A 72,089-nucleotide genomic window follows, 5' to 3' on the forward strand; every position below is an offset into this window, starting at 1 on the left:
AACTGACATGCCAGCTCCAGACTTCAATTAAACTGACTGAAAGATTATGATTTCATCATATGAACATCAGGCACAATCCTTCCCGTTAGGGGTTTAGTATCATACCATCATAACATATATGAGAAGAACATAACCCGTGTCATGCCAACAACTGTTTTTTAAAAAAAAATAATGTGTTTAGTTCCGATGCAAAGACCTTATCAGTGACTCAATATTAACGCCAAAATATGCAATCTTTAATGACTTGACAACAGTATCGTATTTATATCCCTTCTTAATAAGTCTATTCAAAGATTTTGTAAGTTTCTGAGGTGAATACTGACACCTTTGTGCTTTATAAAGAATATTACCATAAAAAATTGGATGTGAAATACCTGAACGTATTAGAAGTCTGCATGTTGAGCTATATTTACGAATGATGTCTTTATACCGATGATAAAATTTAGTAAATGTTTTGACAAGTTTGTGATATCGAAAACCCTGGTGTAATAATTTTTCAGTAATACATAAATTTCTCTCGTTAAAATCTAAAACATTGTTACATACACGAGCGAATCGTACAGCATATAATGGAGAATTATTTTATGTATAGGAATATATCTAGACATAAAACTTTTTTGATTGGATCTAATCGTATAATATTATGGATAAGAGCCGCCCACATACAAAGCCAGTATTATCTAATTTAAACCGGTTCAAACCGGTTCTTGTTTCTCTTCACAGAAAAAATTCCTTCACGTGCACAACAATAAAAAACAAAACGAAGAATAAGAAAAAGAGAAATCTTACTGCAATTATATATAGTCATATTTGTTTATACCTATATTCCTCTAATTTTTTTTATAGTTTAACAGCCCATAGTTCCCTATTCCTTATAGTTGAGCAGCCATATTAAATATTGTATGTCACAGACGGTATTTTTATAACTGTTGCTTATGTCCGTTAATTAGGACCAGATAAAATAGTGTACACCTGTAAACATATTATTAAAAGAAAGTGTATAAAGATACTTATTTTTAATCACCAGATCTGCTTTATCTCTTAATCTAATTATTTGAGTTGTAATTTTAATCATGACCATATGATATTAATTAAGTAGTCCAAATAAGTCGGAAAGCAATTATACTGAATGTTTCACGGTTGTCATGTTTATAAGATAAGAAATCGAAAACTAAAAAATAAAATAAAAAATGTAATGATATCAAACATTTTAATCCAAATATCTTTACACGTGCATCTCATCATAGTGCCTCCAACTAGATTGAGTGACAGTTTATCTGATGAACTGCTTAAATATAAATAGTGTATCTTGGAGAATTCCTACAGTTGTTATAAGCATGTCTTAGTAGTTACTTATTTAAGAATTTTTATTGAAGTCTACTCTGTTTCTATGCAAGGCTTGTTCTGGTACGAAGACACTGTTGATGTGGAAATTATTCCTTTTCAGAATTATCAAAGACTTATTATCCAGGGGTTGGGTTAGCGTTTAGCTAAGAAGAATTCGCGTCCACTTTCAAGGGTGTGACATCACTAATAGTTTCCACCTTTGAGGATAGCCCGATCCAACATTAAGGTATGGCGTCCAGGGTTTGGACCCAAATAACCAAAACCAACATAAAGCCCTATCTTAATTTTCGATAACTTGTTTATGTTATAGATCATTGAAACATAAATATTTGACAACAATATTGCTATCCTGAGTTTTAGCAGTGAGGAACCTCTTTTATAGTTAATATAAAAAAAGAAGATGTGGTATGATTGCCAATGAGACAATTCTCCACAAGAGACCAAATGACACAGAAATTAATAACTATAGGTCACCGTACGGCCTTCAACAATGAGCGAAGCCAATACCGCATAGTCAGCAATAAAAGGTCCCGGAATGACAAATGTAAATCAATTCAAACGAGAAACTAACGGCCTAATTTATGTACAAAAAAAATGAACGAAAAACAAATATGTAACACATCAACAAACGACAACCACTGAATTACAGGCTTCAGACCCATAGTCAATGCATTTACTTAAGATAAATAACTACTTTCATCACATATAAACTACACGAAGGATACATGATGGGGAGAAGACATTAGATCCCCTTAATGTCATTCAAATGTATTTAATAAATGGAAATTAAGGTGATGTTATATAATTGCAAATGAGACAACTATACACGTAACGTGAATATGAGCAATTGTGGTTTATAAGTTATAAGCTAGTTTACACCCATACACAAATAAGTCAGAATCTCCAGGACTAAAGTATCAATAAGAACACACTTCCAACCAGGTTCAATCCACCATTTTCTACAAAGGAAAATGCCTGTACCAAGTCAGGAATATGACAGTTGTTACAAGTGAGAGGTTTAGCTAGCTATAAAACCAGGTTCAATCCACCATTTTCTACATAAGAAAATGCCTGTACCAAGTTAGGAATATGACAGTTGTTACAAGTGAGAGGTTTAGCTAGCTATAAAACCAGGTTCAATCCACCATTTTCTACATAAGAAAATGCCTGTACCAAGTCAGGAATATGATAGTTGTTATCCATTCGTTTGATGTGTTTGAACTTTTTGATTGGGGACTTTCCTTTTTGAATTTTCCTTGGAGTTCAGTATTTTTGTGATTTTACTTTTTTTCATCGGATCGAGTGTAAAAACGTCATAAACAGTCGGATAAACCGTAACTTTGTGCAATGCCAAAATATAAGTAGACAGGATGTAGGATTACGAGCACCTGTTTTCTATTGTGAAAGGGATATTTTATTTCTCTATCTGCTTAAGAAAGGCATAAGACACACATGATTATTTAATTGGCATTTAATTTTCTTGGAATGGATGTTTTATTTCTCTACCTGCTTAAGAAAGGCATAAGACACACAGTGATTATTTAATTGGCATTTAATTTTCTTGGAATGCCGGTGAATTTCCGTTAATAACTTTTATGGTAGTGTCTTTTGTTGGTATTTCGACTCGAAATTCATTCTTTTATTATAGACATAGACATAATGAAAAAAATCATTAAAATAACTAACATATTACATAATTTAAATTAAGGCACATTATATTTTAAATGTTATAAACTACATTGCTGATAAACTGTACAATGCCTTAATGTAATTACCTATACAGTACAGTCTTTCATTACGTCTTGAAATATAAATTAACAAATCAATTTACGATAAAATCTGTATTTCGTTTGGTCTGGTATGATTGGCCACTGAACTAAGAATTACCACAGTCACTATTTAAAGAGTTCCACACCTACCGCTCTCGATAAAATTGAATAATACATTAGTTACCTTTACATAGCTAGTTAAGGATAATTTCATCTAGCTATTAAACCCGGTTGCACCCACCATTTTTTTCGAAAAATGCCTGTACCAAGTCTGGTATATGGTAGTTGTTTCCATGTGTTGCGTTTATTGATATAGTCGAGCATTTACTTTTGTCAGATGATGATGATGATGATAATGATGATGATGATGATGATTGCAGGAGAACATGATTAAGTGATATAAATAAACCTATTAATTTTTACTAGACTGAAAGCGTTGAGCCAGATGTTTTAAGACCATCTTATCAAAACAATTTTTACTCTGAGTCGACAAGTAGTATCTCTACATTTAAATACGGTTTGATTAACTTAGAAGCAGAAACTATCAATTTATGCCCGGTTTAACTCAACCGAAGATGCAATAAACAACCTCTGGCACTCAGAGTTGGCAAGTAAGCAGAGGCATTTGGAAGACAAAACGGACCAGCAAAATATCATTGGACCAGCCAAATATCAATACTTTAAATTAACCATTCATGATTGAAAAATGTATCTAACTCATGCAAAGCTCTAATTCCTTTTCCGGGCTCCACTTTTCTTTTGATTATTTATCTTTTATCAGCTCATCAACGAGTGTATGTAGTGTATGATTTTCTGATATGTTGGCTTCAAGCATCACCAAAGAAACGTTGATTGTTCGTGTGAATATTGTGCAGTAAAATAGGTAACATGGTTGATATTAACCTTATACTATTGAACATTTAATTATTTTTATACTGTCCTTATCATGGTATCTTACGTTTTATTTTGGATAATGAAAACAGCATTGAACATTGTCAACCCAAATCAAGTAGTGCCTTTACCAAATGCATACTGTATATCCAGTAGGCTCTCAAAATGTTTTACTTCAGAATGGTCAAGAATATGATAAATATATAAATCAGTTGAAATATGAAATCAAACAATTCTACTTTAAAATAAGTACCTAATTAGTTCAGTGTACCAAATCTTTATCAGTTTCTTATTACGAATATTTGTAAGGGTATTATTGTTTACCCTTATTTTGTATTTGAATATAGAATATTCTATGATTGGTGTTCATCGTAGGATGAAAACGTGCATTTTCAGTATGTAAAGTGTGATGCAAGACCTAGTTTGCATTTGGACAGGCATTTTATACTCAAATAAGGTATCCTATAAAATGCAAAGATCACGTTAATTTAAAATAAAACATATACGTGTCAATGATCTAATCTAATCTTTTGAAAGCATATCTTTAAATTTTAAAGCATGCAACCGTGGCAGTGTAAGCCGTATTTAAGCAATCAATTTAACGATTTAAACTACATATTCAAATTTCTTTAAAGGCTATGGGAATTACTATCTAGTACCTTCCGAGGTAAGTCCACATTTGAAATGGTACGTCTATCGCTTTCCAACTGATTTTTACAAATTGTAGTTATGTTGTATTGTTACACAACTGTCCTAGTTAAGGGGCGGGTTGCGCATTCTTTTAACAGGAATGACTTATGAAGTTGTCGTTGTTTTTAATCTAAATCTGTTCTTTCATTTTCACGTTTTACCTGTTTTGTGCAGTGTCATGAGGCGGTCTTTTATAGTTCACAATATGATTTTAGTTTTTCTTATTGTTAAAGATCGAATAATGACATATAATTCCTTGGATCTCTAGTGAAAAGTTCTCCCGTTTGGTAATCATACTACTTTTCCTTATTTTTGTATTCAAATAAAAATTTATTGTGTTTACGATTTATCGAAACAAGTGATGATCGGAAGTTCATAACATAATTTGTTCAAATAAAAAGAAAAAAAACATCGTCTTTTTCGAACTTATAGATAATCATGTTTAGGGATCTCACAGTAACGATACAATTTGTCTGTTTGTGACATCGTCCTTATACATTTGCCAATAAAATGAAGCCGACATCCTTGGTTTTTTTCTAAAATAATTTGAACAATACCTAATTTTACAGATCAAACTTAGTCTTGTAAAATTGCATAACAGTGTTCCAATTAATTTAATTCCAACTGATAATAGTGCAAGATTCTTGTTCTTGATAATGTTGCTCTCATCTGTTGGTTTATGCTTAAAAAATATACATTTTTCAGTTTGTTCTACATGGCTAGTTGTCAGTGACGTCTCGGACTTCTATTTAAGTGATATTTTTTGTTTTAAAAACGTAACTAGAAACAGTATAATTACTTTACGATTTGTACAATATTTTACTAGTTTTATCATGTGGAACATTTATTTTTGGAATTTTTGCTCCTCAATGCTCTTCAACTTTGTACTTGTTTGGCTTTATAAATATTTCGATTTGAGCGTCACTGATGAGTCTTATGTAGACGAAACGCGCGTCTGGCGTACTAAATTATAATCCTGGTGCTTTTGATAACTATTTAAACCACTGGGTCGATGTCACTGCTGGTGGACGTTTCGGCCCCGAGGGTATCACCAGCCCAGTAGTCAACATTTCGGTGTTGACATGAATATCAATCATGTGGTCATTTTTATAAATTTCCTGTTTACAAAACTTTGAATTTTTTGGAAAACTAAGGATTTTCTTATTCCAGGCATAGATTACCTTAGCCGTATTTGGCACAACTTTTTGGAATTTTTGATCCTCAATGCTCTTCAACTTTGTACTTGTTTGGCTTTATAAATATTTCGTCACTGATGAGTCTTATGTAGACGAAACGCGCGTCTGGCGTACTAAATTATAATCCTGGTACTTTTGATAACTATTCCTACTGCAGAATTTAATAAAAGTGAGATTTAGTCAGTAAATCTTCAATTATTGTATGAAGAAAGACAGGAATGTTTATTTTTCATATACTTGTGTTAAATTTTCGAAGTAGCTGTAATCAAAGATAAAGTTAAGGTCTTCTCATCGAATGATATACGGGAGTCATCATGATTAGTTTACCTTCAAAGTATATATATAGATGTCATAGATCAACAGTTAGGTGTTCCTTTTGGCGGTTTTTTTTTCTCTCTTTGAATGCATTTTAATATAAGATTTGGGATTTTGATATGCCAAGTTAATTTTTCAGAAGAAAACAAAAAACGCAACAAATTAATATCAGACTGAATATTTATACGAGTCAATGATAAACTGAAAACATGAGAAGATAAAACATTTCTTAATCTTTACCTCGAATTTTTCTCATTTACATTTCGATAATCTAAGGATATAATTTCATGTGATTATTATTCATTTGATGTTTAAGTTTAGAGTATCTTATATTCAGTTTGTGTTTTTGGATTCTCATTTCGGGTATATGGGTCAATATCCCTAATGCGCCTCAAATTGACAAATTCAATAGTTGTGCGTAAAAAAATATCTGTGTAGTGATATTGAACATGTTTCGATTTTTAACAAGTGAATGAGCTTAACCATTTGTGCTGATTAGGAGAGTAAAGGACCATAGTATAAATGCGTTAAAACTATGGAGTTATTTAATATATGCAAGAACTAAATTTTCAAAGAACTTATTGTGTGAAAAAACGGATTTTTACATCGATGAGCCGCATCATGAAATAATTTTCGGAGTGTGTTTATTTACGGAATGATTAATCTTATTTCGTACCCCGACAATTTAACCATATGAAATGAGAAAATGTCTCAGCTTCGAAATGAGTCATCATACATATCGAAGTTTACGGTATGAGTGGAGGAATTGAGGAAAAGGCTACCATTACCGCCTACCTGAAATGAATTGCGCAAATGTGCTCATATGTGTCACATAACAAGACGGTGCAGGCAGTTCTATAATCTATAATTATATTTTTATTCGCCATGGATTTATAACTGTAATCTAAAACTAAACGTATAAATTCGTATGTATCAGGTCTTTGTATCTTTTTTCATAAAAATAAAATTGAGAATGGAAATGGGGAATGGGGAATGTGCCAAAGAGACAACAACCCGACCATAGAAAAAAACAACAGCAGAAGGTCACCAACAGGTCTTCAATGTAGCGAGAAATTCCCGCACCCGGAGGCGTCCTTCAACTGGCCCCTAAACAAATATATACTAGTTCAGTGATAATGAACGCAATACTAATTTCCAAATTGTACACAAGAAACTAAAATTAAAATAATACAAGACTAAAAAAGGCCAGAGGCTCCTGACTTGGGACAGGCGCAAAAATGCGGTGGGGTTAAACATGTTTGTGAGATACATACATACCATGCTGGGGTATACAGACCTATATTTTGATAACTGTATTTGCATTGATGACTGAAATGAAAATAACACCCCCCATAAATGAAGTGCGCTTGAGGTGTTTTTTTCTGGATTTCAGGGGGAAAATAACGAAATCGATCTAGGGTCAACATGGTCAATTTACATGATGGACTTTGATCCTTATTTTCTTAATAGTTTTTATATTTTTATTGCATATAATTTTAAAACGTTAAGTTATAAACCATACCATTACCGAAGCTCTCACTACTGTTTTTTTTTTTTTTAATTCCCTTCATCAGTAACACTCCAACAAAAAATCTTAAGCCAAAAATGTAAATGTTTCCGAACACTTCAAATTCGTTATGACCAAAAGGGCTAAACAGGAATAGTCAAGTCCATCTAAGGTAATATTTACATGCGGTAGTTTGGACCGTGGTTTCTAAATTATTTCTGAAATATTCAACAGAGATATGATAAAAAGCTAAATCCATTTTGAAATCTGTATGTCCACATCTTGAATTCTAAAGCCATATCAAATATGCTATTTGAAGTATAGTTGATTGTTTACACTTACACTTGTATTTGAAAATACCCATATAAAAAAGTAAAACAGAAATACCGAACTCCATTCCTTATCAACCCACGGAACGAGTGGAAAACAACTGTCAGTCCTGACTTGGTAAAAAAAATCGTAGTTATTATTGCCAGCTAACCCTCCCACATGTATGACATTTGTTCCATTATTTTGGCAGAATGGGGTGAGAAACCAAAACAGACATAACAGGTTTTTTGTTTGAATCTGGAGGAAATAGTTTTCTGTCTTTATGTTATAGTTTCAGCTAACATCTCCATATGTTTTCAATAGTTAAGTATTTGCATTTTATGACGGAAGACCTTAAAACTTAAACTTCATAATAATAAAAAATCATCTTAAACATAATTGATTTGATTTCAAATTATTGGTTTACACTATTTGCTTGTAATAATGCAATGGCTGTATTGCAGGTGTATTGAGGAGACAATGCGCCAAACATTTTTTTAATAGTATGCACAGTTATGCAAAGTATAGTCTTTGGATGTCCTTCAGTGTGTACTTGATCTGAATCGACGACTCGTTGCAGCGGTATAACGACAGTACCGTCTGGAATTCCAAATACAACAACAAAATTGTGAGTATTTGAAATAAAAGCAATCAGTTTAAATGTAAATATCTTTCTAATATGTGTATGCTCATGAAAGGCGTTCCCGGAAAAAAATCTTTATTGAATTGTTAAGACCTACATAAAGCGTGTTTAACCAATTCGTTTGTGCATCAAACCATAAGATCCTTTTACGAGTATTAAAAGCACCCAAAACAATTGAAAGTCAACAAATATTTTTTTTATAGACCTTGCTAACTCTCCTTTTTTAAAGACAAAATGTGAACAAAATGTTTGAGATGTAGAATGTTAGAAACCGTATACAGGCCATATATTTAAGGTAAATTTTGATTTGTTTGATTTCATTTTATTTTATCACTTTATACTCACTTTATTGTTCTTATTTGCACTCAATTACGGTAAGAAAAAAAAACATAATTATAATCAGTATCATACTTTTACGTTTTTTTATCATTTGAATGCCCTTCGTAAGGACATTCATCTGTTCTGTCGCAACTGTTTCCGCTACTGCCATTGCAAAAACAAAATGTTATCTTAAAATAGTTTCTTCTACTTTTGACGGTTTTGCAACTATGCATACAATCTAATAAACTCCACCCGGTTCACTGATGGTTATTCAATTATGCATTACCTCTTCCGGTAAGAATACATCAAAACAACACTCCTTAAATTATGATATCGGCGCAGTGATTACAAGCTATGGTGAGTTAGAAAGGTGTATCGCTACTTCAAATCGGCATTTAAATAGACGGTGAATTTGTTTACACAACAACTGTTCCAACAGAGCTATGTGGAAGACCGACTGAGATCGACACTAAATGAATGTAATGTCACCATCACGAATAAGATGACAGATTAAATACGACTTTGTCTTAGCTCACTAGCGATGTCAAATTACTGTCTTAGATCTTTACATACCAGAATAGTCATGTAGGTATACAGATTGATTCCGTATAGTGATAGTCTGACTGAGTGTGGATTCGAACAGCGAAGCTGTAGACAATTACTCTTGACGCACTTGTTCCTGCTACAACTATAGTTCATGCAGTTCTAAAAAATATGTTTGTTACCTTGATTAGTCTTCTTAATTGATTTATGAAATAAACATTGATAACCTACTCTTGTCTATTTTTACAACCGCAGTTACGGGCCTAAAATATCTGCTCAATTGGCACTAATAATCCATATGTAATAGATTTTGTTCGTATGCACTTCTAGTAACAGGTGTTTAAATATGTTCGAAACCTGTTATGGAAAATGAACGCAAGCGTACTATTCGTGAAAAGTAAAATCACAAAAAAACTGAACTTAAAGGAAGATCAATTGGGAAAGTCCATAATCACATGGCAAAATCAAATAACAAAACGCATCAAAAACGAATGGACAAGAACTGTCATATTCCTGACGGTACAGGCGTTTTCAAATGTAAAAAATGGTGGATTAAACCTAGTTCTATAGCGCTAACCCTCTCACCTTAATGACAGTCTCATCAATTTCCGATATTTTTACATTGATGCGTTAAATAAACAGACACAATAAATATAATAGTAAATATATGGGTACATCAGTCACCATCGTTTAATAATTTTAAAGGGAACAATTTAACAGAACACAAAAACATCTACTATCTACGAACACATTTATTGATTTGAGTGTCTGACGTCAGAAAATTTTATACGTCACATATTGTTTTCTTTAATTTGCTTCATAGGAAAGGTTCAGATTCAATTTTGATAATTATCATTTAATGTTTTTAGTTCAAGGTACTTTGTAGTTTGTTAGATTATCATAGAAGTGATTTAGGCTTTTGAAAACTTATTTAAATATTCTACAATACACATTAGTATTACCTTTTTTTTCATTTTTTATGTAAAATTAAATTTTGTAAAGGTATTAATTATTTTAAATTACATTTCGTATTTATATCATTTCAACATACAATTAAGGTGTTCAAAAATATAGGAATTACAAAAATAAAGTTGTTTATAATCTTGTCAATGAAATGCTAAAATAGATAAAAAAAAAACTTTTCAGTTTTGTAAAAAGAGACGTTTTACTGTATCTTTATAAGAAACATAAATCAATAGAAGGAAATTCATGGTTCTTATTTCATTGAGACAATTTTTTTCTTAAAAAATTGAAGTTTAAACTTTTTGCATGGGAATATCATATTTGTATTGAAATCAACTGGCTAAGAAGGTAATAGGAATGATGTATCCATCAATAGTCATTTATCATGTGTTTACTATATTTTTGAAAAAAGGACGACAGACCATTTGTACACAACAAACTCACTTGGTTTGAAACAACATACAACATTATTGTACAAAACACAATATACCATGTAAAGAATTCATGGGTTTTATTTGGCCTCGCATTGTTAGTTATTGCATTAAATGATTTTTACTGGCATTCCTTGCCATCAACCTTGTCTGCCGCCATACAGCACCGTTAGCAAAAACATTATCCCAACTTGTTTTGAAAAAAATATTGATATATTATTTTACGTCAGATAAAAAAGTATTTTCAATGGTATAGACATATGTGTTGAAAATATCGAGACTCATTGTTGTTGAATTCTCAAATGTATCAAGAACTAGAGTAAAACTGTTCGAGAACAAACGCTCTTGCTGTGTGAGAGGGAAACATAATTAAACATAAATGTGGTAAGGCAGACAGGAAAAGTGTCTAAGTATTGTTCAAAACAAATCTGTCAGTGCATTTGACATATGATTACTGGTATTTAACATCTTTCCTCAACAAAAGTTGCTTTCTATATGTACTATGTTAAATACAAATAGGAGATGTGGTAAGATTGCTAATGAGACAACTATCTACCAAAATATATTCGCAATCATATGTACCGGTCGGACTTCAATAATTAGAGAAAAAAAATACCGTACAATCATCTATAAAAAAAGCCCCGACATGAGACATGTAAACCAATTCAAACGAGGAAACTAACGAACTAATTTATTACGGTGTTTTGGGGGCCTTTATATTGATCTGATGAGTAAACCTTTTCGGACTGGTCTTTATTATTTGACTGTTACATCACCGTCCTAGGTAAGAAGGAGGGGGCATACACATGTTTAACCCTGCCACATTCTGTATTCAAAAAAGGGGCGAAACCAGATGCTTAGACAGAGTAAATGTCTCTTGCTATGTATATATCACCTGCCATGCAAATTCACACTGAGTAAAAATGTCACAATCAGGAATACAATAAAATGCAATACATGACAATACAATAAAAAGCATAATGTAAGACAACACAATTGAAGCATACAGCAACCGTCGACAACCATTGATAAATCATTCTACAACCGTCGACAACCATTGATAAATCGTTCTACAACCGTCGACAACCATTGATACATCGTTCTACAACCGTCGACAACCATTGATAAATCATTCTACAACCGTCGACAACCATTGATAAATCATTCTACAACCGTCGACAACCATTGATACATCGTTCTACAACCGTCGACAACCATTGATAAATCATTCTACAACCGTCGACAACCATTGATAAATCATTCTACAACCGTCGACAACCATTGATACATCGTTCTACAACCGTCGACAACCATTGATACATCATTCTACAACCGTCGACAACCATTGATACATCGTTCTACAACCGTCGACAACCATTGATAAATCATTCTACAACCGTCGACAACCATTGATAAATCGTTCTACAACCGTCGACAACCATTGATACATCATTCTACAACCGTCGACAACCATTGATAAATCGTTCTACAACCGTCGACAATCATTGATATATCGTTCTACAACCGTCGACAACCATTGATACATCATTCTACATGTTCTGATTAGATTGCGATGATATTTATCTAAAGGAGAAGAACGAAATTAATCTGACAGTTTACATCTTCCATTAGTCATTCCCAATTTTAAGACAACAAAACAAATGTACTTTGGACTAGTTTCATTTCAATTTATTGTATTCAGTTCTTGGTCATATTAAAACCAACATATCAAATGTTCATTTTGAGCTCATAATAAGGTTTCCCATTTGACACAGTTGGTTTCAGATAATTCTAAATAAGACAAAACAATTGTTAACAATATTTCTTTCCAAAAATTATTGAATAAGAAAAATCAAAAGAAACTGTTGTACAAAATATAAATAATGAGTTGAACAATGAATAATTAAGAAGCTGCATAAAACACAGTTTTGACTGAAATATTGTCCAAACATCACTTGAATATATTTGACTGTCATGAACCTTAACATCATCGTCACTGATTATGGCCTTAATGAAACGACTTCATAAATATTGAACGGGTAGAAGTCACTTAGTGAAGGCAACAGTAGTATGCCGCTGTTCAAGAGCTATAATTCGATTAAGCGAAAATAAATCCGGGTAACAAACTAAAACTGAGGAAAACACATCATCTAAAAGAGAAAAACAACGGAATAACAGACACACTGAACTACAACAAAAGCAAACGCCAACATACATAGACACAGACTGTTTGATAACAACTGCCCTATTCCTGACTTGGTACAAGACATGTTAAGGAAAAATGATGGGTTGAACCTGGTTTTATGGCTAGCCAAGCCTCCCGCTTATATGGCAATGTTCAAAATACCACTAAAATGAAAACACTACGTGACAGGAATACATTATAAGCAAACAATAGATCACTTAGCAAAGAGAAAAACATAAATGAATTGTATAATAGTACATAACAAGATGTAAACAGACTAAAGTCTGTCTACACTGGTATAGTTCTATGTGTTGTACTTATTATCACGTTTATAATTGTGTCTATATCCAAAATATCAACAATGTAGCGGTAAAAATGTCCAAGGTTTTGAAGTTTTAAATGTATACTCATTACAATCGATTATTTTAGGAATATAGGCATGTCTATTTTTTCGTTGATGTCTGTGCGTCATATGCAATCAAGTAACACATTTTAAAACAGCTTGATATCATCTTCAGTAGCTTTCTTTATGCTACGTAAATTTGTTTGTTTTTTTATGAAGATCATAATGGAGATGTAGCAGTACATTGTAACTTTTTATCTTTCAGGTTCCTGGAAAATAATCAAATTACTGATATTAAGGTAGATGCATTCCAAGGCATGGAGGCTCTTAAAGATTTGTAAGTATATTTATTCCAACAAAAATAGTACTGCCTTCTGTTGGTAGTATGCTGTCGCATTATATTTAACCTCATCTTTTATTCATATTTCATATACAATTTCATTTTGAGAAGGTATTTCTTCAATACTTTTATTTATTAAATGTTTATGACAAAGAATTACAACTTTCATAGTAAGGAATACATTTCGTTCATATATCATTTTATCATACGTTTACATTGTACATGTTGTACAGTTTACAAGAAATACTAAAATATGGATTCGTATAATATTGTAACTATTTTGATACGATTGCTAAAGACCATCTGGGTTTTGTCACAGAGAAATTATCATTGAAAGAAATAAAAGTTAATTGTTTATGAAACCTCTGGTAACTAATATCCATGAAAATATGTTTGAATTGACCAGATAGCAAATAAAACGCTTAACACTTAAAAACATGTTATCTGTCAGGTATCTGAATAACAATCGGATAACCAAGCTAGTGCCGAATGTATTCCAAGACTTGACTGCACTAAACAAACTGTAAGTACACTGTATGATAAGAAACGTCTATGCGTGCATATGTTAACACGTTTTGAAGGATCTCTACCTAACATTCAAATGATTACATACAAATAATACATATAGCAACCATCCACAACCATTGATAAATCGTTCTACATGTTCTGATTAGATTGCAATGATAATTTGCTGAAGGTAACGAAAGAAATTAATCTGACACTCCACATCTTCCATTAGTCAATCCCAATTTAAAGATTACTATATACATGTACTTTAAACTAGTTGCAATTTAATTTATTGTATTCAGTTCTTTTTTATAGCGATCAACTGGTTTTTAAAATCTAAATTGATTTAAATTTATTTCGATTACAGCCTGACGTACTAAAGTAATCATTCGGTAAATGATATCAAAACCAACATACCAAATGTTCATTTTGAGCTCATAATAAGGTTTTTCATTTGACACAGTCGGGTTAAGATGATTTTAAATAAGGCATACAATTGTTAACCAATATTTCTGTCGAAAAATTATTGATTAAGATAATTCAAAAGTTACTGTTGTGCAAAATATAGATAATGAATTGAGAATTGTGTTAGTTGAAAAATAAATAATTAAGAAGCTGCATAGAACACAGTTTTGACTGAAATATTTTCCAAACATCAAGGAACGGTTCAGTATTCATATCATATTATCGTGATCTCGTCCTGAATATATATTTAATTTCCCATTGGATGTCAAACAGACAGCCTTCTGTCCATCGAACGTCCCTAAGAAGGTTAATCAACAAAAAATTCGTCGAACGCATTAACATAAAAAAAAACAGTTATTTTTATTTATTCTAGTTATAATTATATTTCTTAAGGATGCCTATTCTGACAAAATATAGTACTTTTGATGGTGCAGATTACTAGCATGTAACAAAAACATTTGCGTAACTAAAACTTTAACGAAAGATAGATATTGTTTTGACGACTACGAGCCCAATGTTACTTCATTATGCTGTTATATGACATTCTCATCAAAGGTATTAAGAAAACCATAGTGGCGTTTTAGTGTAAGATGACTTCCGGGAGGTCATCTGTTCCTAATTGACTGTAACATTTGCATACTAAAAGGAGTGCATGCACACAAAGGATATATATATATAAATAAATGATTACAAATAAGTTCAGCTTTGTGTAAAATGTTTACACAGCTGTGAAAATTGAAAACTGCTGTTGAATTTATCATGTTTTCGAATTGGTTGTACATGGATTTGAACGTTACTACCTTTGATTTATTTTCGTAGATTTTTTGTGTGTCGTCTCTTTTTAATTTTGCAGCGATTTTTTTGGGGGGGGGATTGGAGTTTATATTATTTTACGTTCATTTTTCAACTCATAAAAGTCACGAAGAAAAATCGAATAGCAGAACTAGTTGGGTTTAATTCCCACTGTTTTAATTATTTTCTAAAATTTAAGATTAAAAAGAAATACCCTTAGAATTTATCCAAAGCATGAGTAAAATTGCTTTGTTCTCTTTTCTGCAATAACTGTCTTTAAGGTGAAAAAGGATATAAATGGAACTATCTCAAATCGCGAATAAAAGAGTCTAAGATATCACCATGACCAATTAAAAAAAAACAGACAAACCGCAGTCCACAAAACTCTACACCCAAATGTAAATCGAACACTAGCTTTTCAATATTCGAATGAATGCTGTTTTCACTATAAGGTTTTAAAACACAAATGCCGGTAAATGGTGCGTAAGTAAATTTTATAAAATATGACTACAAATTATTCTAACAAAAGAAAAAAACCATTCATGGGTAGCTGCGATTCCTTGTTCGAGTTTGACTTTACTTTTGATCTTTTTTGCTTTTTTCAGCTTTTATTTCAACGTTTGTATTACATTTAAGACTCGAACATCATTGAAGAGACATCAATTGTCGAAAGGCGCATCTTGTGCAATACAATTGGTTGCGTGAATGTTATTCCTGAGCATATGGAATCTTTCCCGGGTTAGGAACACATTCATTCTTTCAATATATTACTAATGATTTGACGTCATATGTAACAAGATTACAATTCTGATCACGTTTAGCATTTTCTTAAACAAAAAAAGCAGCACCGTTTCTAGTTCTTTGATATGATGCACAGCTTAACACAGATAACTTCAAAAGGTAATTAAGTTCGACTTATTTTTTACTGTACTCAGATCATATTTTTCTTTTCGAGTTTTATATATCCCTCTTAAGTTATGGAAAATTGTGGTCTTCCTGATATTGACAATATCGATCTGCTGTTTTAAAACAGAAAAGCAAAAGGGTCAATACTCGCAGAAGGCGGTATTTTGAGCAACTGCAAAACCTTTAATATAAGGGTGTTTTAAGAACATTAATTGCTAATGGCTAGAAATTACTTTTCAGTAACTATGAGTAAGCTGTTTTGTGGGGCTTTATATCTATCTGAAGAGCCAAACTTTTTCACTGATCTTTATAGTTTGGCTGTAACACCACTACCCTAGTTTAGGAAAAGGTTGGGGCGGTCACTTTCTGTATGTGTTGTGTTTGTGTATAAATGAGACTGTTGGTTTTCCTGATTAGCTTTTTTTTTCATTTTGTTATGTCTAGTCTTTCATAGTTTGCTATGTGATATGGGTTTTGCTCATTGTTCGAGGCTGTACGGTGACCAAACGTTGCTAGCATCTACGTCATTTGGTCTCTAGTGGAAAGTTGTATCATTGGCAACCTTACCTAATGTCCTTTTTGATGCTGATATTTGTTTTATTATCATGATTATGAGTAAGAAGATATTCAATATGTTAAACAGGTTATATCACAAATTCAGCTACTTACATGCGTGCATAATAAGTAGCAAAGTATTATAAATACTGGTTTGAAGAAAAGAATTTGAAATCTTCGGCGTTACTGTTTAGCGATCAGCTCGCAATTAGCATTCTGTCATCGATTAGTCACGTCATTTATCAGTCAGACTTGTTAGAATATAACTCGTGTTGACTAATCGGACGGATTTGATGGATTGATCATTATGACTGACTAAATTTTTCTTCGTCACGTTGACCTCTTACAAAATTACGGAATGAAAATGTTGCTCTCTTATTCAACGCAAATGAAAGTTTAAGTATCTATATCTTTATGTTATACATATTTTATCACAAACCATGAACATTCTTAAACAATTTGAATAAAAGGTTCATTATACTCATCATATTTTATGGAAAACAACCCATCCTGGTGTACAAAAAGTACTTATATCTAATACGGTTTCATAGTCATTCTTAAATGATTCGAAAAAGTGTTTTAGTATTTATAGTCTTATATGTATTATATTGTATAAATAAACTCATCATAGATAACAGTCCTTCCTGATATACAGAATGTAGTAATATCAAATGACGTTTCCTGATTTCAATAAAAATGTAGAAATAATAGCACTCTTATTCAATTTGAAATATGCAGTTATTTCAACACAAACAAAGGTTCAACTATCTTTTATTATTTACTCTTAATGAAAAAATACTCATCCAAAAACGCTAAAATGACTGATTGCTAATAACGGTGCATGCTTTTCAGTTAAAAGACGAAATATAGGCCTCTGTTTACAACACTATAGAGCAATTCCATTCCTAAAAACTGATTGTCATTTTTATGCCCCACCTACGATAGTAGAGGGGCATAATGGTTTCTGGTCTGTGCGTCCTTTCGTCTGTTCGTCTGTTCGTCCGTTCGTCCGTCCGTCTGTCCGTCCGTTCGTCCCACTTCAGGTTAAAGTTTTTGGTCAAGGTAGTTTTTGATGAAGCGGAAGTCCAATCAACTTGAAACTTAATACACATGTTCCTTATGATATGATCTTTCTTATTTTCAAACAAAATAAAACTTTTGACCCCATTTTTATGGTCCACTGAACATAGATATTAAAAGTGCGAGTCTCATGTTAAAGTTTTTGGTCAAGGTAGTTTTTGATGAAGCTGAAGTCCAATAAACTTGAAACTTAGTACACATGTTCGCTTTTGGTTGATCTTTTTACTTTTCAGGCCAAATTAGATTTTTTACCAAATTTTACGGTCCATTGAACATGGAAAATAATAATGCGGGTGGGGCATCCGTGTACTTTGGACACATTCTTGTTAAAAGTGTTTCTATAGTCAGATAATCAATATCTTTTATGAGAGAATAACTGATGTGATCAAAAGTTGTTTAATGTTTAAATTACTTGTCATTTCATTGACTGATTCGTAATTAAGATGCAAATGGTACCGTTAGTGGGATAGGATTTGTCCACCCTTCCAACTCACCTCAGATGAATGATGGGAAAAGTATGAAAGGAAAATAAGATTGTTCTTAACATTGTGAATGTTGTTTTTTTTTCAAATATCATACCTTCTGAAACATAACTTAATTGAATATTCTCATGAAGATATTGCCTTTTCGTAATGTGTAAACTAAGATTTAATAGGTAAATTGATCTTTTAAATTTAAATAAATCGATATACAAAAAAGTTCTATACAAATATAACCCTTTGCATGTAAATATTGCACGCGGTTTCATTTTCAGTATCGAAATGCCGCAATAAACGCGGACAAAAGTACACTACTGTAGCAATTTCAAAGCAGTTACAAAAGTCTTCAAATATACGTACATTTACACATGATATTTGTCGCAGTAAGTTTTGTTTACCTACTGTCTCCAGATATGATCTATATTTTTCATACAAATGTTGAAAATATGCCGCACAGCCCTATGTTTTGACCTTTGAAAAAAATAGTAGTGCATATAAACCTTTCATTCTGGGGTATCATTTTTACGAAACTTTATAGTAAAAGTGGCACAGTTTGAGCAGTAAAAAGAGTTCCTATGGGAAATTGCATTGTCTATATTTACAGATGTGCAACCTATAATGTTTTTCCAAACGTTCGTGTTGCGGGTAGTTTTAAAATGCAAGTTTTTTATCTGTTTTTGCTTTTTGTAGTGCATAAATGAACATCATCTAAGCATTAAACTATACTTCCAAATATCCTCTACAGTCTAGCATTTACAATTGTAATCACGAACATGCGGTTTTCCAATTGGCAAACAAAAACTGAAGAGTGGTATGTCTATAATGAGTGTCATACCTTCTATTTTTCTATCAGTTTGGCTATTTTTTTAATTGGTCATGATATTTTGTAATATTTTAATCCCATTATCGAGTGATTTAACATAGATGTGAAGCGCATGAATTCTATCATTTAACAAGAATCAATAATAAAATGGCTAAACATACACTTCTCTCTCCATAATTTCATCTTTAAATATTTTAAAGTACACATTGTTAAGGCGCTTTTGTATTATATTTATGAGTTAAGAGTTAGGAATCATTCTCCCATAAATAATGTGAAAACAGTTGTACATTCAATTTGTTGAATTATTTGAAGTAGAACAGTATGTTAAACCGAAGTGTTAACTTTCTTTCGGGTGCTATGTTATCTTTGTGTAAAAGCAATCCCTTAGCAATAATGGGTATGTAAATTGATTGATTGATTATCTTATTCACAAACTATGATGTATGGATAATGTTAATGCTCCATGAACGATGTGAAAAGAATTAATTCAGAGTTTGAATGCATTGTCTTTTTAAAGGGAATTGTATGAAAATCCACTGAACTGCAGCAACTGTGAAATGTCACAACTAAAGTTATTTATTCAACGTCATATTTCTGGGGATGCAGGATCAACGTGTCATGGAACAAGTATACAGGTGGTTGACTTTGATTTCACCGATTGCACAGGTACGATACAAATACATAATAATTTGACAAACAGAAACTGTTCAAAAAGTAAAACAACAAAAATAACTCCAAGGAAAATTTAAAAACGGAAAGTCCCTTAAAAATTGGCAAAATCAAAAGCTCACAAACATTTAGCGAATGGAAAACAACTGTCCTGTTCCTGACTTGGTACAGGCATTTCTTTATGCAGAAATATGCGGATTAAACCTGGTTTTAAAGCTTAAAAACAAATTTAAAGCGATATTGTAGTAAGAATTAAAATGATCAAAAGATTTTTGATTCTAAAGGATATTACATGTTTATTGACCCTGTTTATACCATGTTGTATGTTTGTTTTAGTTTGTATATTTTACATGTGTGGCACCATTTAATTAATAAAGTGATGACGAATATCTTAAAATGTTATTGGTTAAACGGCGGCGATGTAACATACACATGATACAAAGCAGTTATAATTAGAATGGTTAATTTCAAAATATGAGTTTATCCTAAAAGATTATTTCAGAGTACAACCGGAAAGTATCTAGTATAAAAGTAAAAACATCACAAAAATATGTTATGCTTATTAGTATATTGCTATTATTATAATTATTATTAGTAGTAGTATTATTGTTATTATCATCATTATTATTATTAGGTCTTTCCACTTTTCGTGGAAGGACCTTTTGTTTTTCTTCTGATTATTTTTTTTTCTTCTGCCGTCTGAGATGCTTTTTTGTCTTACAACATATCGAATGGATTTGTTGGATAAATTCATATGTTATAAGTCGTAGAGACCTACAGTCTTTTGATATGAAATCCTTGGTCCATTTGAAGGAAATTGAGGTCAAAGTCAAAGGTCAATGTCATGTTCTTAATTTTGAATTTTGCTTGTTATCGTTATTCCACAGAAACTGTGACAGTAAATGATATGATATGTTTGCCAAATAACTGTTTACAATAAGGCGCAACTTCAACCTATTTCAGTCAAAGTGTTTTGGTTAACCATTATAGGAGTTTTCTCCCCTTATGTATTTCAAATCAGTATTTCTCCACAACCATACAAGTTATTGACCTCCGGTCTTCCGTTTTGAGTTCACTGACCTATGACCTTGAAATTAAGATCAAGGTCGAAGGTCAAGGTCATGTTATAATTTTTGAATTTTGCTTGTTATCGTTATTCAAAAGACACTGTTACAGTTAATGATATGATTTGTTTGCCAAATTACTGTTTACAAAAAGGCACAACTTCAACCTATTTCAGTCGAAGTGTTTTGGTTAACCCTTATAGAAGTTTTCTCCCCTGATGTATTTGAAATCAGTATAATAACTATTTCTCCACAACCATACAAATGATTGACCTGGGGTCTTTTGAATTATTATTATCATTATTATTATTATTATTATTATTCTCTTTTATTCCTCATCATACAAAGTTTTAAAAGTATCTAATTAAACATTGATGCAAACACATTACTCAATGGAAATAAGTGTATCAATAACAAAAATAAATAAAGTACAAAGGTATGATTTGAGATAAGTACAAAAGAATAAAAGAAAAACAAGTATGATAAACAGCAGCAAACGACAACCACTGAATTACAGGCTCCTGATTTGGGACAGGCACATCCATAATGTTGCAGGTTTAAACATGTTTTCCAGTCTCAAACCCTCCGTCTAGCCTAGAACAGTGGTGTAACAGCATAACATAAGGACAAGCTATAAAATTCAGTTGAAAAGGGCTTCATGAGATGGATACAAATCACAAAAAAACAACTAGTTTGTTCTGATGTTGTACTGTTACACCACTGTCCCAAGTTAGGAGGAGGGTTGACGCCCGATACCATTTTGTACCCCGCCACATTCTGTATGTGCCTATCCAAAGTCAGGAGCCTGTAATTTAGTGGTTGTCGTTTGTTTCATATTTGTTTTTTGTTCAGTATTTTGAACATAAATTAGGCCGTCAGTTTTCTCGTTTGATCTGTTTTTACATTTGTCATCTAGGGGCCATTTCTACCTATGCATTATGGGTTTTTGTAACACCATAATAACACCAATACAAACAAATTCCATTTTAAATAATTCTTGTACGTGTTCATAATAATATAAGTCTATTCTATTTTTCAGAAATTTAGTGATTATACTAAGTCACAAAAAATACATCACTTTTTATGGCGTTGATACATTCGTGTGACGCGCAGTTTACTCTTTGTTTGTGGTGTCCTGGTGTACTGTCGTAAATTAATGGTAGGTGTCCGTTGCTATTCTGTGGTTTACATGTTGTAATGTACTATTATATCATTTATTTAAGTATTTCTCTATCCAGAGTGTTCTTGCGTTTATTTGTACTGTATTCCTGTCACGTAATGTTGTCATTTTAGAAGTATTTCTAACATTGCCATATAATATATATATATTTATCAAAAAAGTATATAAACAAGCTGTGTAATATATCTACGAAGACGAAAAGAGACTTTAGGTTTGCACTATGAACTGTTCATATGTCAGTCCGGCAAATACGTTTTTTACACTTTTTTCAAAAGTTGAAATTTTGTTCCGGTCTGATATTTATATGCAGAGTTATGGTCCTTGCTAGTCCTGCACTGACCTTGTCTGTATGTAATTTACATACTTATTTTTTATATATATTTTTTTATCAAAATGGTCCTTAGTTATGCAAGCAGGAGCATTCTTAAGGATGGATGTTAAATCAAGAATTGATGATGTTATAAGTTTCAATCATATGTCGAATTGGTTCGATTATTATAAAAAACATAATTCTGAATTGTTACTTAGAACTTACATTTATAGCTTCCATGAGTATGATGAACCCGACGCCTATGGAAGTAATTTTATTAAAGTTGGGATAGAGATTAACAAAACTTTTAGTTCAATGAAAAGAATTGATGTTAAGTAGTATAATTCTAAGATTAATAACCTTTCTTTTAGCACAATGCTACCAGAAGAAAGCGGTATTTTAGATACTCAAATGAACATCATGAGCTCATAATTTTAAAATAAGCGTGCTGCTTAAATAAATGCTACTATAAATAAAAATATCTACGACCTACAATCCTGTTTAAATCTGACTGTACTTACCATTTTCACAAAACAATGATAAGTATGAATTGTTAATAACCATATCAGTAGTAAGAAGTCAATTTTAATGATATCGAATAATACATTTGGAGATTTGGGTTATGTTTTATTCCTTTTTTTCAATTCTAAACAATGATCAATCAATCAACAAGCAATAACTTGTTCTGACTCTTACAGCAATACCCCGAAGTACCGTCGTAACAACTGAACCAATAAGTGACGCTGTAACAACAGTGAAAACAACCACAGACGTTTTAACAACAGTAACAAACAGTCCTGACGCACCAATAATACAAACAACTGTCGACGCCACAACAACAAACGAACCAACTACAGTAACTAACGCCATAGCTTCAACCCAAAATATTGTAGACACTACAATTAGTACAACTCAAGATACTCAATTAACATCAATGACTTCACCTGTTACCGAGAGTAAGTATAGTGACTTTTGTATTATATTTAACAAAATATTGAGCAAACCAGTACAGTTGAATAGCGTACAAACAGTTAGTTTTAAATTTATAAAAAAAAATATCAAACTGTCCGTGTGAGGCTAAACGGTTTGGTAGCCAACACGATAACATTAATGTCCCTGTGTTTAATCGTGGGCAACCGTCTAATTTCTGCTATAGATATATCAAACAAAGCTGGGTTTTTTAATACTTTTTGATAAATATACGTCATAAGAATTCCAAGAGAACGTTGTATTAACATATATATTCTTAAACCGTTACCCTGATTTGTGGAACCTTCTTTTAAATAATCAAAAAGGTCCTTAGTTATACAAGCAGAACCATTCTGAATGATGGTTTAACTCTGCAATCATATGTTGGGTTTGTTTGCACGACTTAATCTGTTATGCTTATTTTACAGTTAGAAATCAACAGGTATGTGAGTTTGAGAAAGCGAACAATTCAAACCTTCCTAATTACGTTTTACTTCAACAGGTGTTGTTTTGTGTGCTTTTGTTAACCATTAGACAAAACATAACAAAAAATAAATGGCTAATTGTTTATTCAAAATTATCTAAAAGGAAGGAATACTGGTTATAGACAGACAGCTTACTTCTAACACAGTTGTTAAATTCATTTGTGGTGTTAATCTTGTTTGGAGGAATCACGTGTTGATGCTCTGTATGGTAGTTTCAGTGACCGATTTATCATGTTCTATTTGTATTATATTGTTCGATTATTATAAAAATAATCGTAAATTTTAACTTAGACTTAAATTTATAGCTTCCATGAAGTTGATGAACCCGCCGCCTATGTACAGATAAGTAATGTTATATGAGATGAGATAGACTTTAACGAAACTTTTAGTTGAGATGAAATGAATTGATGTCAAGTAGTATAATTAAATAATTCGAAGAAAAACATTTTTGTAATTGTATTGTTCTATTTTCAGAGGCCGACAATTCAGCTGTTACGGCCGGAACCGTAACTGGTGCTTCTGTAGCGGTTTCTGTTATCGCATCCTTTGTAATACTAAAGGTTTGCCGTTTTAGATAATCTGCTTTGAAAAAAACTGTAGAATATCTATCATTCTCTTAGAAGGGAGATGCTGTATAGTTAACAATGCAATCACGATGCGCAATTATCAACCGGTATTTGTTTCTAAGTGAAAGTACTATATCATTAACATTCACTTAACAATATTAGATTAGAAAGTGCTTTTTATCCAACATAATAAAATATCAGGTTTTCATACTTATGTTTATTTATCATATCTGTTGTATCTCGTTACTTTGTCTTGTTCATTTTTCTGTTAATTTTTACCTAAAAGTTGTAAAGTAATTTTAAAATTTAATATTAGGTTATAATTTATTGATGTATTTATATTCTTTCATGATTTATTGTTTTATACGTTTTTCATATATTTTTTATTTCCATTTGTTCTATTTTTTCATATTCGTATATATGTGTAACAGTATATCAAGATTCCTAACGAGAATAGTTTATAATTCAGCGTGAAAGTGTAATTATCTGTTCAAACAATTGTAATATTTGTAAAACTTGTGTTGTAATTTGTTTTATGGCCTAATGGTAGATAAGGATACATTAATTCAGTCACCCTTTTTGAATAAAGTCATAGTTTTTTTATTATTATTATTATTATTATTACATTTTTTATATTATCATTTTTATTATAAGTACAAAGTATGCATGTGATCGATTAGTGAGTTTTAAAAAAGTAGTAGTATCCTAATCTTACCAATTCAAAAGGTTGCAAAACCTTATCATCAACAAAATATAATTTTGTTTATTTATATTAGTTCAGACATGAATTATTTTTTTAAAAGAGATAGCCTTTTGTGGTATCAGGTACAAAATATATAATCGCCTCTTTCACTTATCGTAGATAAAAAAAACAAGAACTACATCCCAAATCTCAAAAATACAACAAAATGTTACGAGAATGATAAGCATTTTTTGTGTTCTAACGCCCACATTAAATTTCTTTGATATAAAAAAAAGAGATGTTGTATGAGGGTCATTGCTTGACATGAATAACAACTGTAAGGTAATTTGTGTGACTTTCAAAAATAAGCAAAACCAGTACCGCTGCTATGGTAATTATCTTTTCAGTACTTTACCTTTCATCAGTACATTGTGATCAAGCACGATAAGATCCTGGTCGTTTCGGTCTGGTTCAAATAGTAAAATATTCCTATACCATCAACACGTTATCGTGGACATGAATTTACTTCACCCAGCATAAGCAGTGGTCAATAACATGAAGTAGTTACACAATTATAAATAGTTAGAAATGAAAACACTCCCAAATCAGTGTGCCAATAACCTTACCCTATATATTATCACACATGGATTTGTAAATCATCGCTTCACTACTAGTGTTATGTGCATATGTTGATTAGAAAATTTGTGATGATAGCCTTTTTTAAGGTTTGATTTTTAGAATGTATACTAACTGTATCGGTAGCATGTATAACATTTTGATAATAAAAATTTAGATTTTTTTATAATGAATTAACAATTAAATCCTTCAATCTGCTATTATCATCCCTTTCAAGTTGTCTTTGTGATGATAATTTTGTGTGTTTGCTTGTTATGCCCGGTTTTGTTTACACATATTTGTCTGTTTGATGCCAATCATTATTACATGAGACTAAAATGTCCGTCTTGACTGTTCACTACGTCACGCTGGAGGTTGATTTAAATTCAAAACGGAAAGTCTATAATCATGGCAAAATCAAAACCCCATCCACATCAAACATGTCAAACGAATAATAACAACAGTCATATTCCTGACTTGGTATAGACAAAGTCTTATATAGATAATGGTGGATTAAACCTTGTTTAAAAGCTAGCTCAAGCTGTCACTAAGTATGATAGTTAAATCAAATCGCATTATTTTGACACAATACCTTTTGTGGTATACGAGCCTTCTTGTACAATTCCATAGAGATCCATTTACTTTAACTAAAGTTATTGTCCGGAAATCAGATGCGTCTTCGGACGACGACGACGCAGACGATAACATTAACGCATTATAAAAACCTACCACAATTTTGCGGTCGTATAAAAATGGTCTGATTTCAATGTTTTGTTGTAGAACTATTAATTCTGTTTCTAATTCCTTGGTGTGTCAAGATGATTTTGTCAAAGTAGATCAATTTTTGTTACGTTACCAGTTTGGACTTAACGTGGTAACACTTTATAAAAAAAAGTTCCACAATAACATTTATTTTCCTTTTTTTACATGTTTATTGATCAAATTGAAACACCTTTTATATTTAAAGTCATAAGAAACGATGACCGGTGTAAAATAATGTTCTTCCAATTCTTGAACCAATGCATACAAACATCATAAACTTAGTCTTCTGTTCAAGAAATTTTCATTTTTCGCACAAAGTTCGTATAATCGTCAATTTTTTTTTCAATCGGTCAGTTTTGTTGTAAAAATATGGCAGGTAATTAAAGTTCGTGTTTTGAAGCCGAAGTTTAACGATTGTCACCTGTTTGTCAACAATCAACAAAAAAATCAACAAAAAAGCATGGAAATTGAGCACGTGTTTAACATGTCAATTCAGATAAGTTTATTTTAAGGACATCCATGCGTATTGCAATCAACGGATTTTTACGAGATGGGTCACACTGAGGTCACTTTGCATACGGAAAATATGTCGGGGGGAATTGCTTCCTTTCCAGCAATTAAAATAAAGTAAACTTCTTCTAAATATGAATAAATTAAAGAATTTTCTTCAGAAAAAATATATATGTACATAAGTTTTATAATGAAAACTATCCATTGAGTTATAAAAAAACATTTGCATTATTTTTTTCTAATTTGAGGTTTCGTATGACTTTTTAACAAGAGGCTGACACAACGACAGCAAACCGGATTTATTAACATTTATTTGTGTCCTGGCAATATCACAAGAACCATTACTGATGAATGGTGAAAGTGAAAATCGTCAATATCAAATTTGACCTCCATTTTGTCATCAGTATCAACATATTAAAATTTGAAAAGCTTAGATTGAATGGTTCATGAGTAAATGCAATAAAGTGAATGGAAACGCCCTTTTACGATCTTTCAAGAACCATAACTCCTGAACGGTAAAAGTCAAAATCGTCATTATTGAACTTGACCTCTATTTTGTCATCAGTAACAACGTGTAAAAATTTCAAAAGCTTTGGTTAAATGGTTCATGAGAAAATGCACGGACACGACTGGAAACACCATTTTTCAATCTTTCAAGAACCATAACTCCTGAACGGTAAAAGTCAAAATCGTCATTATTGAGCTTGACCTCCATTTTGTCATCAGTAACAACATATTAAAATTTGGGAAGCTTTGGTAGAACAGTTCATGTGTAAATACACGGACAAGACTGGAAACTCCATTTTTCAATCTTTCAAGAACCATAACTCCTGAAAGGTAAAAGTCAAAATCGTCATTATTGAACTTGACCTCCATTTTGTCATCAGTAACAACATATTAAAATTTGGGAAGCTTTGGTAGAACAGTTCATGCGTAAATGCACGGACACGACTGGAAAAACCATTTTTCAATCTTTCAAGAACCATAACTCCTGAACGGTAAAAGTCAGAATCGCCATTATTGAACTTGACCTTCATTTAGTTGTCAGTAACAACATATTAAAATTTTAAAAGCTTTGGTTGAACGGTTCATGAGTTAATGCACGGACAACATTTGATTGACGCCCACCCGCCCGCCGTACATCCCCAAATCAATAACCGACATTTTTGTCACAAAAATCCGGTTAAAAATGATAAACGTATATAGATTTTTTTTATATAGATTAGACAGTTGGTTTACTCGTTTGAATGGTTTTACATTACTTAATTTTTGGGCCCTTTATAGCTTGCTGTGCTGTGTGAGCCAAGGCTCCGTGTTGAAGGCCGTACCTTTACAGATAATGATTAACTTTTATAAATTGATATTTGGATGGAGAGTTGTCTCATTGGCACTCATACCACATCTTCCTATATCTATAGAAACTAACATTACAGATAATTGACCTATTATACCTGTTTAATATGCTAGCCCTATTTTGTCAATGTTACAGGATAATAAACATTTATCAAAGCAGTGGGAGGTTTAGCCAGCTATACAATTAGGTTAAACCCAACATTTTTATTTTGGTAAACGCCTGTACCAAGTCAGGAATATGGCATATTTTTGTATGTTCTGTTAATAAAAAGCGTTTGATTTGATCGGTTTCTGATCTTCCCTATTTTGAATTTGACTCGGATTTTTAGGATTTTTGTTACTATTTTAATCCTAAATACAGGATAGAATATACAAAATACAGTGTAATGAGATTAATTTCCTACAACAATCTGCATGTCTGAAATGAATGGACTATGACACAGACAAGGTCAGTGCAGGAATAGCCAGGAGCATAACTTTGCATAATATCAGACTGAAACAAAATTTGAACTTTTAAAAAAGGGTGGAAAACTTATTTGCCGGACTTACGTGTGAACAGACAGACAGAGTGCAAACCTAAAGTCCCTTTAAACTTCGTCGGTAAGGGACTTAAACACAGTATTAGAGATATACATGAGTCAGTGGTGGTCGTTTGTTGATGTAGTTTATAAAGTGTATCTCGTTTCTTGTATTGGATAGTGATTAAACCGTTTTTCCTGTTTGAATGGTTGTACTCAAAGACATTAATGGTATTCTTTATATCTTTCTGTTTGGTGTGAGCCAAGGCTCCGTGCTGAAGGCAGTACTTTAGCTTTTAAATGATTTACTTTAACAAATTGTCACTTGGATGGAAAGTTTATATCTGCTTCTGACAAGGGGAGGACTGCTGTTGCCTATCGCAATCAAAAGTATATCCTTAAGCACCGTCATTGGGGTTTCAAGCAGATGAACAAGTTTCCGTCTTTATAGATAATAATTCAACTTTGTTATTATTTTTTTTTAATGTGTGCACTGCTCGACATAGAAATAATGATGGTTATAAGTAAAGAAGGAGAAAAAATGGACTTTTAATGTGTTTTTGTTATTAATGCTATTTCCAATTGTTATTATAATATCTGTCATGTTATATACTGTACAATGTCTCATGTTTGATGCTTATACTATCATAATTGTTAATTGTAAGTGCCCCCTGTAGGACCCCTATTGGAATAAAAAAAAAATATCTGTATTCATTTGATTTAATATATATCTATTGTTGCTTAGTGTATGTATGTTGAACTATTTTCTTTTTTGTTTAAATTGTGTAGGTCTCAAAAACTAACTTTTCTATTTCTTAATATTAAAATACAAAATTAAGACCTTCACATTTCAACATTTTATTAATATTTCTACTTTTTGTTCAAATTATTACAACTGCCTTTTACTTAGGTATGAATAAATGCATAAAACTTGTAAAATAAGACTAGCAGACAGATATGGACAGATTTGTGGAATGATCGGACTCCTTAAAACCTGATGTATTTCTGGCTTAAAAAAACACATCTCATTCAGGCATAAAAGGGATAATCACTTAAGTTATAGTTTTAAATGCCAATATCTATTTTCTGATTTAAATTAGTCAAAACATACACATTTAGTTTTTATACACTTGTGTTTTAATCTATACACAACACATTTTAGATATAGCAAAGTTTAATGTTTGAGAAATATTCATCGCAATTAAATTTGGTCATTTTGTTCAACTATGTTAAGTTTTTCTGACAATTAGCCAATTGAAATTGTTCTACTTGTGTTATCCCTTTAAAGGTATAACCATTATTATTGCTGTCACAATATGCATAAGAGTGTCTGGGTGAGCTTTACAAAATGGAGAATAAAAGACCATTACTGCAGATAAACAGAACAAAATAACTAAAAGAAATTAGCCCAAAAAAAAATATATAAAAGAATAATGCTAAAATATAAAGGATACTGTAAATTCAGAAATTATTGCTTGCATTTATTAGTGAAATTTTAAAATTTTACACTAAAATGCGATTTAAATTTTAGTGATATTGAGAAAAATCCTTTTAAATTCATTCAACAAATTTTAAAATGCGAGTTGAAACTATTGGGATAACAACCCTGCGGTATTTTTCGCAATAACAAAAACTTCGCAATAATTTCTGAATTTACAATAGATTATAATGAACAAAAATAGAAGGAATAGAGAAATCATTTAAGAATACAGGCCCGTAGCCAGGAATTTCCAAGGGGGGGGGGGGGGGGGGGGGATTTGGACTCACAAACTCAACTTTAACAGTCACTATTCGAACAGAATGTTGACTTTAACAATGCTTAATTGTTTTCAAGGGATGTTTGTTGGAACCCCCCGAACCCCCCTCTGGCTAGGGGTATGGAACATAGAAATGAAGGACCTCCAACCAAATCTTTAAATGTCAATTCACTGACACAAAAAAAAAGATATTCTGTTAATTGTGTAATGTCCATATGGTAAATAATTTTCATATTTTCAAAATAAGGTTACATTTTTTATTCATAATTTAAAAGCATCTTTATGAGTGTTCACATTTTTAACATCACATACATAAATACACATACTGCCTGCAATAAGTAAATCAACTTATATGAAAATAATAAAAACATTAATCTAATATATCCTGTAGGCATTTTATCTTACTAAGTTTTATTCTTTATTTCAGTTATGAACTTTTAATGTAGCCCTGATAAATGAATATGAATTTAAATAATAATCACATAATAAAAAACTAGAGCAAAAATTCTAAAAAAAGCTCTATAAACAATAATAAATATACTGACTAGTCCATCCATCTGAACACTAGTTTATGTATTATTTTTAGCACTTTCATGTAAAATTTTCTATTTCATATGCTGTTCTTTTACCAAATTATAAATATAATTGTTTCAAAAGAGGAATGACAAATCATTCACTACATTTGACATTCATATTCTGAAGCATTCTGGGTTAAATTGTCAAAAGATTGTTAAGGGTACCACATCTGCTGTACAAGTGAACCATTGATTACCAAAAAGTAAGTCAATTTTCAGTAAAATACAGAAAAATTCCATTAAAGATATTGATGTTTTACAAAACTTTAACAATATATTAAACCTCAATGATGATTATGACACCAACCCTGATGACAGAAAGTATGGTCACTTAGTCTCTATATATTCAACTACATATTTTTTTTTTTGGACAAAATGTTAACCAAATACTTGTAGGTCATCTGTATCCTAAACAATTGATATTCAACCAACCTTGTACTGAGAATTAATTATTATTCCTTTGATACAATTTATTAGTTTTTGTGGATAAACCATGAATTTAAATGGTAAACAAAGTGCAAAATTTCTAAAAGTTTTATGCATACTTTAGAAAAACCATGAAAATAAAATTTTACCAAAATTGGTATTCACAAAAATAAATGAATCTATTTGGTTTTTATTTCACATTGATTCTACAGCTTGACTCTAAATTCACACTTTATCATCAATAAGACTGTGGCATACTTTGATAGTACACTTATGAAAATAATTTAAATCATTAACTATGTATCACTCTTTACACAAATTGCATTGGTTGTTTTCTGAAACTTTTATTTTATATTCACCATGACATGTTAAAATTTAAGACCAAAATTTGAAAGACAAAAATTCCAAAACCAAAACAATTGCAATACTTTTTTGAAGAAAAAAAACACAGGTGGTATCAACACCGAAATGTAGGTACAGATGTCTGACTAAATTGCACCCAATTGATGTATTGGACATTCCAAAACAGTGACCCATACATTATATATGAAAAGGCCCTCTATGGAAAAAAATGTACTTTATAATTTTGTCTAATAACATTCTTAATAATAAATAACAAATGAATACATATTTCTTAATTTTTCTAGAATTTAAAATTGATACCATAAATCATATGGAAAAAGGAGATAAAATTAATGAACAATAACAAATTAAACAACAAACAACAATACCTGATATCTAAATTGCACAATGATTATATTTACTGGCTTACAATGAAAGTACCCAGAATGCAATGCAACATTCAAACATTGCAACAATGTACCCAGAATGCAATGCAACATTCAAACATTGCAACAATGTACCCAGAATGCAATGCAACATTCAAACATAGCAACAACGTACACAGAATGCAATGTAACATTTAAACATAGCAACAAAGTACCCATATCTCTATGTTAAAATTCAGATCATTAATAAAATTTACCATTACACTAATTACATTCTTGCTTAGCAACAACATACTAAAGATTCAAAGTTTACTTTCATAGAAAGTAACCAATTACACAAATCCAATTCCAACATTTACACAAAGCAATTCAAAACCACTTGATTTCAATACATACATTTAACATGTATTCACAAACAAAATAGATATTTAATTATTTACAAACTATTAGAGCTAATTTCCAAATGCTTGTAGATTGAAACTTTGGTTGACTTGCTATGTTTGTATGAACATTTGCTCAAGCATTATCATAAAGATTGACATCTTCAAACAATATAGATTGGGTCTTTTTTCATAGTCTTGTTACATGTACAATATGGTATTCTTAACCTCCAGAATAACATCCAATCAAATTAAAGTATAATTCAAAAAGGTTTCATACACCTATTCTATATTGTATGCATATATGTCAATCTTAATTACAATTCTTGAGCAAATGTTAATACAAACAAAGCCAGCAAACAGGCCAACCAAATTCTCAATTTACATGAATTAGGAAGCTAGCTCTAATATATAAGTCACTTAATGTTAGTTTGATCCATTGGCATATTGTTTTAAATTCATAGATTTTTTAATCTCAATTGGCAAAAATATCTTCTGATCCAAAATAAATCTTACTGAATTTTGGGTTAAACAAGTGTGAAATCAAACTCACAGAGTAAATTAGCAACCTGTGCAATGTGTTGAGGTAACTAAACAGGAAAATGCAGATCGTGAAGTTTAAAAATATTATCAAGAGTTCCATAGAGCCCTCTGTCTCGCATGTGATTTCTGCTGTAATGTTTGCACAGGAGTCAAAACTTAAAATGTTACAGGGTGTACAAGTTTGAAATACAAGCATTGTTTAATGGATGTATAAGTTTCAATACTAACATTTGTCAAGGGGTGTACAAGTTTCGAGACTAACACTTTCCATGAAATACTAATGCCAAGACTAACAATGTTCACATGGAGTACAATTGTTTAGATGTATATTGTTCACAGGTCGTACAAATGCCAAGACTAACACTAGTCATTCATTCAGGTGTGTTAATCACATTCAAATACTATTGCAGTGAAATATGTTCATCATTTGTCTTAATCATTAGAAATTTTAATGAATTAAAAGGTTGCATTTTTATATTAATGAATACTGTCGTATTATGCATCAGAATTCTTTTCTGAGACAGATAAATGTCTTTAAATGTGATGACTTTTAGCTTAAATGCTATCTATTGCTTTCAGCTTAGAATATATCTTCCATTACTAACACAAGGTTATGTAAATACTAAATGAAATAACACCATCAAATATTAGGGGGTATTGTCAAATTATTTCAATCAAAATTGCGAGATATTTTTCTATGGCATTATGCATTAAATACAAGAACTTTAAAAATATAACACACTATTTAAAGCAATGTGTTTACCCTGGCAAACAATATAAAAATATAACTGTATGATATTATGCACTTTACCGATTATAAAACAGAACAACTATTATGACAATACTTAAAATTTCATTGATTGCTAAAGAGTTCACGATTTTAAATTTGTCTATCAAACAAAGAAATATTTCAATTAGTTTGATTTGTTCAAGATAAAAATTAAAAACACAATGTCATATGTGGATATTTTTTCTAACAAACCACAAAAATTTGGTTTCACAAATATTATTACTTCATTATATTATAAATAATTGTCATGCATGATTGAAGAAAAACATCCTTCTTAGAAAGTGCAAAAATTAGTAGTTATATATATGGTATTAAACAAATAAGTTACAATAAGATATGAATGAAAATCACAACGTAATGTATTACATCTCGGACAATGTGTACAAAATAAGAACGAAGACAATAGATTGGTTGACATAAAAATGGCGGGAAGAATCTCAATGGGCAAGAGACAGCTACATCAAAAGCTTCAAATCAATTGATTGATTGTTGGTCTTTAACACCACTATTGGTTTTGTCATGGTGGTCAGTCTTTATTGGTGGAAAGATCCTGGCATTGTGGTCAGTCTTTACTGGTGGAAAGAGCCTGTCATAGTAGTTAGTCTTTACTCATGGAACAAGCTGTAATGCCAGGAGAGAACCTTAACCTCCAGCAAAAAAACTAGTCAATAAAGATTGAAGTAAAAAAGACCTGCTATGTACAGGGTTCAAACTCACAACCTAAATGTTGACAGAATATTGAACCAGTAAATAAACTTCTTAGACCATTCTGCTGCTGAGGTCACCTCAAACCATATTGAAGAAATGGATAAAATTGGATATTTTTGTTTCATTTTCCTCCTGTTTTAAAATTGCATTGATTTTGAGCAAACAAATTAACATTAATTCTTTGATATCTTTATCAAAGTTTAACGTAGGAAATTATCAATTTTCCCATCACAAACTGTTTCCTATTTCAGAATTGTTGGTAAAGAAAAACAATGTAGGATTTTCTGTATCCCTGCCTATACAGAGCAATTGGAATGAAGATAGAGAGGTGTCAGATTATTCAATGTTGTCCTGGAATATCAACTGAATAAATGGAGGATCTAATAATGGTGTCGCACAGAATGGACAAACTGTCTGGAAACCTTGACAACCATGAGGGACAGGAACTTGTGACCAGTATCTGAAACAAACACAAAAAATATAAAATTAAAAACAAAACAATCAGTTGTAAGAAACACCTTCAAAGTTAATAAAAAATACAATATCTGAATAATAACAGAAAGTTTAATCCCCCTCACCCTACCCACTACCCAGTTGCTGAAATTAATGGTTTTGAAGTTCATCCAAACAAAATTAAAACACCAGGGAATATTTACCATGATAAGTTGCTTTCAAAAACATATTTTAAAAAATGAGAAAATAAGGGGGCCAAAACGTAGGCTTATCGTACCTTGTCCTTTGCTAGGTATATGCATTTTTTTTATTAACATTTTTGTGTAATGTTTTATTTTCACTCATTACTGCCAAGCTTCTGATTACATATCGTCCCTAGCTTCTAAAAATGTTGTAAATTACAAATTTTTCATGAAAATAAAATCACACAAAAAGGCTTTGAAAATTTTGGCAAAATGCATGCTTCCAAAATGTCATATGTGAACTTGAACATTTTTGTAAATAGCAGTGAAATAAAAACTTTGACATTTTTGGATTATCCAAGAACTTAAATTATTTTCACAGAAATAAAGAAATGTACAATTATTTTTTTCCCAAAGCCGTTCTACAACGATTTTCCAGTTTTCATACAACATTTTGGAAGCAAACTTTACAAACAACTGACATTGGCAATTTTGTAATTTGTCTTATTTCACAAATTTTGATTGGTCTAACTGTGTGCTATTTTGTAATACCAAAGATTAGCTCCCACCCAGATCATTGGTGTCAAAAAGTATTTTTAGCCATAAAAGTCATATACAACATTTTAGAAGCCCAGCGACAATATATATATATGAAGTGAAATTTATTTAAGCTATTTAAAACAGACTGAGCTTCATATATGATATATGTCTGCAATGTGTCTCAAATAAAGATATATAAATAAAACAAATTTTGCCATTATCTAATAAATCAATTAACTTACTTTGCTGTGTTTTTAGATGCCATGTGACCACATGGATTATAGCAATGAGTAGGAAGGTCAGAATCTACATACACACTTAGTTCACATCCCATCTTTAACTTTATAAATGGACCATCCTACAATAGAAATTATAGATTATATGACATCTGGACCAGTCAGAAATTACATAAAAAAATGTATGAACTACAAGCTACTGCATGTACTGCTCACTGAGGATACCCCTGCTCAAAACTACAAGCTACTACTCATTGATGATACCCTTTCCCAAAACTGCAAGCTACTGCTCATTGATGATACCCTTTCCCAAAACTGCAAGCTACTGCTCACTGATGATATTCTTGTTCAAAACTGCAAGCTACTGCTCACCGATACCCTTGCCCAAAACTGCAATCTACTACTAACTGATGATACCCCTGCTCAAAACTAAAAGCTATTGCTCAATGATGATACCCCTGCCCAAAACTGCAAGCTACTGCTCACATATGATACCCTTGCCCAAAACTAAAAGCTACTGCTCACTTATGATACCCTTGCCCAAAACTGCAAGCTATTGATCACTGATGATACCCCTGCCCAATACTGCAAGTTTACTGCTCACTGATGATATTCTTGCCCAAAACTGCAAACCACTGCTCACTGATGATACCCCTGCTCAAAACTACAAGCTACTGCTCACTGATTATATCCTTGCCCAAAACTGCAAGCTACTGCTCACTGATGATATTCTTGTTCAAAACTGCAAGCTACTGCTCACCGATACCCTTGCCCAAAACTGCAATCTACTACTAACTGATGATACCCCTGCTCAAAACTAAAAGCTATTGCTCAATGATGATACCCCTGCCCAAAACTGCAAGCTACTGCTCACATATGATACCCTTGCCCAAAACTAAAAGCTACTGCTCACTGATGATACCCTTGCCCAAAACTGCAAGCTATTGATCACTGATGATACCCCTGCCCAATACTGCAAGTTTACTGCTCACTGATGATACCCTTGCCCAAAACTGCAAGCTACTGCTCACTGATGATAACCCTTGCCCAAAACTGCAAGCTACTGCTCACTGATGATAACCCTGCCCAAAACTGTAAGCTACTGCTCACAGATGATACCCTTACCCAAAACTGCAAGCTACTGCTCATTGATGATACCCTTTCCCAAAACTGCAAGCTACTGCTCACTGATGATATTCTTGTTCAAAACTGCAAGCTACTGCTCACCGATACCCTTGCCCAAAACTGCAATCTACTACTAACTGATGATACCCCTGCTCAAAACTAAAAGCTATTGCTCAATGATGATACCCCTGCCCAAAACTGCAAGCTACTGCTCACATATGATACCCTTGCCCAAAACTAAAAGCTACTGCTCACTGATGATACCCTTGCCCAAAACTGCAAGCTATTGATCACTGATGATACCCCTGCCCAATACTGCAAGTTTACTGCTCACTGATGATATTCTTGCCCAAAACTGCAAACCACTGCTCACTGATGATACCCCTGCTCAAAACTACAAGCTACTGCTCACTGATTATATCCTTGCCCAAAACTGCAAGCTACTGCTCACTGATGATATTCTTGTTCAAAACTGCAAGCTACTGCTCACCGATACCCTTGCCCAAAACTGCAATCTACTACTAACTGATGATACCCCTGCTCAAAACTAAAAGCTATTGCTCAATGATGATACCCCTGCCCAAAACTGCAAGCTACTGCTCACATATGATACCCTTGCCCAAAACTAAAAGCTACTGCTCACTGATGATACCCTTGCCCAAAACTGCAAGCTATTGATCACTGATGATACCCCTGCCCAATACTGCAAGTTTACTGCTCACTGATGATACCCTTGCCCAAAACTGCAAGCTACTGCTCACTGATGATAACCCTTGCCCAAAACTGCAAGCTACTGCTCACTGATGATAACCCTGCCCAAAACTGTAAGCTACTGCTCACAGATGATACCCTTACCCAAAACTGCAAACTACTGCTCACTGATGATACCCCTGCCAAAAACTGCAAGCTACTGCTCACTGATGATACCCCTGCCCAAATATTTCGGTAAACAGGAATTTGTGAAGTGATGAAAACGCATCACACGGTATAGCTGACTTATATACACCCTGAAACCACATTTCAGAAATTCTTGTATTGTAGTTCCTGAGAAAAATGTGACGAAAATTTCAACTTGGCTATCATCCATGTATATGTAAAATGATACGAGTGTTAGGTTAACAGGAAGTTGTTAAGTAATAAATCTGAAAACGAATCACATGGTATAACTGACTCAAATAAACCCTCAAACCAAATTTCAGAAATCCTTGTATTGTAGTTCCTCAGAAAGATGCGACAAAAAAAATCATGGGAAGGACTGAAGGATGGACTGATGGACAGACAGAGGTAAAACAGTATACCCCCACTTTTTAAAGTGGGGAATTAAAAATAAAGATTCTGTAGTTTATTTCCTGCTTAAACATAGCAGGGACAAAAAAGGGAAAATATAACAAGGGAGAAATAACCAACAACAAGATGAAGGAAAAATATCTGTTACAAGTAAACCATATACATACCATTAGACATAGAGGACAGGTCCTACTATCATCTTTCTGTCCCCACTCATGTTGACCATGAACATGCCCACATTTGAGATAAACATATGGTTGTTTATCTGCAGCACCCAATGTTCCTTTACTTGGTAAAACAAGAGTCATTAAACCTACAGGACACTGAGGACGGCCAGCGTTTATAGTCTCCACTAGGTTTTCAAACTCGTGTTCGCTCTAAAAAAGGATAAAATTGTGAATTTATATACTGTGAAAGTACTTTTATTCATGGGTACCAATTTTCGTGGTTTTAGTGGATGACTTTATCCATGAATTTAAGAGTCCAACGAAATAAAACAACCATTGTCCAAATCAAGACATGGAAAGATCCATATGTAGGTTTGACTACTGATATGATCTAGATAATGTTTTGAATTACGCCAAATCTGAGAATACTTTAATAGCAGTCACAGAACTACACCTGCATGCATGATTATACCCATTTAATCTTTTATAAAATAACCTAAACTGTACAACTTTTTATTTTTTAATTCTCATAAAAAATATTTTTGATGGATGAAAGTCAGATGTCCGGTATTGATATGATAAAGAGTTCATTTTATATCCTCATGGTTCTCGTTTATTTAGGAAATAATAATTTCATGCTGGGCTTGATTTTGATAAGAATTATTTGACAATTCAAGATACGTTTATAGCATTTGTTTATGATACTGATTTCTTTATGTGACATGTGTATGGCCTAATTAACACATTTGATGGTCCTTAATCTGTTGAACACTTGATCTTGGGTTAATTACTGTTGTCACTACGATTTACACGGGTCAATGTTTACTTTGCAATTTCCTTCAATCCAAACTTTGTCTCTAAAAGCTTTAATTTTTTCATTTTTTTTTTAAATCCACGCATTTAAAAACCCAGGAACATGTAAATATTGCTGAAATCACGAAAATTGATACCCACGAATTAAAGTACTTTCACAGTAATCTATCAATAATATGCAGTCTTGAGTCATGTTTTATTAAAAAAACACACTTCTTTATATATCATCATATATAGCCTTGAAAAGGTTTTCAAACTCATGTTTACTTTAAATAAACTCATCACAGATACTAGGATTAAAATTTTGTATGTCAGAAGCCTGATTCACTGTTTCATCTACAAAGCACTCCAATCAAAAAAAAAAAAACAGTCAAAATACACTATCCTCATATTTAGCCTATGGAGAGGAAAAATAAAAGAAGATAAAGATAAACACACATGAAACATAAGGTTTGAATAAATATATATAGATATTTTTTTTTTCTTTGAATTCAACTTACAATGACTTAAAATGTATAAAACCATTTTGAAACCTTTACCTTAAAGTTAAAATGATAGTGTGATTCAGGTTTTCATCACAATCCAGACAAATAATTTTATCTGTTTAACTAGTTGCCGTATTTGTTATTAACATACAGATTTATCAGATAGGTAAACATTACTGACAAAGGTCTAAATTATTTTGTTGCTGACTTGTAAATACTTTTTAAGATAAATTGTCATTAAAATACAAACCGGAGATGCAACTAATCCCATGGCAGATCTCCATAGTAAAGTAGCTCCACAAAGATCAATCAGAGTACCGTCATATAATATATTATCTTCTTCTGTAATCTATAAATAGAAATAATTAGAGTCATATAATGCATTGTCTTATTCCTTTATCTATAAACAAAAATTCGTAAGGGTTCCACGGAACCCGGTGTCTCGCCTACTTTTTCTGTTAATCGCAGACTCAACAAAAATGAGGAAAAACATCAATAAAAATTTCCCTCACGATACTGTCTTTTGATTGAAAGAAGCTTCCAAGTTTGGTAAAAAAATCCAGGATAGTTTATGAATCTAATAAATGTTTTATAAACTTTAACTGCAGACTGTATGTAATGTTAACTGGAAGAAAAACTAAGTCCATTTATAAGTAAAATACGGAAAAAGTGAATTTTTTTTTTACAAAATTTACTTCTGAATAATATCTTATGATCAGAAATAACTTTTTGTCTAAGTTTGGTAGAAATCCAGGATAGTTTAAGAACATTATAAAAATTTTAAAAACTTAAACCACAGAGTGAATGTTTTGTTTCTGGCAAAAAAACTAAGTCCATTTATAAGTAAAATACGGAAAAGTGAAAATTTATTTTTACAAAATTTTCTTCTTGATACTATCTTATGATCATAAACAAGCTTCTGTCCAAGTTTGGTAGAAATCCAGGATAGTTTAAGAACATTATAAAAATTTTAAAAACTTAAACCACAGAGTGAATGTTTTGTTTCTGGCAAAAAAACTAAGTCCATTTATAAGTAAAATACGGAAAAGTGAAAATTTATTTTTACAAAATTTTCTTCTTGTCAGATACTATCTTATGATCATAAACAAGCTTCTGTCCAAGTTTGGTACAAATCAAGGATAGTTTATCAAAGTTATTAAAATTTTAAAAACTTTAACCACAGAGTGAATGTAATGTTTCCTCGCAGAAAAACTAAGTCCATTTATAAGTAAAATACGGAAATGTGGAAATTTATTTTCACAACATTTTCTTCTTGATACTATCTTATGATCATAAACAAGCTTCTGTCCTAGTTTGGTACATATCAAGGATAGTTTATGAAAGTTATTAAAATTTTAAAAACTTTAACCACAGAGTGAATGTAATGTTTCCTCGCAGAAAAACTAAGTCCATTTATAAGTAAAATACGGAAAAAATGGAATTTTATTTTTACAAAATTTACTTCTGGATACTTTCTTATGATCATAAACAAGCTTCAGTCCAAGTTTGGTGGAAATTCAGTATAGTTTAAGAAAGTTATTAAAATTTCAAAAACTTTAACCACAGAGTGAATATTTGTGGACGCCGCCGACAACGACGACGCCGACGACGACGGAATGTAGGATCACTTAGTCTTGCTTTTTCGAATAAAGTCGAAGGCTCGACAAAAACAGTTATGATAAAACATGAATTCAACTGTCCACCAAAATAAATGGGGAATGTGTCCATGAGACACAGATGATGTCCCCGCTTTTACATATAAAGTTATAAAGAGATATAACTGAAAAATGGTAAAATTGATGCTATCCATTTTTGTACTTGATTTTGCAGTAAATTGCATTGTGTATAAGTTCCATAGCATTTGGTTGAGGCAAACTTAAGTTAGAGAACAGATATGAAAATTTCAGCAAGGTTTCAATTTGTAAATGAACATAACTCTGGAATGATTAAAGGGACACAACCAAAATCAAAAATTTGATCTGTATTTTGTGGTAGTTAGCATTGTGTATAAGTTTCATGGCATTTGGTTGAAGCAAACTTTAGTTAACAAAAAAAAAATCAGCAATTTTATTTTTCCATTTGTAAAGGGGTATAACTCTAGAACGATTAAAGTCACACCACCAAAAATCAAACTTGATCAGTGTTTCCTGGTAATTAGCATTGTGTATAAGTTTAAGGTGGTACACAACACCTTGACTAAAATAAATTTGGCTTGTTTAATTTTCATAAAATTTTGACAAAATATTTACTTTGACCCTTTGAAAAAACTGTAAAATTTCAGAAAACTTGAACCAATCACTTTCTAGGATAAAATTGGTAGGATGGATAGCAGTTTGACAACACTAATTTTGATCATTGAGAAGCTTAATATTAACTTCCTTAAGAATACAACGTTATTAAAACGATTAGATGATTTTACAGAGTTATCTCCCTGTACTGTTAGGTACCACCTTAATAACATTTGGATGAGGTAAACTTAAGTTAGAGAACGGAGACCAACTGGGAGACTTACAGACATGGGTTAAACTGAATGTTCCCTCATCAACTACAGCAGGGGCATAAAACATAAACATTGCAACTGCCAATTACAACAAAATGATGTATTGCTATATCATGCTTCCACAACATAAATGTTATAGGTATGACAAAACTGTTCATAATTTTTTCAAATGCTTTAATTTTAAAATACCAATTTTAAAACTTATAATTTTTTATTTGATAACAATATATAATGATCTAAATTTTTCACAACAATATCATTCATTCTAATCGTATATAACTTGTGAGCAATTTATTTGTTCAGTGTGTGTTCACTACTGTTAATGTCTTTTGATTGAGTTAAGCCATTTCAATTGATATTTTATAGTGTGTCTTTCTATTTTATGCTGTTTCAGATAAGAGTGAAGGTTGGTACCTATTTAAACCTGCTGCATTTGTCTGCACCTGGCCTAAGTCAGGAATCTGATGCTCAGTGGTTGTCGTTTATTGATATGGTTCATAAGTGTTTCTCATTTTTTGCATTTTCGTATAGAACAGACTGTTGGCTTTCCTGTTTAAATGGTTTTACACTAGTCATTTTTGAGGCCCTTTATAGCTTGCTATTCAGTGTGAGCCAAGGCTTTGTGTTGAAGAATGTAGGTTGACCTATAATGGTTTACTTCTACAAATTATGACTTGGAAAGAGAGTTGTATCATTAGCACTGATCCACATCTTCTTATATCTTATTGGTCTGCAACTAGTATTAGTTATTATTCTAGACGAAGAGCCTCAACAGCAGCACCACCAACATATATCTCTCTCCACACACCAGGGGAGGCAGTCGCATTAAACCCACAGTGAGGCTTCACTTCTTACCTGATTACTCTTTAAAGGAGCTGATCTTGATTCTCTGAGTGGATAGACAGCACCACCAACAGATATCTCTCTCCACACGCCAGGGGAGGCAGTGGCATTAAACCCACCATGAGGTTTCATTATAAAAACACCATTTGTTGTTAAACCATCTATCTGTTCTCCCAAGTACCACTTTACTGCCTTTTCCTATAATTAATTGACATTGGTTTCATGAGTACATAAAATATAACAGTAAATTCAAAATTATTGCAAATAAATTTTGGTCAGAAATAAAACACATATATTTTGAATTTATCAAAAATCGCAATAATTAATTTTCTATTTCTGTCTATTTTTTCAACAATTACAATAATAAACAATCAGCCTGCTTTGTAATGTCTCTTTTCTGATTGTGACTTTGCTGGCAACCTCCCCTCAGACTTTGTGACATCGCTAATCAGGTCTGCTACATCTTAAAGCCTTTATAGAAGAATTAAGGAGTTTCTGATCAGTGTGATATTGGTGAACATGGTGAAGGGAAGGAGAATAATACAGATTTTTTCAAGTTTTTTCATCCATGCGAGTGAAAAATTCTCCTCACTTAAGTTAAAAATCTCTTCTAAGGAAAAGTCGAAAGGTAATTATGGCATTAAATTTTCTTGGTTTCTTCTGAATTTCTTATTGTGATGTCAAGATAAAAAGTTACAATGCCTCATTATTTCACATATAACAGGGATTCCGCTGGCGATCGCCATTTTCCCAATTTGTTAATAATAATTGTGGCGATTAAAATTCATCATTGGCGAAAGAATTTGGCGAAAGAAATATATTATACGATTTATTTTTAGCCATTTTGTTTATTCACATTTTTCGGGTTTCTCGGATTTTATCTTATCAGACAATTAATGTACTCGAAATTCACCTTGAACTCGTTAATATTTTGACAGAAAATCAAAAATCAGCTGATTGCATTTCGTGATATCGACAACAAAGGACTAATTAATAAAGGTGTTGATTGTATTGTTTAACAAAAGGGTTTGGTTAAATGGTGTCTGACACATGTCACAAAAAGATAATATATTAACTACTTTGCGACGCACGTGTTCGAAGCAAACTTATGACGTCTGCTCTCCTTCTTTTAATGATAGTCCAAAAACGAAAACTGTTGTTATGACGAAAAAAAATAGAAGCAAGAAAAATCTCTGATTTAAAACTTGATCATTTGACTTTGATATAGATAATTGATTTTTGTGTGACACGACATGTTTCAAGCATAGTTTTACATCTCAACTTTTTCATTTACAATGGTCTAGAAAACTGTTGTTATGAAGAAATCTTTGCAAAAGATTTGGAACAACCCCTCGAAAGGGAGTAACCCTTCAATGCATACCTACACCTTAAATGAGGGATCAATTCTGGGTGATAAAAGATTTTGTTTTGTTGTAAAAACCACTTCATAATCATAGACCAAAAGGGTACCTATTTTTCTTTTGAAGAAACTTTCCAAAAGAACTGTATATCGTTCTTTGTATTTTATGGTCAAAACATGTCCAAGAATTTTGTTATATTATGGGACTGATATCTTCTTTATTGTCACAAGTAAGTGGTCCACTCTATTAGAAAAGTTGTTCAAAATATATGTATAATAAATTTTCACCCTTTTAAAAAAAATCGGGCTTTTTAATAGTAAATGTTTAAAAGTGTTTATTCATTACAATGTAGACTCTAAGATAAGTTTTACAGAACAATCATAGACAATGATGGGGCAAACTCATCTTATTTAGGGGGAGAAAAAAGTAAATGATAAATATATAATGTTACTTGGCCAAAAAAATAACAAAGTGGTGAAAAAAATATTGTTTTGGCGAAAGAGGTGCTGAAAAAAATAATTGACACAGGGGAAACCCTGCATATAAAGAACACAACTTTCTGCAAATCTTTGAAAAGGAAGGATAACAAGAATGTGTCAATAGTACAAGGATGCCCCACTTGCTCTATCACTTTCTATGTTCAGTGGCTTAGGCTTTCATTTTAAAATTTAACAGACTCAAGTAGAGAAATATCCATACACACTTGTTGCAGTGGTGAAATCTGTATTATTTATAATATCACGCTTGTAACACCTTTTTTTGTTAAGTTCTCAACCAAATATGATTTCAGATGTGTACCTACCCCTAAGAAAATATTGTTGCCAGAATCAAACCCTGCAGCATAGATTCTAGCAGTGCATGGTGGATCTCTATCAACTACAATTCTACATGAAAACCGTGATATTGTACTCTGTGTTATATTATCTGTAGCCAGCCTCTCATTTCCAGGAATGGTATCCATGACAACAAAATCAATTGGTGTTTCTGATGATCTTCCAATCTGCAATAGAAATATATCAATATAGGTACCAAAACATTACATACTCTTATTCAATGTGATTACCCTTTGATTCTAAGTAAGAAAATGCATTTCTGTTTTGGGAAGATTACAAGAAAATTACAACAAGATCCATTCAATTACAACTTTAAAAAAAAACAACATTTGTTTATTTTTATTTTTAAGTATATTTTTTGTAATTAATATTTAATTACAAATTTGTGTATCTGTTGTAAAAAAGAAGTAAATAATAAGTTAATAAGTCTAGAAATATAGATTACATCAATGCAACAAGTATGTTATGATATTTCTTTACTCCAGACAAATTTCAATATTTATAGCGTGCGGCTTGGCAAACTTTTTCAATAATTAAAATTTAACTGTTGGGAGTGGAGAAATAATTTTTATTCTTCCGTTTTAAATATTTGCAAAAAGTTGTGTTCTTTATATGGACATCATCAGACTTGGTCACCTTTTTCATGACGTCACAATAGGAAAATTCAAAAGAATCAAAAAAAATTTGACGTCATGATTAAATTTTAACCAATCATTTGACAAGAACAGATCTATATATCACTATATAGCTAGTGCATGTAGTGAGGAGAAATATGTGAAAAAAAGCATAAAAATTATAGAAACAAACAGTCAACTGACCTGAAACATATCTGTGTCAGCATCATGTTTGTATTCCACTATCACAGCCTGGTTTCTAGACAAGGTGTATGTCACAGAGTGTTGATGTAGGTCTTGTACTGCCTTAAATGGGAAAAAATAGGAACATGATTAATGTTGTTTAGTATGTTAATAACCAATTGATTTTAATGTACAGCCTTACCTGCCAACTTTTCGGAATCCCCATAGGGGTTTTGCATGCAAGATGGCTGTCATAATCCTAAAAATCCTTCAAGGGGGGCTTCAAATACAGTTTAATGTTGTGTTTTGGCTTCTTCATACTTTTATAAATAAATTTGGTGTTTTTACTGTCTCTTGATTGGTTAAAATTATTAGTTTTATTTTCAATGTTGTCAATTTTGATGGTGACACGCCCACTCTGACATTGTGTATTCATACGCCAACATGTGTGTACGTTGTTATTGTTAATATAAAGACTTCTTTGAGCCTAATTTTTTATAGAAATTTATTTATAATGAATGGCAATAATATATTTTGATTTTATTGAACCATAAAACTAATTTTTGACTCTTCACATTTTACATAATCCACTTCGCGGATTATTCAATGTGAAGAGTCAAAAATTAGTTTTATGGTTCAATAAATTCAAAATAGATAATAGCCATTCATTAAATAAGCCTACAGTCATTGTAAAATTAATTGTTTGGTTCAATAAATTCAAAATAGATAATAGTCATTCATTAAATAAGCCTACAGTCATTGTAAAATTAATTGTTTTGTTTAAAATTGTGGACAAAATTGCTCTTTCAAAATTTCAATTTGGGACCCTCCATGGGGGAAATCCCCGCAAATAGTGACAGTTGGTAGGTATGTTTAGCTGATATACTAAAAGAAGATGAAGTGTATAAAGACATCTACTTTTAGTTTGAAAACTGTATGCTACCCTCTAGATGTTATTTGATTATTTATGTGGTTTTATTGCTGTCTTATATACATGGTCTTACCAGAATTTCATTTATGAACATGATGAAGCTAGTAAAATGAAATTACTTATAAAATGTTTTTTCTTCAGTTAAGTCATGTAAGTTATATCAGGTATACAAATGAATATGAAAATAAAATTTGTTGAATTTATTATTAATCTTTATATATACGTACACACTTAGTACGTACTGTAAGATCATAAAGTACCAAAACGCGATCTAAATGAATACATTTTCAGGAAATTTAGTCCACAAATTATGCTTGAAAATTTTTAACAATTTTAAGAGTGAACATTTTTGCGACAAATATTCAGATGCAATTTTCACAATAATAAAACCATCCTAAAATTTTCTGAAGATAGTCTAAAGTTTTTTTCAAGATAAATACTGGCATAAGCTTGTGATTTACTCTGGCTCTGTGTGTAGTTAACAGGGTTCTCACTTAGGTGAGTCCATGAGTCCTGGACTCATCATTTTCAAAACTGGTGAGTTCAAAGATATATATGCTCTGACTCTGTGTGTCATTAACAGGGTTCTCACTTCAAGGTGAGTCCATGAGTCCTGGGCTCATTATTTTAGTTACCTTAGCGGAATGCGGGTTTTTAACAATATGTTTCCGGAATGGTTTGACACCATTTCCTGTCTGTTTTTTATGTAAGATAAATTTACTCTTTCTTCTTCCTTTGTCACCACTGGGTAAGTGTCCATTGTAACTAAAACAAAAAATTTAAAACAAATATAACACATCTTATCTAAACAATCCAAACTTTACTGATTAATGTAATTCATATATATTCCACAGGTGATATAGCGATTTACTGCTGGTTTTTTTTACATAGAAAATGTTAATGATTTTTGTTACAAAATACAATCATAATTTCATGATTCCACAGCAATTTTTTAATTTACCAATACCTTTCATCAATTACAAATTGCAACTATTATAACTGTGGTGCTGTGATGATGAAATTAAAAAAAAATGCAGCTAAGTTTGGAACACTAAAATCGGGTATTTGTCTAACTAGTTGAACAAACAAATGAAAACTTGAATCTAAGTTTGTTTGCCCCAAAAAATGTGTGCATTCTTACACTTTCGCATCTGTCACATTTTCAGCTTTTTTATTGATTTTGTGTAAAATGATTTTGCAATAAAGTTGCAGCTGATGTATTGCAGTACATACATGTATGTTGTTTTCATTGTTTTGCAAATTTGAAATTAAGTGACATTCTCCATGTTCTGACAACATTTTTTGAGTTGAACAAATTTTAATTATGTTTTGGTTATTTGAATAATAGTTGGGTGTAAAGGTGCATTGGGTGCATATGTACCTTATACCTGCAAACTTCACATGTACTTACAATGTAAATGATCTATTTGTTAATAAAAAAACCTTACCCTAAAACAACTAGCTTTCCATATTTGGTGTAAGATCTAAGGGCTCTTGTTGAAGGGGAACTTTGTAAAGGTGTTCCTGTGTGAACTTTACCCTAAGACAACTAGCTCTCCATATTTGGTGTAAAGTCTAGGGGCTCTAGAAGGGGAACTTTGTAAAGGTGTTCCTGTGTGAACTTTGTAAAGGTGTTCCTGTGTGAACTTTACCCTAAGACAACTAGCTCTCCATATTTGGTGTGGTCTAGGGGCTCTAGAAGGGGAACTTTGTAAAGGTGTTCCTGTGTGAACTTTACCCTAAGACAACTACCTCTCCATATTTGGTGTAAAGTCTAGGGGCTCTAGAAGGGGAACTTTGTAAAGGTGTTCCTGTGTGAACTTTACCCTAAGACAACTAGCTCTCCATATTTGGTGTAAAGTCTAGGGGCTCTAGAAGGGGTATTTTGTAAAGGTGTTCCTGTGTGAACTTTACCCTAAGACAACTAGCTCTCCATATTTGGTGTAAAGTCTAGGGGTTTGAGAAGGGGAACTTTGAAAAGGTGTTCCTGTGTGAACTTTACCCTAAGACAACTAGCTCTCCATATTTAGTGTAAAGTATAGGGGCTCTAGAAGGGGAACTTTGTAAAGGTATTCCTATGTGAACCTTACCCTAAGACAACTAACTCTCCATATTTGGTGTAAGGTCTAGGGGCTCTAGAAGGGGAACTTTGTAAAAGGTGTTCCTGTATAAACCTTACCCTTATAAGACAACTAGCTCTCCATACTTGGTGTAAGATCTAGGGGCTCCTGAAGGAGAACTTTGTAAAGGTGTTCCTGTGTGTGTTTACTTTACCCTTACTACATTTTTGTAGCTCTCTATATCTGGTGCCAGATCTAGGGGCTCTAGAAGGGGAACTTTGTAAAGGTGTATATGTGTGAACCTTACCCTAAGACAACTAGCTCTCCATACTTGGTGTAAGATCTAGGGGCTCTTGAAGGAGAACTTTGTAAAGGTGTTCCTGTGTGAACCAGTTTTTCACTTGATATATCAGCAATGGCAGCTGAAATAAAAATAAGTGGAAAAATTAAAAACTAATTGTTCAGAGAACAATTGAAGGTCTCTCCACGTCAAAGAATGTAGTTAGGTTTACTCAATGTTAAAATTGGCATCCAATTATAAGTTTCCTCATACCATTTTATACTGCAGATATCGATAGGATATATAAATGGTTTCCATCTATTTTTGAATGAAGGGAGATAATGTGTTTCTTCTGGTGAAGTAAATTTCACTTACAGGTCTAATATGATAGCTTCTTTCACACTGATTCCAAAACTAAATAGTTTCTATACTTTTGTATGTAGAATGGGAGATAATTAGTCACTTTCGGTTTATCGAAAGTCATTTCTAGTCTTGAGTCCCGAATTTAAATAAAGTAAATCCTGATGTCCCGAAATCTGAAAAAAAACGATTCCCGGATCCTGAAAGGGTCAATCCCGAAATCCCGAGCTTAAAAACACCCGATCCCGGAGTCCCGATAAAGGTCCTATCCCCCCTCATATATATGTTCCTGAACAGAACCAAAATCGGAAATGTTGATGTATTTCTGTTTCTTTTTTCAAACATGTTTCAATTAATTAAAAAAAATAATTCATACAGATTTTGTCCCCTTTCACAGTGGGTCTCATTGGGGTCTAAGCGTGACACTGGATTGCCTATTTTTGTAAGCGTGACACGTGAAAGTCAAATTATTATACCGGGAAAAGAGGAAATGAAGTCTAGCAGGAAACAGGAAATGACAAAAAGAAAGAGAATTGCTTGTGTACATTTTTGTACCTAGTGTAAGCGGGATACTGGTATCTGACAGGGATCAGAACCACCCCCATGCCTGCCTCATATTAATTATGGTATGTAAAATGTATTTCTATTTGTGTCTTGTAATTATAAGAATTGTTGCGTTATGATATTAAGTGACTTTTGATTTTTGATCCTTGGAAATCATAACCTCATGTTGATGTGCAGTGTCTTTTGTGTAAAATTTAACTTTTGTTCAATATTTTCAGGTGGTTATAGATTTTGATTGAGACTATGGTAACAGTTGTGTTCACATTTACCATTCATTATTTTACAAGCCAGTTTGTATTTTGTTATTTTCCATTTCCTCTCATAGAACTGTTTAATTTTGTGATAGTGCCATCACTTTCACCAATTAACTTCGCTTGTTGTTGTTTCCTCAACCGGAAGCACTCAAATACGGTAGATGGCGTGGTTTTGATTTGACTGGTTCCAAATTCGCTTGTCCGTGAACTCTCCACGCGTTTATCTAGGGAACAGAATATTTCCGTAAACAAACAAAATGGACCTGATTAAAGGAATGATCAACCCTGACGAGTCTTGGAGACTTGGAAATGCTGATCTCATTCAAGAATTCGCCACTTTACTGTGGGTCGAGAAAGGCGAAGATGATCTAATGAAAAAAGTTACAAGTGCAAGAATCGTGTACGAACTTTATCAACGTCTTACAGGAGAAAATGAGATGGATGCAATGAGAAATGAAACCATAGCTAAGATTGCGAAATGGGTTAAGGAGCATCCAAAGGCCACAAAGGAAGAAGTGTCAAAGGAACTTACAAAACAAATTACATTGTTTGCGAAAAAAGTAGATCAGATGTGAAAATAGACAAACGGAACACTTGGACTTTCCACAAATAATACATGTTGTACCTCAGTGATAATTTTTATTTATGCTAACATTTTCATTCATACTCAAGTACAGACCTAGCTACCAACCATGGGAATACCTTTGTTAAAGAGAGTGTGGTACAGTATTCGACAATCAATTGATTCAACACATTTCTTTAAAAGAATCCATTTAGACAGGGACAACACTTACATTTTTAAAAATTATGTAGGAAGTTTTTATCAAGTTTTCGTTTACATCGCACTAATTAATGCACAGTGAAGATGGACATTTCACTAAATACTATCATTAATTGGGACACAACTAAATATTTTAAGAAGACAGAGCAATGACATGTACCTCACACATTGTCCATGTTGTCAAAGAATATTTAACTGACAGGAACTTTTTTGTTAAAATAATATAGAAATTCATTTATATACATGTACATGTACAAATGTACATAAATTGTAATCCTTAATATATATACATTGTGTACCTTGAATATTTATACAAAACAACTTTAACTTTTAGTTTTGAGTTTAAACAATATTTTACATGCATGTGTGTAAACAATGTTAGTTTATTAGTTTCTGTTTTTCTAGTTCATTAAAAACATTTAATAGATTTTTATTCATATTATTAGCAAATAATTGGTTCAATAAATATAAAAAAGATGTGGTATGATTGCCAATGAGACAACTCTCCACAAGAGACCAAAATAACACAGAAAATAACCTACAAAGTATAGGTAATCATACAGCCTTCGACAATGAGCAAAGTTCATGTAAACCTTCAACACAGAGCCTTGGCTCACACTGAACAGCAAGCTATCTGGGCCCTAAAAATGACTAGTGTAAAACCAAATGTGAAAACCAAGGTTCTAATCTATATAAAAAAGAGAAACAAGAACCACATCATTGCACATCATCAAAGGACAACTTCATGTACTGAACATCAGACTCCTGACATAAGACAGGTGCAAACAAATTCAGCGGGTTTAAATGTTTTATTGTAATTAGGTACATTTACATGTACCAACTTTCACCCTTATTATAGTGTAACATAACAACATAGAAAGACACACTATAAAATATCAATTGAAATAGCTTAACTCAATCAAGAGACATCTTAACACAAGTGAACAAACACTGAACGAATAAATTTGATCTATGATACAATGTAAATTTATACAAAATCAATACAATAAGGGGTGGATATAAATAAAGGCCACAGTAGTATAGTGTATAAACACTGTTAGATGCAAAAACAATTAAAAAAAAAACCCAATAACCTTGAACAAAAAGCTGCCAAATACATTAAATATAATATATACCATTTTTGTACACAGTAAGTTAAATGGAAATAATTTTGTTGTTAACTTGTTAAGTCAGTCAGGGGTAATATTAATACACTTATATAAGTAAATTTGTAGGATAGGATACTTATACAAGTGTATTTTTTTTACTTGTATCTATATCATGTATAAGGTAAAAAAAAAAGTTATATCCCTTCGACATTCAGATTTATAATTACTTATATTAGTGAAAAAAAATCATCATATCTTCTTTCCTTGAATTCTTGGGACTTCTTTGCTTTAATAGAATTTCAAATTGTCTGTCCTTTGCAGATGTGATAATTAAAATAATAATTTATGTGTAATTTCATGACAATGAAAATTTCATTTGTCTGTTATTTTCAGAACACTGCTCTCCCACAGAGATATTTTTGAAGGCCTTGTGCAAATGACTGGAGCAGGCCCCCTCTAAGCAGTCAGTGGGCCCCACTTATTAAAATTTCTGAATCCACCACTGAGTATAGCTTAAATACAATTATAAAGTTGAAGTCATTTCCTTGCCCTAATCATGCTAATTGGTCATTTAAACTAAAATAGTAAATTATATAGCAATACAATTTCATATTCTCTCTATATGACCTGTCATGGTGGTAGATTGAGAACCCTGGATGTACTAATAAGGAATCGAAATGTGATATGTTTGCTAATAAAACAGATACATTTTATTCCCAAAAGTAAAAAAGACCAAGATGTGAAGATTCACAGGTCACCATATAGATATAGGAAGATGTGGTGTGAGTGCCAATGAGACAAATCTCCATACAAATAACAATTTAAAAAGTAAACCATTATAGGTTAAAGTACGGCCTTCAACATGGAGCCTTGGCTCACACCGAACAACAAGCTATAAAGGGCCCCAAAATTACTAGTGTAAAACCATTCAAACGGGAAAACCAACGGTCTCATGCATGATACACACATGCACTTGTCTCAGAATTGTTTTCCTATATTATTAGTTACATGGTGTGTTAATATAGTGACCCCATCCTATTAGGTCACCAGCACACCATGTAACAATTTTATCACCAAATGTACTTAAGTAGTATTATGACTAGAGGTCTATCAAAGTGATCAAGTCTTCAATACTTAGTATTAAGATCCTACTTCCATTTGTCTATACAGAAAACAATTCCCAACAATAGCAACTTTTTAGCTTTAAATTTGGTTTATGAATTCAAATCATTCATTGTATTTTTAAAAAAAAAATCGTCTGTTGAATCCTTTTTGATTTCTTTTTATTTATTTTTTATATCAATAATCAGTTAAGGTGGCTCGTGGGTACAAAAATTTCAGCAAAAAATTAAACCTTTATTTTTTCATTACAAATTTTATGTATTACACTATTAGTTATTACTTTATAATATGGTACAAAAATCAACCCAAAAAATCGATTCGGTTTGGCCCCAGGTGACTTTAAAAAATGTTTATATTATTGAAAAAGCTCCAAATTATCTCCCTTTGGTACAAAAATGCCATTTTTTGGCATTAAATTTGAAATATCTTTTTTAACTCATCGGTGACCTATATTTTTTATTATTGTTTTCAAATAAGCTGTACATATACTAAATAATTGTAAAATTTAAGCGATTTCTGTAATTAGGTTATTATTTTATTTTATTAACCTCTATTTCTCCTATTAGTTCAACAGAAAAAAAGGACATTAACAAAAATGTATGCTTCTTCCGGAGGCTAATTGTGAGCTTAAATGAACGGTGACCCCATTTTTTTATTTCATTTTCTTTTAAGTTTATGATAAAGTTTATTTATAAAAAGATATAGCGAAATCCTATATTAGAAAAAAAATTTGATTTATACCCAGGAGCCCCCTTACAATACATTTCAGCGTGTGCACTCTTGTGGAAATCATGTAAAAATAGATTAAAACCATAACATATACCCTATTAATGATTGAGGCCAGATTAAGTTTATTGTTGGCCCTGTAATTTAATCAAAAGCAGAAGAGTATTAATACGGAAATTACAAATATGAAATTAATTAAAAATTGTAGAAAATTACATTATACATGTTATAAGGACAAAAACTCTAATAAGATGTCAATTGTCAATTTTGCTCATGTTGACTTATGTGTACATCTTCTTTTCATGATATTTTAAAATAAAGTAAAATCACAAAAAAATCGCTGAGGAAAATTCAAAACGGAAAGTCCCTATAGTCAAATGGCCAAATTAGAAGCTCAAACGAACGGATAACAATTCAGTACTGTCATTCCTGACTTGGTACATGCATTTTCTTATGTGGTACTTTCAAGTTTTAAGTGTATCTCGATCTATAAGGATGAAATGGAAAATGGAAATGTGGAATATGTCAAAAAGACAACTGACAAACCGGCTAGCAGACAACATGAACATGTATTACAGTCGATTCCATTGAGTGTGTAGGCAAAGGTAATATGTTTGGTTAGCTTGTTTGCTAGATGAACCGTGAAGTCATTATTAGGTTAGGTATAAACTACACTCCTTTTAGAGTAGACTAGTCCAACAGATAACCAATCAATCTGTCTGAAGGACTAGGATACCTCAACAGGAGGGTAGTATACTTTACCTAACAATGACTCCACGGTCAGCCAGCAAGCAAGCTAACCAAACATATTAACTTTCCCTACACACTCATCAAGTCATGAGCACCTCATAAGGAACATTTATGCCATGTTATAAGTACAAGACTATGTTGATCTGCAATTGGTGAAAATGCGTCTGCTTAAATTGAAATCAGGGTTGAATTTATGTTAAAAAATATTACTTTTACATATATACATGATAATCCTTGTCCAATATACCCTCAATTTCCCAATTTTCCCCGACTATCATCCCAAATGGCCTCTATAATGACAAGACTTACCTATTACATTTTTTGTTAACATGTTCTCGTCCTGAATATATATGCATGAAATATTTGCCATTGGACGTTAAGCAATCAGCAATGAATCAATCAATGTATATCTGATTTTACTGGTTATTGACCAACGATTATACTTACAGAAAAGACATTCTTGTGTTTGTCTCATCTTGATATTTCATTTAAACTAATCTGAATGCAAAATACAACATACTTTCAAAAGAACGTTCAAGTTATTTAGAAATATGTATTGGAACTTTACGTTTCTCAAAATACACGTTTGAGATTCCAATCGCTTGAAAATATTTACTACTGATTTTCAACATTGAATCGGTAAATTACTGTATTTTCGAAATGACTGCATTAACTACTGAAAACTTCTCACATTTAAAAGTGTAGGCAGATATGGTCAAATATCAGCTTGTTTTAACAAATATCACAAGAAATGTCTGATAATATGCTTCTCCTCTTGATCCCATATTACGTAAAATAATGTCCCATGAAAGAAGAAACTTTTACCATTAATTATTCAAAGAACTCCTGATGTTGGAACGAATACGAAAACGAAAGTTTTATTTTGATTCAGTTCATATATATAACAATAAATATAAGATGCTACCGGCCAGTAGTCAGCACTTCTGTGATGAGTAAGACCTGCATTACATCATTGATATAGTCATATTTATAATTTAACTGAATAAACTAAATAAACAAAACTTTTTAATTTTTGAAATACTTAAAGCTTTTCTACCTCAGGAATAGAATACCTTAGCTGTATTTAGCAAAAAACTTTCGGAAATTTGCAAGACAGTCTTGTGTAGACGAAACGCGCGTTTGGCGTAAATACAAAAATTAATCCTGGTTTCTATAATGAGTTTATTTTTACCGAATATAAAAAGTATATACATAACATTAACATATAAATAAGATATGTAAGCAGCAATTATTGTTTGAACTGTCGAGGCACTGAAGACCTATTGGTGACCTTCTGCTGTTGTCTGTTCTATGGTCGGGTTGTTGTCTATTTGACACATTTCACCATTACCGTTTTCAATTTTATAATATAATCAAATGAAAAACAAAGTAAAGCACAGTGAATAATTAGAATGATTCTCTTAAGCACATTTAAACTAAAAAATCAGCAATACACATTCAAACAAGTAACATAATTATAAACCATGTTTTTGACAAACCAAACAGTTCCCTAGGGATGACATCAAAAGTTCAATGTAGGATAAAAAAAAACTTAATTCACATAGTTTTTTCACTGACCCCCACCCCCCTCTTTACTTAATTTGGGAAAAATTGATTTACCTATATGAATATAGGATAGGTAAAATCGATTTTGGATTAACAAAACTTGCAGCAATGTTGACCCCCGACCCCCAAACTATTTGATTTAAGTTTTTTATCATGCATCGATCTTTTGATGTCGTCCCTTATTTTGGATAACCATGTTATTGAAAAACCGTAAAGTTATTTTGGATGCCCTGTGACCTTGAGAAATTACATTATTTTATAGTCCTGGGTCTTTGGTTTGTCTTTGGCAGTCAACTCCTAGTCGATTTTATCATATTTTTCTTCTTTCTATTTTTTTCAAACTATATTGATATTTTCTAAGAGTTTCTTTCGTTCTTCTTAGTAGCAAACAAATCTTCAGATAAAATAATTCAAGCAATTTTCGTTTGATCAGATAACTTTGAAGAAGTTTTCAATTTCGAATTTGAATTGTAACTTAAACAGATATTCGTTCAAAAATCTTGTACTGTTTTCCATAATTTCGAATGACAGAAAAACACGAAATGTATTTGTTTCTTTCGATCTAATACAACAAACGATGTTCTAGGTTTCTTTTAATCCAAAAATAGTTTGAACATAAAACATATATAGTGATAAAAAAAATTAATTTGCTGGATAATAACCCCTCTACATGTATTTCATACTCTTGAATATTTATATCAAGCTAGACTGACATCGAGTTGCAATATCTATACTATTAAACGAGAAGACCTCATTTTTGGTGTCGCTTCTCTTCTTTCCAGAATAAATTAATCAACACGCCTCTGTGTCCTATAGGTACAGTGCATAGTCGCATTTGTCATCCATTCATATGATTATTCAGATTGAGTTATTTTAGGAGAAAAACGAGAAAAAAGGCATCCGAATATTGTCCCGTCATTGTACGAAATTTTAAGTCAGATTAGACTTCCGGTTTGCGTTTTTCTGTATACTTTGAACATACATATACTACGAATAAAGTGTATTTTCAGAATTTTATCTGCTATCATTTTCAAGTTTACTATCCACGGCGGTCACAGAGTTTATTAAATAGAGAGGGTCTGTATACTTTATCAATGATCACCATGGAACGATTAGTAAACTTAGAATTGAAAGTAAATACGCTTTATTTATATAGTAATGAATGTTCATAATATACAGATAAGCGCTAAAATTATTCATGTGAACTTTTGATACTTTTTCTGAAATTCTCCAGTCATTAAATCTTTTACAAAATTCATTGATTACATAAAAAAAAGAAGATTTGGTATGATTGCCATGTTAAGACAACTCTCCACAAGAGACCAAAATGACACAGATATTAACAACTATAGGTCACCGTACGGCTTCAACAAAGAGCAAAGCCTATACCGCATACTCAGCTTCAAAAGGCCCGAAATGACAATGTAAAACAATGCAAACGAGAAAACTAGCGGCCTTATTTATGTACAAAAAATGAACGAAAAACAAATATGTAACACATAAACAAACGACAACCACTGAATTACAGGCTCCTTACTTAAATAAATGTTCATAACATACTAAATGTATGTTCATATTGAAATTGACAGAAAACCCAAAATTGGGAACTTTGGAAATAAAGGTGGAGGGTAAAACATCATTTTCCTGTCCCCAAAAACCTATGACTTATGATACTTTTGCTGAAATTCTCCAGTCATTCTGTATTTTACAAAATTCTTCCAACAACACTTTACATACTTTAAACTACGCTCTGAATGCCCGCGATTTCGCGGGTGTGTTCTAGTTTATATAATAATTGCGACAATTTTGCAATGCTATAATATTTATTATTGAATACCATTTTGAAAAAACACCTTATTTAATTAATATAGAATTGAAAAATTACCGATTAAGAACCAACCATGCAAGGGCGCTTGTCAATTGGGTTTAATAGAATAAAGATATGAAAATAAGGGGGTTAAATTAAAAATTAGTAATAATAATTATAAAAACGCTCATCCCTGCCAAATCACGCACATCTTCAAATAGACTGTCCTCATACAAATTGAAGCGCAAGCTCCGTCCAATCAGTTGGAATAAAATTGGTAATATTCACCATTTGACCATACACGTATAACCAAATAAAACAGTCATTTAAATTAGAAGCTTGAAATTTCTTTTTCTGCACAATGCATTTAATTGTTTTTGGTTGTCCCGACCAGGGGCGCCGCGGATCCAGACATTTTAAAAAGGGGTGTTCCTAACCCAGTATAAAAGGTGGGTTCCAACCCGTAGGTACCCATAGGGCGCAAGTTCCATATCAGGAAAGTCGCCTCCCAAAACATCAATGTAATAATAATAGGTACCCATTAAAATGCATTGTCCAAAAAGAAAGGGGGGTTCCAACTCCCGGAACCCCCTGGATCCGCCAATATCGACATACCAACAACAGGTAGGAAAATAAGAAAGGTTTGTGAGAGCATAACACTGGTTTCGCCCAACGACATGTTGTTCCTGCTACAAGTCAGTTATTTGAAACAAGTTTGTGTTGTTCCTGTTTGTCTTTGTTTGTATGTCTGTTATATTTCTAGTTCCGACGGTTTTGATGGTTGGAGTGCATGGTCGGTTGTTCAGTAAATTGCCATGTTATTCCTGTAAATCTTCTTTTTATTTTTCAATTGATTGTCCATAAAATATGTTCTTTTTAAATATATGTTTTTCAATTTATTAGAAATACATTTGAAAATATGCTGAATCAAGATAAAAGACATAAAAAGGAATATCTTGAATAATTTTAATTGGGAGCAGGACCAAATATAGAAAAGTTGCCGATCTCTATGATAGTAAGGCTACTAAGGCAGTACACGAATAATTAGTTTAACAAATAAAGGAATATCTTGAATAATTTTAATTGGGAGCAGGACCAAATATAGAAAAGTTGCCGATCTCTATGATAGTAAGGCTACTAAGGGACGACATCAAAAGTTCAATGTAGGATAAAAAACTTAATTCACATAGTTTTTTCACTGACACCCCCACCCCCCTCTTAACTTAATTTGGGAAAAATTGATTCACCAATAGGGATATATGTAAAAATCGATTTTAGATATACAAAACTTGTAGAATTTAACCCCCCACCCCCAAACTATTTGATTTAAGTTTTTTATCCTACATCGATCTTTTGATGTCATCCCTAAGGCAGTACACGAATAAGTAGTTTAACAAATAAAGGAGTATCTTGAATAATTTTAATTGGGAGCAGGATCAAATATAGAAAAGTTGCCGATCTCTATGATAGTAAGGCTGCTAAGGCAGTACACGAATAAGTAGTTTAACAAATAAAGGAATATCTTGAATAATTTTAATTGGGAGCAGGACCAAATATAGAAAAGTTGCCGATCTGTGGTCAGTATAAGGAAAGAAGTTGAAGTAAAAAATAGTAATCACATAGACCATTTAAAAAAATTAAAAAAATAACTTATATTATATTCACCGTTTTTACTTAACTTTAGGATTAATTTTAATTGTTCAAAAATCTCAATACATTCTTATAAATGTTTAGATGCTCGACTGCCAATGTGTATCCCCCTTTTTGACCTACACTTTTTATTTTCCAAATTTATCTTACTCCTTGTTGATTTTTTTCATACATTTGTATGATAACATTCTACGTTTAAGAATATATTATTTTTTTTTCATGAGATGCGATATTTGTATATTCTTTGTTCGTATTTTTGTATTATGTTTCAGAACTGCATGTGCATGCGCTGCAGTCACATCCGGATGGCATCCCATTGTATCGTTGGTAACACCCTTTCAGTCCGTAGCGGTTGTGCTGTGTCCAATCATACCTTGACGGCGCCATTCCATTGTTGGAACCTTGGTAACGCCACCGCATTCCGTAGCCTTCCAAGTTGCGGATAGCAGTTTCCAGCTTCAGCTGAGAACATCAAAAGATTGAAGATTTGTCGGAAGATATTGGTATTTCCTACAGCCAAGAGCTTTGAAAACGTAAGTTTTTATTACTTTTGTTATATTTCGTTACTTTGTTCGTTGTTAGAGTCTGCAAACATGTCAAATGCTTACTTTAGGTAGAAACTTCACTGTACAAATCAGTACAAGTAACAATACAGTTTGAACTTTCTGTCGATTGTTTACGGAATAATAACGTATTTACTAAGAGAAATAATATAACGTTGCATTAGATACTGACACTTGAACATTTTTAAGTGGATTTAGAGAAATCTGTTTTACTACTATTCCATTGTAGTCTTTAGTTTAAGCTGCATCATATCATCAGCCAATTATATCATAATTTTTTTTTTAATTTAAAGTTATTTTTATAGAGTTCAAATGGTATATAGAAAAAATAGATAAAAAATTGGTAAAACAAATATGTATTTCATTCAATCATATCCGATTTACATATAATTTTTTTTCACGGCGACCCGCAGTCAGATTCTACTGTGACGTCGACAATAGATAGATTGATTATTGCTTAACGTCGCGTCATTGACAATAGTGAAGAGCATTTTTTGAAGTTTCAGTATGGTATGAAAAATTACCAAATATGAAGAGAAATATATAGATATATAACATAGGGAGATGGGGTATGATTACAAATGAGACAGACATCAAACAGAGTCCAAGAATTTAAGCAATAGAAAGCCGTCACCGTGCAGCTTTCAACAATGGATTATACCATACCGTTTATGAACAAATGTGTATTTGTTAAACTAAAATCTCAAATTAAAAATATATTTATCCTTGGATTTATACAGGAGGATTGGAAAGTAGTACAAACCAAATCAGTATATATAACTGTGATATCTCTTTTGTTATTGCACCTTACTTTCAAATCTGAAAATCATAACTTCAAACGTTGGTTGCCTTTTTTTACGATACTATTCGATTTATTTGACATGGCCGTACAAGCGCTTTATTGTCATTTATAAGATAAACGTAAAAGGCCGTACAAGCGCCGTGTTTGCATTCATTTATAAGATCTGCGCAAAGAGCCGAACAAAGTGCATTATTATCAGTGCAGGAAAGTCAGTATACGCGCCTTTTAATATCCGGAAATTCACAAAATACATCTTATAAAGTTGATAAGATACCGATATCTTATTAACTAAATAGGATTAAGTATATACTTTTAAAGATATCTTATGAACTTTACAAGATTTTTCATCCAGTATATCTCTAAAATATATATATGCAAAATATACTAGTATAAGATATTTTATAAACTTTACAAAATATCTCATCAAGTATATCTCTAAAAAAAATCATGTATGAACAAATATACTAGTATAAGATATTTCATAAACTAAACAAGATATCTCATAAAGTATTTTTCTAAAATATATATGAAAAAATATACTAGTATACTATATCTTTTTGAACAATAAAAGATATCTCATTAAGTATTTCTCTATAATATATATTAAAAAATATACTAGTTTAAGATATCTTATTCAACAATACAAGATATCTCATCAAGTATTTCTCTAAAATATATATTAAAAATAAACTAGTATAAGATATCTTATGAGCTAAACAAGACATTTCATAAAGTATTTCTCTAAAATATATATGAAAAATATACTAGTATAAGATATCTTATGAACTATACAATATATCTCATAAAGTATTTCTCTAAAATATATATATATGAAAAAATAAACAAGTATTAGATATCTTTTGAACAATAAAAGATATCTCATAAAGTATTTCTCTAAAATATGTATTAAAAATATACTAGTATAAGATATCTTATGAGCTAAACAAGATATCTCATAAAGTATTTCTCTAAAATATATATGAAAAATATACTGGTATAAGATATCTTATGAACTATACAATATATTTCATTGAATATTTCTCTAAAATACATATGAAAAAATATTCTAGTGTAAGATATTTTATAAACTAAACAAGATATATCATAGTGTATAAGATATCATTTAAACTTTATCATATATCTTATTCAGCTGACCATATATCTAATAAAGTTATCAAGCTATATTTAAAGTATGACATACATCTTATTAGTTTCAAATTGAATAAGATATCTCAAATCAAATACAAGTCATCTTAAAATTGAGAAAGGAAATGGTGAATATGTCAAAGCGACAACCACCCGACCATAGAGCAAACAACAGCCGAAGGCAACCAATGGGTCTTCAATGTAGCGAGAATTCCCGCACCCGTAGGTGTCCTTCAGCTGGCCCCTAAAATATGCATAATAGTACAGTGATAATGGACGTCATACTAAACTCCGAATTATACACAAGAAACTAAAATTTAAAATCATACAAGACTAACAAAGGCTTATATACTTTATATTTTTGTGAAATAATTTTGAATATGATGCTAATACGATCTTTATATATAAAATAAGATAAGTGATTAACTGTTTGAGTTATCTTTAAAACTAATTGAGATAACTTATAAACCAATAGGGAAATCCTTTAAACTAATTGAGATATCTGATAAACTAATAGATGTTTGAACCTGTCCTAAGTCAGTAGTTGTCGTTTGTTTATGTAATATATACGTGTTTCTTGTTTCTCGTTTTTTTTTTTATATAGATTAGACCGTTGGTTTTCCCGTTTGAATGGTTTTACACTAGTAATTTTGGGGCCCTTTATAGCTTGTTGTTCGATGTGAGTCAAGGCTCCGTGTTGAAGGCCGTACATTGAAGTATAATGGTTTACTTTTTTTTAAATTGTAATTTGGATGGAGAGTTGTCTCATTGGCACTCAGACCACATCTTCCTATATCTATAATAGAGAAATCTTTCAAACTAATTGAGAGATCTTATAAACCAATAGAGAAATCTTTTAAACTAATTCAATTGAGAGATCTTATAAACTACTACCTTTATCTTGTAAACTTTATAAGATATATTCTAAACGTATATGCTAAATAAAATAAATCTTTTATTATTACATATTATTGTGAAAACTAAATATTACGTTTTAAAAGAAGTTATTTTAAGATTCTAATCGTTTTCATTGAAAAGGCCATACACTGTCATTTTTGAGATATACGTGAACGGTCACACAAGCGTTCTATATCATTGATAAGATAAACGCCGAGGGCCATACAAGCGCCTTTTTTGTTGTTTATAAGATATACGTGAACGGCCACACAATCGTTCTACTGTCATTGATAAGATAAATATTGAGGGCAGTACAAGCGCCTTTTTTTGTCATTTATAAGATATACGCGAATGGTCATACAAGTGTTCTACTGTCATTGATAAGATAAACGTTGAGGGCCGTACAGTCACGCGCCTATTTGTCATTTATAAGATATACGCGAACGGCCGCACAGTCAAGCGTTCTACTGTCAATGATAAGATTAACGACGAGGGCCGTACACGCGCCTTTTTGTCATTTACAAGATATACATGAACCGCCACACAATCGTTCTTCTGTCATTGATAAGATAAACATTGAGGGCCATGCAAGCGCCTGTTTGTCATTTACAAGATATACGCCAAAGGCCGTACAAGCGTTCTGCTATATAGATATACGTGAAAGGCCACTATAAAATATACGTGAAAGGCGGTTCAGTCGTTCTACTATAAGCTATACGTGAAAGGCGGTACAATCGTTCCACTATAAGATATACGTGAAAGGCCGTACAATCGTTCCACTAAAAGCTATACGTGAAAGGCGGTACAGTCGTTCCACTATAAGCTATACGTGAAAGGCCGTACAATCGTTCCACTATAAGATATACTTGACAGGCGGTACAATCGTTCCATTATAAGATATACGTGAAAGGCCGTACAATCGATCTACTATATATATATAAGCTATACGTGAAAGGCGGTACAATCGTTCCACTGTAAAATATACGTGAAAGGCCGTACAATCGTTCCACTATAAGATATACGTGAAAGGCCGTACAAGCGCCTTATTATCACGAATATCAGATCCACAACTCAAGGAAAGTCCGTACTCGCGCTTTTTTTAATTCATAAAAGATAACCTTATAAGATATACTATTGACTCATATTCCTTTCTAAAAGATATATTTCAAAATATATAAAATATCGTTTAATTTGTAAAAAGATACCTTATCCAATAAACAAGATATCTTATTAAATAAACAATATATCTTATTCAATAATCAAGATATCTTATTAAATAGACAAGATATCTTATTTAGTAAACAATATATTTAAGACATATTTTAAAGTTTGCAAGACACTTTTTCAATAAACAAGATATTTAAGATATATTTCAAAGTTTGTAAGATATCTTTATAACTTAAAATTAAATGAGATATATCAAATAGAAAACAGATACTTTATAAACATATTGAGATATCATATTTATTATTATTAATTTATTTGAAATTGAATAAATATAAAAACGGTTTGTCATATAGAAGTTATATTGCATTTTTATGAGATATTTTACTTAATATCAAGTTATTAGAATATACATATCAATAGAAACCGATTCCATTGAGTGTGTAGACAACGGTAATATCTTTTATTAGCTGAGTGTTAACTAAACCGTAAAGTCATTATTAGGTCTGATAAACTACCCTCTTTTCGAAGTAGCCTAGTCCAACAGACGGATATATTGTTTATCTGTCGGACCAGGGTATACTCTAAAAGAAGAGTAGTTTGCCTTACATAATAATGACTTCAGCCAACAATCAAACTAACAAAATATATTATCTTTGCCTACACACTCAATGGAATCGGCTGTAAAGCATCTTATCTCTTAAATTAGAAGTGTCATAAAAGCAGAATGAATCGAGTGTGTATGCGTGAAGTCATTGTTATGCAAACTACCCTCCTTTTATAAAAGTAGACTAGTCAGACAGATAACAATCTCTTTGTCTGTAGGACTATATAGACTACCCCGAAAGGAGGGAAGTATGCATTAACTAATAATGACTTCACAGTTCCAGAAAAAAGCAAGCTTACCAAAGATTCTACCTTTACCTTCACGCTCAATGCATTCTACTGTAACTAATTTTGCGATATCTTTATACTCTATATAAAAGTAAATTTTGAATATTCATACAGTTGTATGGTTGTCAGTCTTTTCGGTTAAAAAAAATGAATGTCTGATTGAGGAATGAGGTTAATTTTAGTACTTCTGACCCTGTTGCCAGGGCCGTAACTAGGGTTCGAATTCAGGGGAGGCAGGGGTTTGGGGGCCGCCGATTGAGGCCCCCAAGAGAGGTGCCCCCCCCCCCCCCCCCGCCGATTTTTTTTCTCAGTAAAATGGCTAAAAATAACCCGTATTCCTTCGATTTCCTTACTTTTAGAAACATCAGTATTGCTTGAACCTGGAAGCAATTTTTATGCAAAAACAAGCTGTCTGGGCCTGAGATTGCTGTTCGGGGTGAGCCAAGGCTCCGTCTTGATGGCCGTACTTTGACCTATAATTATTAACAGTAAATACATGGTGACCACCGATTTTTTTTCTCTCAGTAAAATGTCTAAAAATAACCCGTTTCCTTCGATTTCCTTACTTTAAGAAACACATAAGTATTGCTGGTTCCTGGAAGCAATTTTTATGCAAACAATTATTATCTGTATTTAAAGATAATTTTGTTAGAAATTAAACTGGTAAGTTTTAAAAACAACATATAAAGCAAGATCATATAGAACGCAAGATATTTTTTTTTATCGAGGACCTTCAATTTCAATATCGTTGTAAGCTGAACAGACATGTATATAACTACAACCAGGGACTTTCTATTCTAAGTATATACTTAGTATAGAAAGTCCCTGCTACAACGAATGGGAGTGTTTAACTACTAAGGCATTGACCATAATGTTCTCGTGCGATCGGGAGACGTTAAAAAAAAAACGATCCAACAGCTGATTCAGCCGGTAACGAATTTCCGATATCATAAAAGATTCACAATACGAAGGGAACTTCCTCTGCTTAATTGAGCCCCTAAATGAATGTAAATGGTTAAGTTTTATTCAATATTGTCGAAAGCAAAGTTTTATATGTGTTCTCGTACGAACATATACTGAATAACAGACAGACGGCCACACGAAAAATTGAATAAAGCTATACTGAAACGGTTAACTTTCGATCAAAATTCCGGAAAAGGACAGATATATCACGTATCTTGATAACACTGTTAAAACTGAAACTTGTGTTGTTTATAATATAAATTCAAGTTCTTGCTGTACATATTTCATTTTATTACTTCAAAAAAAAAATTTGGTGTAGAAATTTCAGGGCAGTTGCCTCCACTGCCTCATAGGTAGTTACGGCCCTGGTTGCCATTGAAGTCCTCTAGTTTGTCGAACTTTCACCATCTTGTAATGTATTTTGGAAGATGGTATCATGGGGTCTTTATAAGTTAAGATGACGCATGTCAATTGTTGAAAGCTACAATGTATACCCATAGCCAGGGGGGTTCGGACGACCCCCCCCCCCCCCCCCCTAAAAAAAATAAGCACTGTTAAAGTCAATGTTCTGTTCGAATTGTGACTGTTAAAGTCAAGTTTGTGAGTCCAACGAACCACCACCCCCCCCCCCCCCCCCCCCCCCTTTTTTGAAATTTCTGGCTACGGGCCTGCAAGGTGACTTCTATATTATTTTGTTGTGCTGCTGAAACAAACGTCTACACATTGCTCAGCGATTTGAGTGTCAGACCTAGTGCATATACTGTTTACCAACTTCTATTGCTTAAAGTAAAAAAAAAAGATAAGATAAAAAATCTGACCACTAGTATACAAGGTGACAATCAAGGACAAAATCAACCAAAAATGGCGGCGCCCATATGTAGTCGTTTGATACGCTTGTGACGTAACATTGAAAACGTTATAATGACCAAGGCTCTGTGTTGAAGACCGTACCTTGCCCTATAATGATTTACTTTTATAAATTGTCATTTGGATGGAGAGTTATTTGTCTCATTGGCACTCATACCCCATCTTCCTATGTTTATAGATTGATTGCAAATACATTTTAATATCCACTGCCATATATATAAATATATATATCGTGTTTGGGAGGCCGTAGTGAAGTTGAATACACAATTTTTCAGGGGAATACTATTTTATATTAAGCTCAGCACTATGTTTCCCCCTCTTATTATCAATTATATATTTAAACCAGAAATGTTTTATGGAACAGACTATTAGTTCAAATGCTCTCCCATTTGGTATTGCCTCTTAGATATATTTCAATTTGATATTGAAAGAAGTCTAGTTAGAACTCATCTTTAATAGCAACCATTTTATTTTCCGGGAGGGGGAAAGGGGGGGGGGGGGTCGGTCTATGGATATTTTTTTCCAGACAGACTTTTTATAGAATTCGGCTAAAACAATCTAACCATTTTTTTCTTTCAATTTTAGCGATGAGGATGTAAAAAAACAAATTAATTTTTTTTCTCCAAAAACTGCAAACTTTTTTTTTCCAAAAAAAACCTAGCCCACCTAGAAAATCAAATGGTTGCTGCCTAAATATATCTTTTGGCATTTAGTTTCTAGTTGATATATAGTACTCGCATATAATTTGCAAACATATAACGCCTCCTCGCTTTAAAAAAAGAGGTGTTTTTTGATTATGCAGTCTTCTTCCGTATCTCCCTCTTCATAATATAGGTGTTTGATGAAGAAGGTCGTTATCTGTTAGCTCAAAGATGAGATGTTTTATAAAGAACCTATAACAAATGAAAAGGATCAACAGACAACATTAGTATACAAAACACAACTTCGCAACACGAACCCCATCAAAACTACCAGGGGTGAGCTCAGGTGGTCCAAAAATGTAAGCAGATCCTCCACTATACAAACCAGGGGGAGCTCAGGTGGTCCAAAAATGTAAGCAGATCCTCCACTATACAAACCAGGGGGAGCTCATGTGGTCCAAAAATGTAAGCAGATACTCCACTATACAAACCAGGGGGAGCTCAGGTCGTCCAAAAATGTAAGCAGATCCTGCACCATACAAACCAGGGGGAGCTTGGGTGGTCCAAAAATGTAAGCAGATCCTCCACTATACAAACCAGGGGGAGCTTGGGTGGTCCAAAGATGTAAGCAGATCCTCCACCATACAAACCAGAGGCAGCTCAGGTGGTCCAAAAATGTAAGCAGATCCTGCACCATGCAAACCAGGGGGAGCTCAGGTGGTCCAAAAATGTAAGCAGATCCTCCACCATACAAACCAGGGGGAGCTCAGGTGGTCCAAAAATGTAAGCAGATCCTGCACTATACAAACCAGGGGGAGCTCAGGTGGTCCAAAAATGTAAGCAGATCCTGCCCCATACAAATTTGGGTGATAAGTCTCATTCAGTATGTCACAGAGCATATCCGTCGTCATCTGTACAACAAATATTCCACAACTGTCCACCAACTCGAGATATAACTGTGTTCTTTTTTCTGTAGATGACCAAGCCTAAGAAGCCACTGCAGTATTGCAATGTTACGAGGACGGATAAAGAGCCACAGCGCCGTCTTCTTAACCGTGGAGCTATAAAAAATGGACTTGGTGGACAAAAAATTGAATATCCGGTTAACAGAGTAATGCCACGTAACAAAAAGGGACAACCACTCAGCTCTAACCGCATTGATGTAAACCTCAATAATTTCTTGCCAAAATTGCCAGATGCCAATACTGGTAATACTAAAAGTAAGTACATTAAAAAAAGGAACGGACCATAATCTTTTTTTTTAAAGCTCTGGGAGGAGATAAATCTGTCGAAGAAGCAGTTTTACAGTTAAAATAATAAAGCATGCAAAGCAAGAGTTTAAATGCCTAGCTTGCAAAAAGGCAGTGCAATTAAGTTTTTTTGCTCAGGCATTGCAATTAAGAGTGACACCTTAAAAAGGTGGAGTAATATTATAGTTTGTTTACTTCATAATGTATATAACAATGAGTTGATTGGACAATGGATATTATATTGGAAACAATTATGATATTCATTGACCAATCAACACTTTATGTGTAGTAAACAGACTGTTATACTCCACCTGCCCGTTGAATTTATGTGTTAATCTTAATTACAATGTCTGAGCAAACAACCAAACAAAATTGGCAAGTAAGGCATTTAAACTCTTGGTTTGCATGCTTTATTGCATGCTTTATTATTTTAACTGTAAAGAGGAAATTTGGTATGATTGTTAAGGATTATGTACCCTTGTGTTGCTTCAATGCTAAATATATGGAAATTTTATAGAAAATCCACAGCCTTTATCCTTGTTCCATCATATTTGGCAATTGGATGACCGATAGATATATGATTATTGCATGCAGTGCTAGCATTGATTTCCTTAAAACAAGTTTATTAATATAATTATTGGTTAGAAAAATTTAAAATATGGAACAAATCAAGTACACCTTTTAGGGTGCGCTCGACTTTAGTGACTCAGCACGCGGTATTTTGGAATTTACAGATTGTTTAGAACTTTTTGCAAAAAATAAACACTAGCACATCATGGAAAAGCAAGTGAGTAATTTATGTTTCAAATTTTATAACAACAATCTCTGTATTAAAGGCTGTGGATTTTCTATAAAAATTTGATTTATTTGCCACAAAGTCCTCTTTTTCTATTAAATGCAATGCAACAGTAAATAATAATGCTTGGCATCAAGTTTCCCCCTAGTAAATGTTCAAAATGGCCTGTTTCTATTATTCATTATATCTGTAGTTTTGATACAATTGATGTTTGAAAAATTCGTACAAAAAAGGCGACAGAAGGGTACATAAACCTTAATGAGACAACTATGAACCATGGGACAACAAAAAACTAGGATGTAAGGAAGTGCTGGTGTTTACGATTTCAAATAATAGACACCGCATATTAGGCTGTAAATACCTTACCGTGTTTAAAATATTTCATATAGTCTATGTTTTATGTTTTTCTAAACAGTACATCTCTTTGTTGTTTTAGTGAGAGGTGTAAACCCATATGCACCAGAGCCTAAGCCTATAACCGATGGCACCTCCTACTTGGATACATACCAGATGAAGCCTGGTTTCCACTTTCCGGATGTTGAAGACAAGATTAAAATTGCTGCTAGGCACCAGCTCCAAATAAAAGTAGTTCCAAAGGAAATTGTTAAGCTTGAGGATGAATTAGATAACAGACCTCGCACTAGAATGCATAGAGAGGTACGTGAAATACATTACAATTTGATTCTCTATTTTTTTTATTAAACATATTATAATAATTAGTTGGTTGTTTTTTTTTCAAAACTGATTTAAAATTTCATGGTTTGCAAAAAATGAAGTTTTCTCCCCAAATCCAATGGAAATGACAAGTATAACTAAAATGAATATTTTTTTTTGCTTTTTTAGGACAATGTAACAACATTATTATCGCCCTCTGACCTCAGTGTTATATCATATAACCGAAGTGACAGTCCATTGAACATACCTATGCCACCATCACGAAGAGCTAGTCCTTTATACGCTGGACCACCAACTATGCCACATGGAGAAGGAACTCATCTTTCCTCATCAGCAGAACTACAAATTGAAGGGGCTCTTGTACCACGTCCACCACCTATGTCATGTGGAGAAGGACAAGAACATGCATATATGCCATGCCCACCATCTATGTCACACAATGAAGATCGCATGTATATGCCACGCCCACCACCTGGCCCACGTGGGGTGAGACATGCTTTTATGCCACAGCCACCAACCGTACAACGTGAAGCAGATCAAGCACATATGCCAACAGTACCAAAAGAAGATGGCACTTCCTATTATAAGCGTAAAACTTCTGTTAAACTGGAAAACATGAACATTTTCCCACACCACAATACTCAGCTTGGACTTACAGCTGAAATATTGAACAACTGTATGCCTACTGCACCTACTCGATCTGAGAGGAACATTCGCGGACAGTCACAACAGAAAGGTGGAGGCAGAAAGACACTTCCTCCACTCCAAAGAAATATGCCCTATTAGATGGATAACTAGTAAATAAATGAATACGTTGTTGCAATAATACTTATGGTTCTAAAAGTAATATAATATCAAT

At 32.3% G+C, this 72,089-nt stretch overlaps 2 protein-coding genes and 1 long non-coding RNA gene across 3 annotated transcripts; 2 read left to right on the plus strand and 1 right to left on the minus strand.

The window, feature by feature from the left end:
- The first annotated feature begins 19,926 nt into the window (after positions 1–19,926).
- LOC143069522 (uncharacterized) lies at positions 19,927–25,258 on the plus strand. The gene is made up of 3 exons (XR_012976431.1): positions 19,927–20,066; positions 23,322–23,579; positions 24,552–25,258. It is a non-coding gene; the product is annotated as an uncharacterized LOC143069522 (long non-coding RNA).
- A 4,667-nt stretch (positions 25,259–29,925) lies between these two features.
- Positions 29,926–51,233, minus strand: LOC143069524 (protein pellino-like). The gene is made up of 10 exons (XM_076244203.1): positions 51,077–51,233; positions 49,911–50,025; positions 48,179–48,308; positions 46,634–46,735; positions 45,785–45,982; positions 43,634–43,819; positions 40,529–40,627; positions 38,981–39,190; positions 36,408–36,523; positions 29,926–35,450 (listed from the first exon to the last, which is right to left on the minus strand). The coding sequence occupies exons 1-10, from the start codon at positions 51,081–51,083 to the stop codon at positions 35,327–35,329; spliced, it is 1,287 nt and encodes a 428-aa protein (XP_076100318.1). The 5' UTR covers positions 51,084–51,233; the 3' UTR covers positions 29,926–35,326.
- A 9,661-nt stretch (positions 51,234–60,894) lies between these two features.
- Positions 60,895–72,000, plus strand: LOC143069525 (uncharacterized; the record flags this gene model as incomplete). The annotated part of the gene is given in 4 exon segments (XM_076244204.1): positions 60,895–61,105; positions 69,486–69,729; positions 70,992–71,212; positions 71,399–72,000. Coding segments are annotated over 3 exon segments (1,067 nt in total), but the record flags the coding sequence as incomplete, so codon positions are not given.
- Between the last annotated feature and the right edge of the window lie 89 nt (positions 72,001–72,089).

This window comes from Mytilus galloprovincialis, chromosome 3, assembly GCF_965363235.1.
Source record: "Mytilus galloprovincialis chromosome 3, xbMytGall1.hap1.1, whole genome shotgun sequence".
NCBI classification, from domain to species: Eukaryota; Metazoa; Mollusca; class Bivalvia; order Mytilida; family Mytilidae; genus Mytilus; species Mytilus galloprovincialis.

Coding starts and splice junctions, on each gene's coding strand:
- LOC143069524 (XM_076244203.1), bottom strand. Junction 36,524..38,980: donor CCTGTCCTCTATGTCTAATG/GTATGTATATGG, acceptor TTTCTATTGTAG/GATGGTCCATTTATAAAGTT. Junction 35,451..36,407: donor GCATCTAAAAACACAGCAAA/GTAAGTTAATTG, acceptor TGTTTGTTTCAG/ATACTGGTCACAAGTTCCTG.